The sequence below is a fragment of the Mus musculus genome, chromosome 2 (genome assembly GCF_000001635.26).
Source record: "Mus musculus strain C57BL/6J chromosome 2, GRCm38.p6 C57BL/6J".
In the NCBI taxonomy this organism is placed as follows: Eukaryota; Metazoa; Chordata; class Mammalia; order Rodentia; family Muridae; genus Mus; species Mus musculus.
The window spans coordinates 175175760-175245792 of record NC_000068.7 but is presented as its reverse complement, the minus strand read 5'-3'; the positions used below and the strand labels follow the sequence as shown (position 1 = coordinate 175245792).

Sequence of the window (70033 nt, the reverse complement as noted above, 5' to 3'; positions counted from 1 at the left end):
AGTTCAGTTATCTGTCTGAAAGGTTGGATGAATCAAGTCCATTTTGAATCAGCAGCAATTTCTGAAACTGTTCTGGAAGCAAGTCTCTGAAAACAGTATAAGGAGATAGGTACCTGGAAAAAGAGGTCAACTCAACATCCCAACTAATGAATCTAGTTGGCGGGGCACATTCTGCAAATGTGAATCTTACAGTAATGATTTCAGTTCTATTAAGATATTCATATGGAATGTGAAAGGAGCACAGATCAGTTAAGAATTAATTTTTGCTCCTCGTTAGAGCAGGTGAAAGACAACTATTCTTTTATGTGTTAATTTAATCAATAATAAATCTTCATTCATGTCATAGGATGGATGACGATGAATATTAAGTGTTCCATAACCAATAATATATATGTTCTAATTTTAGCTGAAGTTTTGGCTAGCGACTTTACATGTCTAGGCTAGTTACAGGGCTGTTCCCATGTGTAGGAAACAGCAAATCATGATGCCTGCCTGTTGGATTTTCTCAAACATTAATTTTTGGTAGCCAAGATCTTCAGGGGGTCTTCCCCTGTCACATCTGAGCTATATCACTCTGGAAGAGGTCCAAGGCAATTTCTTCCTTGCTATTAGCACAAATATAGATTCTCTCCCATAATACCATAGACTTTTAAATTTTTCTTTAAGGCAGTTTTTCGATTCATTTTCCATTGTGTAGAAATTAACACCTCTAATTATTTATTGTGGTAAGTTATCACTCTATCTTCATGCCTTTGTTTCCTACATTTGAGATCAAAGCCTGGATTACCTTATTCCATGTATACTCAACCACTTTTTTTATTAGATATTTTTTCATTTACATTTCAAATGCCATCCCCAAAGTCCCCTATACCCTCCCCCCCCCCGCCCTGTTCCTCAACCCACCCACACCTGCTTCCTGGCCCTGGCATTCCCCTGTAATGGGGCATATGATCTTCACAATACCAAGGGGCTCTTCTCCCATTGATAGCCAACTAGGTCATCCTTTGCTACATATGCAACTAGAGGCATAGCTCTGGGTAGGGGGTACTGGTTAGTTCATATTGTTGTTCTGCCTATAGTTTTGCAAACACCTTTAGCTCCTTGGGTACTTTCTCTAAATCCTTCATTATGGGGCCTGTGTTCCATCCAATAGATGACTGTGAGCATCCCCTTTTGTATTTGCCAGGCATTGTCATAGACTCAGAAGAGAGAGCTATGTTAGGGTCCTGTCAGCAAAAGCTTTCTGACATAAGCAATAGTGTCTGTGTTTGATGGTTGTTCATGGGATGGATCTCCGGGTGGGGCAGTCTCTGGATGGTCTTTTCTTCTGTCTTAGCTCTAAACTTTGTCTCTATAACTCCTTCAATGGGTATTTTGTTCCCCTTTCTAAGAAGGTTCAAAGTATCCACACTTTGGTCTTCCTTTTTCTTGAGTTTCATGTGTTTTACAAATTGTATCTTGGATATTCTACGTTTCTGAGATAATATCTGTTTATCAGTGAGTGCATACCATGTGTGTTCTTTTGTGATTGGGTTACCTCACTCAGGATGATATCCTCCAGATGCATCCATTTGCCTAAGAATTTCATGAAGTCACAGGGCAGTGGTGGAGCCCACCTTTAATCCCAGCACTTGGGAGGCAGAGTCAGGTGGATTTCTGAGTTTGAGTCCAGCCTGGTCTACAGAGTGAGTTCCAGGATAGCCAGGTCAATACAGAGAAACCTTGTCTTGAAAAACCAAAAAGAAGAAGAAGGAGGAGGAGGAGGAGGAGGAGGAGGAGGAGGAGAAAAAACTCCAAAAAGAATGTCATGAATGCATTGTTTTTAATTGTTGAGTAGTACTCCATTGTATAAATGTACCACATTTTCTATATCCATTCCTCTATTGAGGGACATCTGGGTTCTTTCCAGCTTCTGGCTATTATAAATAAGGCTGCTATAAACATAGTGGAGCATGTATCCTTGTTATATGTTTGAGCATCTTTTGGGTATATATGCCCAGGAGTGGTATAGCTGGGTCCTCAGGTAGTACTATGTCCAATTTTCTGAGGAACCACCATACTGATTTCCAGAGTGGCTGTACCAGCTTGCAATCCCCCCCAACAATGGAAGAATGTTCCTCTTTCTCCACATCCTTGAGAGCAGATGCTGTTGCCTGATTTTTTTTCTTAGCTATTCTGCCTGGTATGAGGTGGGTTGTTTTGATTTGCATTTCCCTGGTGGTTAAGGTTGTTGAACATTTTTTCAGATGCTTCTCAGCCCTTTGGTTTTCCTCAGTTGAGAAATCTATGTTTAGCCCTGTACCCCGTTTTTTTTTTTTTTATAATAGAGTTATTTGAATTTCTGGAGTCCAACTTCTTGAGCTCTTTTTATATATTGGATATTAGTCCTCTATCTGATTTAGGATAGGTAAAGATACTTTCCAAATGTGTTGATGGCATTTTTGTCTTATTGACAGTATCTTTTGCCTTACAGAAACTTTGCAATTGTATGAGGTCCCATTTATCAATTTTTGATCTTACAGCACAGGCCATTGCTGTTCTGTTCAGGAATTTTTCCCCTGTGCCAATATCTTTGAGACTTTTCCCCACATTCTCCTCTATAAGTTCCAGTTTCTCTAGTTTTACGTGGAGTTCCTTGATCCACATCGACTTGACCTTAGTAGAAGGAGATAGAAATGCATCAATTCACACTCTTCTACGTAATAACCACCAGTATTACCAACACCATTTGTTGAAGATGCTGTCTTTTTTCTACTGGATGATTTTAGCTCCCTTGTCAAAGATCAAGTGACCATAGGTGTGTGAGTTCATTTCTGGGTCTTCAAATTCATTCCATTCATCTACCTGTCTGTTGCTGTACCAGTACCATGCAGTTTTTCTCAAAATTCCCTGGTCGTACAGCTTTAGGTCAGGCATGGTCATTCCACCAGAGGTTCTTTTATCATTGAGAAGAGTTTTTGCTATCCTAGGTTTTTTGTTATTCTGGATAAATTTGAAAATTGCCCTGTGGGGAATTGCAGGCTGGTCTCCAGTCTAGCTGAGCTCTGAACCCTGATGGTCATAATTCACCTACATGTTATGGTAGTCGGTAGTCTTTCCCTCATGATCCTGGTACTCTGGCTCCTGCCTAAGGTACCACATCCCACAGCCCCCACAACAGAAGTATGGTCAGTAGTCATGTAAGCAATGGCCCAAGCTTCTGACCTTCAGGCTAGACTCTTCTCCAGTTACCTAGCAACAGTGTAGACCATAAAAAGGGATGCTCAGCCCTCACCTCGCTCATTTAACCTCTTATCCCTTTGTCCTCTCACCTCTTTCACCACTTCTCTCTCCTCCTTTTGTCTTCTTTCCTTCTCTCTCTCTCTCTCTCTCTCTCTCTCTCTCTCTCTCTCTCTCTCTCTCTCTCTCTTTCTCCCTCCCTCCCTCCCTTCCTCCCTCCTTTCTACCTTCTTTCTTTCCCCTGCATTTCTATAATAAAGCTCTTAAAACATAGAGTCTCTGCTCTGCTCTTTCAAGTTCCTCTGTGCACTTTAGTCAGTGTTGGGAACTTCTTCCCCTTCCCTCTATCCTACAACCCTGGTGGCTTTAGCAAACTAGCTCCAGGGGAGTACCCAGGCAGGGCTGTCCCTTGACCACCCCCTGAAGAGTGGGATAGAGGAATGCCTACACAAGGATGAATGGATAGGTAGATAGGCACCCTCCCATGCCTGACTGACTAGAGAATAGGGAAACTTTGGCGGGACAGTGGGCATATTTTTCCTATCCCACTTTCTCCCTAGGGCCCTGGAGGGCCCTCCATACCCTTATTATTTTGCTCCCAACATTGCCCTTTCTAATTCACTAAAGAATTAATTTGGAATTTTGATGGGGATTTCACTGAATCTGTAGATTGCTTTTGGCAAGCCATTTTTACTATAGTGATTCTGCCAATACATGTGCATGGGAGATCTTTCCATCTTCTGAGATCTTCGTTCACTTCTTCAGAGACTTGAAGTTCTTATCATACAGATCTTTCACTTCCTTAGTTAGAGTCACACCAAGGTATTTTATGTTATTTGTGACTATTGTGAAAGGTGTTGTTTCCCTAATTTCTTTCTCAGCCTGTTTATCCTTTCTGTAGGGAAAGGCCATTGAATTTTTTGAGTTAATTTTATAATCAGCTACTGCACCGAAGCTGTTTATCAGGTCTAGGAGTTCCCTGGTGGAATTTTTAGGATCACTTATATATACTATCATACCATCTGCAAAAAAGTGATATTTTGACTTCTTCCTTTCCAATATGTACACCATTGACCCCCTTTTCTTGTCTAATTGTTCTGGGTAGGACTTTGAGTACTACATTGAATAGGTAGGGAGAAAGTGGGCAGCCTTGTCTAGTCCCTGATTTTAGCAGGATTGCTTCCAGTTTCTCTCCATTTACTTTGATGTTGGCTACTAGTTTGATGTAGATTGATTTTATTATGCTTAGGCATGGACCTTGAATTCCTGCTCTTTCCAAGGCTTTTATTATGAATGAGTCTTAGATTTTGTCAACTTCTTTCTGAGCATCTAACAAGATGATAATGTGGTTTTTGTCTATGAGTTTGTTTATATAGTGGATTACGTTGATGGATTTCTGTATATTAAATAATCCCTGCATCCCTGGAATGAAGCCTATTTGATCATGATGGATGATTGTTTTGATGAGATCTTGGATTCAGTTAGTGAGAATTTTATTGAGTATTATTGCATGAATATTCATAAGGGAAATTGGTCTGAAGCTCTCTATCTTTGTTTGGTCTTTATGTGGTTTAGGTATCAGAGTAACTGTGGCTTCACAGAATGAACTGGGTAGAGTACCTTCTGTTTCTATTTTGTGGAATAGTGTGAGGAGAATTGGAATTAGGTCTTTGAAAGGCTGAAAGAACTCTGCACTAATCCTATCTGGTCCTGGGCTTTTGTTGTTGTTGTTGTTGGGAGACTATTAATGACTGCTTCTATTTCCTTAGGAGATACGGGAATGTTTAGGTCATTAATCTGATCCTGACTTAACTTTGGTACCTGGTATCTGTCTAGAAATTTGTCCATTTCACCCAGGTTTTCCAGTTTTGTTGAGTTTAGTCTTTGTAGTAGGATGTTATGGTGTTTTTTATTTCCTCGGGTTCTGTTGTTGTTATGTCTCCCTTTTCATTTTTGATTTTGTTAAGTAGGACACTGTCCCTGTGTCCTCTAGTGAGTTTGGCTAAGGGTTCATCTATCTTGTTGATTTTCTCAAAGAACCAGCACCTAAATTGGTTGATTCTTTATATAGTTCTCTTTGTTTCCACTTGGTTGATTTCAGCCCTGAGTTTGATTATTTCTTACCATCTACTCCTCTTGGGTGAATTTGTTTCCTTCTTTTCTAGAACTTTTTAGGTGTGTTGTCAAGCTACTAGTGTGTGTTCTCTCTAGTTTCTTTTTGGAGGCACTTAACGCTATGAGTTTTCCTCTTAGAACTGCTTTCATTGTGTCCCATCAATTTGGGTATGATGTGGCTTCATTTTCATTAAACTCTAAAAGTCTTTAATTTCTTAATTTATTTCCTCCTTGAGTAGTGTGTTCTTCAGGTTCCACGTGAACATTGGCTTTCTATTATATATGTTGTTATTAACGGTCAGCCTCAGTCCGTGGTGATCTGATAGGATGTGTGAGATAATTTCAGAATTTTGTATCGGCTGAGGCCTGTTTTGTGACCGATTATATGGTTGATTTGGGAAAATGTGCCATGAGGTGCGGAGATAAAATATTTTGTAGACATCTGTTAAATCCATTCTTTTCATAACTTCTGTTAGTTTCAATGTGTCTCTGTTTAGTTTCTGTTTCCAGGATTTGTTCCTTGATGAGAGTTGTGTTGAAGTCTCCCACTATTATTGTGTGAGGTGCAATATTTGCTTTGACCGTTACTGTAGTTAATTTAATAGATGTGGATGCTCTTGCATTTGGAGCATAGGTATTTAGAATTGAGAGTTCATCTTGAAAGATTTTATCTTTGATGTGAATGAAGTACCCCTCCTTGTCTTTTTTGATAACTTTGGGTTGTAAGTCGATTTTTTTCTATATTACAATGGCTACTCCAGCTTGTTCCTTTGGACCATTTTCTTGGAAAATCGTTTTCCAGCCTTTTACCCTGAGGTAGTGTCTGTCTTTTTCCCTGAGATGGGTTTCCTGTTAGCAGCAAAAAGTTGGGTCCTGTTTCTGTAGCTAGTCTGTTAGTCTATGTCATTTTATTGGGGAGTTGAGTCTATTGATATTAAGAGATATTAAGGAAAAGTACTTGTTGCTTCCTGTTATATTTGTTGTTAGAGTTGGATTCTGTTCTTGTGGCTGTCTTCCTTTAGGTTTGTTGAAGGCTTTCTTTCTTTTTCTAGGGTGTATTTTCTGTCCTTCCGTTGGTATTTTCCCATTATTATTTTGTCATGGAATACTTAGGGTTCTCCGTCTATGGTAATTGAGAGTTTTGCTGTGTTTAGTAGCCTGGGCTGGCATTTGTGTTCTCTTAGGGTCTGTATAACATCTGTCCAGGATCTTCTGACTTTCATAGTCTCTGGAGAGAAGTATGGTATAATTCTAATAGGCCTGCCTCTATATGTTACTTGACCTTTTCCCCTTACTTCTTTCAATATTCTATCTTTATTTAGTGCATTTTTGTTCTGCTTATTAAGCGTTGGGAGGAATTTATTTTCTGGTCCAGTCTATTTGGAGTTCTGTAGGTCCCTTGTATGTTCATGGGCATCTCTTTCTTTAGGTTAGGGAAGTTTTCTTCTATAATTTTGTTGAAGATATTTATTGGTCCTTTGATTTGAAATTCTCCATTCTCATCTACATATTATTAGTAGATTTGGTCTTTTTGTTGCGTCCTGGATTTCCTGCATGTTTTGAGTTAGGATCTTTTTGCATTTTGCATTTCCTTTGATTGTTGTGTCCATGTTCTCTATGGAATCTTCTGCACCTAAGATTCTCCCTTCCATCTCTTGTATTCTGTTGCTGAGGCTTGCATCTAAGGTTCCTGATCTATTTCCTAGGGTTTCTATCTACAGAGTTGTCTCCTTTTGAGTTTTCTTTATTGTTTCTACTTCCACTTTTAGATCTTGGGTGGTTTTGTTCAATTCCATCACCTCTTTGGTTGTGTTTTCCTGTAATTCTTTAAGGGATTTTTTGTGTTTCCTCTTTAATGTCTTCTACCTGTTTAGCAGTGTTCTCCTGAATGTCTTTAAGTGAGTTATTAATGTGGTTCTCCAAATCCTATACGAGCATCATGAGATATGATTTTAGATCTGAATCTTGCTTTTCAGGTGTCTTGGCATATTCAGAACTCGCTGTGGTGGGTGAACTGGGTTCTGATGATGCCCATTGGTGCTGGTTTCTGTTAGTAAGACTCTTTCATTTACCTTTTGCCATCAGGTAATCTCTGGTGCTAGATGTTCTAGCTGTCCCTGAATGGAGCTTTTTCCTCCTGTGATTCTTTAGCTTGTCAGCACTCCTGGGAGACCAACTGTCTCCTGTGTCCCAGTGGTCAGACCACTCTGCAGCCAAGCTCTCCTCTTGCAGAGGAAGTGCACAGAAGTCTGGAACTCAGATTCACCTCCTGATTCCGGAGGTCAGAGCCCTCCCTAGAGGCCGACTCTCTTCTGTCAGGGAAGGTGTCCAGGGGTCTGGTTGTCAGTTTTGTTTTCCTGCTGAGGATGAAGGCTTGAAGGGACCCTGTCCAAGAAGCTTGGTTGCTTCTGTTCTCCATCTGCTCTCCTGCATAAACTGGTCTCAGTGATCCCAAGATTCTGGGTGTGCTAGGGCCTGCCTTTTTCCTTTGACGCTGTTGTTACTATCAGAAGACCCTCTGGATTTTTTTTTGTAACTTAGGTTGTGTTCCACTCACCAGTGATCTGAAGGACCCAGGTGTGCTAGGGGGCCTGGAGCATGGAGAGTCCTCTGGGGACCTTAGGGCCCTCTGCCAAGATCATGCCGAAGATGGCATGGGGGGCGTGGGGGGTGGCGCCAACAAAAAGTAACCCCAGCGGCTGGTCGGGTGCTGTCCTTTGTCACTATTCCTGCTAGCACAAGACCCTCTGGATCTTGTGCATGCCCGACTGGCCAGCAAGAATGATGCTGCAACAGGATCCTTCTGTACACTTTATTGGAAGAGCTTGATTGCAGAGGTGAAGAGACTCCAAGCCCAGAACTGGTGCTGCTTATATAGGCCTAGGAGAGGCGTGTCTCACACCCAGATTGGTTATGCATGGGTTATGCTTACCACCTCATTTGCATGTCTCACATCTGATTGGTTAGCTTCTCTCTCATCTGATTGGTTAATTCTCAAAACCTCATCTTGGCAAAAAAACTTTATTGCCTACGTATGCATGGTAGCCAGCGGTTACCCTGCAATGGCACATGTGGCCTGCAAAGGCACATGTGGCTTCCCACATCTGGATTTTTTCGAACTGATGTAGCTTTCCACTCACCAGTGATTTCAAGAACCTGGGTGTGCTGGTGTGCCAGCCGTGTGGAGAGTCCTCTGGAGACATTAGGGCCCTCCACAGACATTGCCTCAAACACTCTTAAACAATTACCACTGTCTCATTTATCCTTAAAAGCAATTTAAAAAATTTCATCGATTTCTCTCAATTCTTTTTTCTGATTATAGCTCTGGGCAGTCTCTACCATCTACCTCTGTCTGTTTCTGACCAGCCTGTATCTGTGTACTGCACCTCTAATCTCAAACTATCTGAGACAGACAGAAATCTTTGAGAAGGGCCCATGGTAAAACCAGTCCAAGAAGGATGTTTGGATCAGCTTTGGGGATTTTGCTGAGTCCCAACTCATTCCATGAACCCAGGAATTATGCCTACCAATTCAGCTCAACTTTTCTTTTGGTTGTGAACCTGCACAGCCTGGTGACAAACCAGATGGCTAAGCCAAACCAGCAAATCTGCTAAGAATTCACTTTTCCACATCCATTAATTTCACATCTTAACATTTGGTATTCATTTGAGAATCTCCAATTAGTTTTTGTTTTATTTTTGTTTTTTTGTTTTTTGTTTTTGTTTTGTTTTGGTTTTTTGAGACAGGGTTTCTCTGTATAGCCCTGCCTGTCCTGGAACTCATTTTGTAGACCAGGCTGGCCTCGAACTCAGAAATCCACCTGCCTCTGCCTCCCGAGTGCTGGGATTAAAGGCATATGCCACCATGCCTGGCTTCCAATTAGTTTTAATACTAAGTTCCAGCCTATAGGTGTGATGCCTCCTGTAGACTAACTTGGTTACTCTGCTCTCCTATAGGATGCCACCTGTGTAAATTCCTAGCTCAGCTTGCAAGTGCTTTGGAGTCTGAAATGAAAGACAAACAGCTTTATTTAATATGCCAAATCAGCTTATTGGTTGGGACACTCCCAAACACCCACATTGCTAAGGGCTTCTCTGTGATACTCCTGAATTACTAAAATCTATAGCCCATCTTTGCTTCCCCAGAATCAATCAGAGGAGGGGATACTGGGGTCACTGTTTCCCAGCTGTTATTAGGCTGGTATTCTGTCTTTCCCAGCTCTCAAGCTGGCATCCAATTCCTTTACTGGCATGGAGATCCTCTTTGTTCCCCTTGTCATGAATCCAAAAGTCCCACCTTTGTCTCCTGCTTAGCCATCAGCTGCTGGCACTTTTGTTTCCCATTTACAATCAGCTTGGGGCAGGGAATCTCAGTGTCCCAATACAGGATTATCATGCAATTTGGGAACAATTTAACAGGAGTAGCATGACAACCAATACACAATTGGGAATGAGCAGAAAAACCAAACCAAACCGAACACCAGGCCCTAAGTATTGCCTTTTTGTTATTACCCTGCATTTACTCATATGGTGAAAATATGTTCAAGTTTCCAGGCACGGGGTATTGTGGCTGTCTCTAACAGTCTCTAACAGTCATAATGACTGTCTCTAACAATGCTTTTTGCTTTTCATCTTGTTTGTGCTCCTCAAAACATGACACCTGTTTTTTACCACCAAAGAACAAATCCATATGATTGGTTAAAGTATAAGACCCTTATTCTATAACAGTAGACACTGTAATCTACATAAGCCCTTATCCCTAAATCCTGATTGGTGTGAAAATGAAGCTATATTTGGAAGGAATGTTTCTGTCTGTTCCTCCTTTTTTTTTTAATACTTCTTTTCTTTATATCTTCATTGTCTAATCTATTTTTACAAACCAGACCTTATACCCATTGTCTTATTCAGGGTTTCTATTCCTGCACAAACATCATGACCAAGAAGCAAGTTTTACAGGAAATGGTTTATTGGGCTTATGATTACATACTGCTGTTCATCACCAAGGAAGTCAGGACTGGAACTCAAGCAGGTCAGGGCACAGGAGATCATTCAGAGGCCATGGAGGGATGTGTCTTAACTGGCTTGCTAACCCTGGCTTGCTCAGGCTGCTTTCTTATAGAACCCTAGTCTACTATCCCATAGAGATGGCCCCACCCACAAGGGGCCTTTCCTTCTTGATCACTAATTGAGAAAATGACTTATAGCTGGATCTCGTGGAGGCATTTCCCCAACTGAACTTCTTTTCTCTGTGATAACTCCAGCTTGTATCAAGTTGACACAAAACTAGCCAGTACAATTGACACCTTGTCAACTTGACACACAAACACATCAGAACTAAGCCTCAATCCTTAGTTTCTTCTTCATCCCCAAGATATACACAACTTTGAAAGTCCCACAATCTTTACATTTTAAAAGTTCAATCCTTTTAAAATTTCCAATATCCTTTAAAAACCAAAGCCTTTTCCAACTAAAAGTCCCTTACCTATGGAATCCACTAAAATATTTTCTCCCTTCAAGGGAAAACTATCATGGCATAGTCACAATCAAAAGCAAAAATTAAACTCCAACTGTCCAGTGTCTGGGATCCAACTCACGATCTTTTGGGCTCCTCCAAAGGCTTGGGTCACTTCTCCAGCCCTGTCCTTTGTAGCACACATCTTGTCCTCTAGGCTCCAGATGCTTGTACTTTACTGCTGCTGCTGTTCTTGGTGGTCATTCATGGTTCTGGCATCTCCAAAACACTGCATGACCCCTTAATTTCTGGGCCATCAATTGCACCTGAGGCTGCACCTTCACCAATGGCCTTCCATGGCCTCTCACAGTGCTGGGCCTTAGCTGCTCTGCATGATCCCTTTATACCTTCAAAACCAGTACCACCTGGGTAACTCTTACACATTACCAAGTGCAGCCACAGCACAAGATACTACCTTGGCTATCTCTAGAACACTGCCTCTGTGCTCTCAGAAAACACTTCCCAGAAGATGCCACCTCAATGATGCTGTTCTCTTCTTAATCTCTGCTAATATTTTAGCTCCAGTTAACCAGCATCAATAGCCCCAGCAATGCAAAATTTTCACTCTAGTAGTTCTTGTATCTTGTTAATCACAGCTGATTCTTCAGCCCTAGCTAACCAGAAACTTCACAAATCAAAACTATAATGACCCTGAAAAGAGTCTTTAATTTTCGCTGTGAAATTTCACAAGCCAGGCCTCCATCTTCTGCACTGTTCTCAACATTATCTTCCAAGCTCCTACAGAACATCCCATAGAGTTCTTAACACAGAATGGATCTTCTGGCCCAAAGTTCCAATGTCCTTCCACAGTCCTCCCAAAACATGGTCAGGTTGTCACAGGAATACCCCACTCCTGATACCATTTTGTCTTAGTCAGGGTTTCTATTCCTGCACAAACATCATGACCAAGAAACAGTTGGGGAGGAAAGGGTTTAATCCAGCTTACATTGTCCACATTGCTGTTGATCTCCAAAGGATGTCATGACTGTAACTCAACCAAGACAGTAAGAAACATTTCTTGTATCCCCTTGATTTCCCTTGTATGATTATTTTCACGATGGTGATTTAGAAATGATTAAAGGCTTCCCCATATTTAATGCATTCATAGAGTTTCTCTTTCATAATGATGAAGATTTGGGAAATCTGAAAAGGTTTTACCATATTATATTCCTTAATTTCTTTGCAGTATGGATTGTTTCATTGTGAAGACTCTAGATATATTCAAAAAGCTTCACCATTTTAAATACTCTCACAGGATTTTGTCTCTATTATGATTTTTTTTAGCATTGATACATTTTTTTAAAAATATTTTTATTACGTGTTTTCCTCAATTATATTTCCAATGCTATCCCAAAAGTCCCCAGACCCTCCACCTAACTCCCCTACCAACCCACTCCCACTTTTTGGCCCTGGTGTTCCCCTGTACTTGGGCAGACTCCCCACCCAAGGTGCCCTGGTGCTGGTGCCAGTGCCAACTGTAAGGGACTTGTGACCCTGGTCAGCCTGGTTTTCTGCTTCCCTAATTAATGCTGTCTCAAGTCCTGTGCAATTGGATTGGAGCAGCAGTTGTGTTCCATTCACCAGAGGTCTTAAGATCCTGTGGGGAGTCCTCTGGGGACTTTGGGGGTGTCCGCAGACTCCGTGCCCAAGGTGCGTCTGTGCTGGCAATGACCTGAAGGAACCTATCCTTTACTTTTTATTTCTTCTTTGTCTTCCCTTTTCTCTCCCATTAACTGTTTCTAGCTTTAAAATACATAGCCACTTTTACTTTTAAATTATTGTTAATGTATGAATTTTATTTCAGTTCAGCTGCAAGACTTTCCTATTAAGAAATAGAGATGGCTGCACAGGACATTGCATGCATAATTAAATATAAAAAGAAAGGACCCTGGACCTTTTAAATATAAAATACTTGGTCTGCAGTACTAGAACATTCTTTTACATGTAAAATTTTCAGACTAGGGCTATGTCCACATGTAGGATGGAACAGCAGAGCTTGGAAGGTTTCAGCTCTTTGAGTCATTTGCTCTGTGATCCAATGGTGAAGGAGCTGCTGTTGTCCTGAGGCCCAGCTGGGTTTTCCAAGCTAATGAGGGACTATGGTCACGCCTAACAATCAGAAACACTAGCTGAAGGTATCTTGCAAGATCTTTACAGGATTCTCCTCAGATGCATGTGTTAAATGCTGCCTAGAAGACTACAAGCCATTTCCTGGTTATTATAGTAATCTCCATTGACAGTACAGGAGGAGCAAGTCTGCAGAGCTAATTAAGTCTGATCTGCTGGTTCTAAATGGACTGTGGGTCAGAGTGTGGTTCTGTTGGTCCATGTAGTGATCATAGCAGAGACCCTTGTCCTTTGACTCTTCCTGAGTGTGGTTTTACAGGGGTCCCAGAGGCTCGGTAGCCATGGGAGTGGGAAGGTATGGAACTTAAATGTCACTATGCAGTGTATGTAGAGACATTGCCTTTTTGTGCAGAAGGACAAGATTTGGAAATGCAATGGTTTGATTTCTAGAATTCCTGACCCTTCTGTATTCAGTTTTGTGTGATTATTTTTATGAATAGTTTAGAAGTTAGTAGTAAGGAGCTGACAGCGATCATCCTTCATAAATATTTGATTAGATTCCTTTTACCTTTCTGTTACCTTTTGTCAAAATGGCATGATTCACAGAACTTCAATTCTTGGTTACAAAAGGAGCTTCTGACGTGCAGAAGTTTCTCAGGTGTTGATGGTGCTGGGTGAGTGGATAGGAAAGATTGGAACATGATGCATATGGAAGGAAGCATTGTTTTGTATATGGGCTGGAGTGGGGCTGGTTTTGCCTGAAATTACTAAGGGTCATGAGCACCTATAGAGCCATAGCCCAACTTTCTGACCATCTACAATTACAGAGAGAGCTCTGGAGCATGGGGCCTCTCTGTTTGGAAGACAGATCAGTAGTATCTGTAGGGTCAGAATTATAAAAGTTTAGGAGTCACTTTGAGTTATTTTTATTGGAGTCATGAAATATGATTTTATTTTATTTCTATACACACACTAGTGTAGGTAACATTGGTCAAGATCACATTGTTCCTGATGTATTTGCCTTAGTTATTTAAGAAAAGTTGAAAATTGGTCACATGGAAATGGACAGAAGAAGCTTTCCCTGATATTGTTTTGCTGCTCTGTGGGCTACTATGAGCAATGTGTCTAGGGTAAGAGATAGTGGGCTTGGTCTTAAGATGGACTGTTTAAGGAGGACTGACTATGGTTGAGGAGGGTGTGTCTGCCCATACTTGCAGGCTAAGACAGATACATGTTGCAAGAAAGAAAGGGGAGATGGAAAAGGTCTTTTGTATCTGCAGGTAACATGGACAGGTGAGAGGAAACTGATTCCTAAGGGCACTCTTGCATATTGGGTCTCAGGGAGCAAAAATGAGGGAAGGTCTAGCAGCATTCTGCATGGTTCCATGTATTAACATCTTAATACTATGGCATCAGGTTCCCAGAGATCATTTATTTACTTAAGTTTTTGTTGTCCAACTGTGAAAGACTGGATAAAAAGTACTATGTAGGTGGGCAGGGCAGTCAGCAAGTATTCATTTAGAAGTACACATTTACACTCTTGCCGGTATCATATTTTTTTTTATGTACACACGCTTCAAATCTTTTAGGATTTAGTCACCTATGATGGCCTGCATGTGAACTTCACTCAGGAAGAGTGGGCTTTACTGGATCCTTCTCAGAAGAATCTCTACAAAGATGTGATGCTAGAGACCTATAGGAATCTCTCAGCTATAGGTAATATTATGATTTTTTTATTTGCTTTGTAAAATGTCTATGTTATTGTTATTTGTTTTTGTAATTTCAATTGAGAATGAAGAAGAGTAAGGTGAATAAATCACTCATGGTTCTAAAGTTCAAGGGAGTTAGTAACTTAAAATGTTGCCTAATTTCCAATAATGTAACATACTTTCTCTAGTACTGGGTTTAGGTTACATTTGGGAAGGACATATAAGTGAAGACTATTTTCAAACTTCTAGAAGTCATGGAAGGTAATTTTACTCTTCAAGCTGATGATAAAATGCCTATAAAGAAAGTTTAGCGTGTGCTACAGGTTGTAAAGAAAACCATTAGGGTACAATAAGCACACCTTTCACTTATGGATGTATACTGAATTTAATAAAATCATATATGTCTATAGCAGGTATGTAATTATAATGTATGTAATTATACTTTGCAAGGCATTCCATTAGTTCAAAGACAGAGAAATAATGGCTTAACATATATATATATATATATATATATATATATATATATATATATATATATATTAGTGTTTAAATCAAGCCTAGTAGAGCCATGCTGCACAAGTGCAAGTCTCTTCAGTCTCATATCGCTTAGCTATTGCAAAAGGAACACACAGTGATTAGGTGACAAGTATATGTCTAAAACCTAGTAATAAGCAAATAATCCATAGTATATCTGAGCTTAATGAAATACTTGTAATAACATTGCTAAATTTAGTGAGATGGACAGTTCATAAGATTCAAGAATCGTTTTGTGGTAAAACCTTAGCTCTGTACCACATCTCTGTGGTGAAAAAAAGTCAGCTGTGTGAATATAAAATGGAACTTATTCATTTGTTATTCTCTTTTGATATGGATGTCATAGGTTAGGATGGATACAGGTCTTGTGAGCATTGGGGCATTGAAGGAAGCCACACACCTTTCACTTTTCCAGAATGATTAGAGGATATGCAGTATACCACATTTTGAGTAGACATTCTAAATGTGCTATAAGTTTATAAATAATTAGTTTTCCAACATTATTGGGGACAAATACCAACTCAAACTGCTGAAAAATCACAATAAGAATTAGGGTAGTAGAAATTTTCTTCTGTTTGCATTTGTTCATGTTCCAAATGTAGTATTACTTTCATTATTAAAAAAATTGTGAATGCAGAGTTCTTCCTGTTTTTTTCAAATATGTGAATAACCTTTTAAAAGTATGCTATCAATGTGAGCCAGATAATCAGTACTGTTCCCATTCCATGTATCCTCAAAGATGTAAAACAATCCATAATGAAGGAGAAAACCTTTGAATGTAAAAGTCATATTATGTTAACATTAGATTGCTCTTTTCAATGAAGCCAAATTATAAAAAAAATTCATACAGATAAAAAGACTCATCAGTACAATCAATGTGAGAAAGATTTCACGTATGCCAATTGTATTTGCAGGCATGAAAGAAATTGTACTGCAGTGCAACCCTCTGAGTTTATTCAATGTGGTAAAGCCTTTGCATATCAGAGTCTTAGACAAAGGCATGAAAGAACACATAATGGAGAGAAAGACTATTGCTGTAACCAATGTGGTAAAAACTTTATAATAAGCAGTCATCTCCAAATACATAAACGAAGAAATACAGGAGAGAAACCCTATGAATGTAACCAATGTGGTAAAGCCTTTGCAGGAAGTGGTGACTTCCAAAAACATAAACGAAGACAAAGAGGAGAGAAACCCTATGAATGTAACCAATGTGGTAAAACCTTTGCTGTAAGAAGTGACCTCCAAATACATAAGCGAACACATACAGGAGAGAAACCCTATGATTGTAAACAGTGTGGTAAAGCTTTTATAAGAAGGGGAGACCTCCAAATACATAAGCGAATACATAGAGGAGAGAAACCCTATGAATGTAACACTATGGTAAAGCCTTTGTAATAAGCTGTCATCTCCGAATACATAAGGGAACACATACAGGAGATAAACCCTATGAATGTAACCAATGTGGTAAAGCTTTTATAAGAAGTGCGGACCTCCAAATACATAAGCGAATACATACAGGAGCGAAACCCTATGAATGTAAACAATGTGGTAAAGCCTTTACAAAAAGCAGTAATCTCCAAATACATGAGCGAACACATACAGGAGAGAAAGCCTATGAATGTAACCAATGTGGTAAAACTTTTATAAGAAGTGGTCACCTCCGAATACATAAGCGAACACATACAGGAGAGAAACCCTATGAATGTAACCAATGTGGTAAAGCTTGTATACATAGTGGTAACCTCAAAAGACATGAAAGAACACATACAGGAGAGAAACTCAATGAAGGCATCTAATGTTATAAAACCTTTGCAGCAAGCATTGTTCTCCAAGTATATAAATGAACACATACCAGAAAGAAACCTTGTAAATGTAACCAACGTGGTAAAGCTTTTTCGAAAACCAATAGTCTTTACACACATAAAAGCACATATAGTTGAGAGAAATGCTTTGACTTCAACCAATGTAGTTATACTTTTTCAAAAAGCAGTCATGAACAAAATCATAAAAGAACACGTATAGGAGAGAGATTTTTGAATGTTAGCAATGTCCTTTTACACCTTATTCACAAAGCAGTGGTCTCCAAATATATAAAGAAATACATACAGGAGAGAAACCCTATGAATATCATCAATGTTCTAAAGCCCTTCTACATCACAATCATCTTCAAATCCGTAAAGAACATGAGGTGGAAAGAAATCCTCTGAATATCACTAATTAGGTAAAGTCATTGTACAAAAGAGTCATTTCCCAACACAAAAGTATACACACTGGATAGAAACCCTATGAATATAAGAATGTGGTAAACATTTTATAAGTCACAGTAGTCTCTAAGTAAATAAAAGAAGACAGAGTTGAGAGAAACCCTATGAAAGTTATCAAAGGGACAAAGCCTTGTACATAAAGATCTTCAAATACATAAAAGTAGACAGAGGTGAGAAACCCTATGTCTGTAATGCATGTGGCATTGCCTATACTTATGAGTCATATTCAAAGACACACACAAAAATCATAATAGAGACAAAATCCTGTGAGAGTATTTAATATGGTGAAGCTTTTTGAATATTTCTAGAGTCTTCACAATGAAACAATCCATACTGCAAAGAAATTTAGAAATATAATATGGTGAAACCTTTTCAGATTTCCCAAATCTTCATCATTATGAAAGAGAAACCCTATGAATGCATTCAATATGGGGAAGTCTTTAAGCATTTCTAAATCATCATCATGAAAATAATCATACAAAGGAGACCAAGGGGATACAAGAGATGTTTCTTACTGTCTTGCTTGAGTTATAGTCCTGACATCCTTTGGAGATCAACAGCAATGTGGAAAGTGTAAACTGGATTAAACCCTTTCCTCCCCAAGTGTTTCTTGGTCATGATGTTTGTGTAGGAATAGAAGCCCCGACTAAGCCGGGCGTGGTGGTGCACACCTTTAATTCCAGCACTTGGGAGGCAGAGGCAGGTGGATTTCTGAGTTCAAGACCAGCCTGGTCTACACAGTGAGTTCCAGGACAGCCATGGCTACACAGAGAAACCCTCTCGAAAAATCAAAAAAAAAAGAAAAAAAAAGAAAAGAAAAGAAAAGAAAAGAAACCCTGACTAAGACAAATTGGTATCGGGAGTGGGGTATTCCTGTGACAACCTTACCATGTTTTGGGAGGACTGTGGAAGGACTTTGGAACTTTGGGCCAGAAGATCCATTCGGTGTTCAGAACACTGTGATGACTCGGTGGGATGCTGTGTAGGAGCTTGGAAGATAATGTTGAGAATAGTGCAGAAGATGGAGGCCTGGCTTGTGAAATTTCACAGGGAAAATTAAAGACTCTTTTCAGGGCCATTACTATTTTGGATTGTGAAGATTCTGTGGTTCTGGTTATCTAGGGCTAAAGAATCAGCTGTGATTAACAAGATACAAGAACTACTAGAGTGAAAACTTTGCATTGCTGGGAATATTGATGCTAGTTAGCTGGAGCTAAGAATTTAGCAGTGATTAAGAAGAGACCAGCATCATTGAGGTGGCATCTTCTGGGAAGTGTTTTCTGAGAGCACAGAGGCAGTGTTCTAGAGATAGCAAGGTTGGACGTTTTACTGTGGCTTAACTTGTTAATGTGTAAGTGTTACCCAGGTGGTACTGGTTTTGAAGGCATGAAGGAATCATGCAGAGCAGCCGAGGCCCAGCCCTGTGAGAGGCCATGCAATGCCATTGGTGAAGGTGCAGCCTCAGGTGCAATTGATGGCCCAGAAATTAAGGAGTCATGCAGTGTTTTGGAGATGCCAGGACCATGAATGACCACCAAGAACAGCAGCAGCAGTAATGTACAGGCATCTGGAGCCTAGAGGACAAGCTGTGTGCTACAAAGGACAGGGCTAGAAAAGTGACCCAAGCCCTTGGTGTTGCCCAGAAGATCGTGAGTTGGATTCCAGACATTGGACAATTAGAGTTTAATTTTTGCTTTTGATTGTGACTGTGCCCTAATATTTTTCCCTCTTGAAGGGAGAAAATATTTTAGTGGATTCCATAGGTAAGGGACTTTTAGTTGGAAAAGGCTTTGGATTTTAAAGGCTATTGGATATTTTTAAAGGATTGAACTTTTAATATGTAAAGATTGTGGGACTTTCAAAGTTGTGTATATCTTGGGGATGAAGAAGAAACTAAGGGTTGAGGGTTACTAGTGATGTGTTTGTGTGTCAAGTTGACAAGGTGTCAATTGTACTGGTAAGTTTTGTGTCAACTTGACACAAGCTGGAGTTATCACAGAGAAAAGAGCTTCAGAAATGCCTCCACCAGATCCAGCTGTAAGGCATTTTCTCAATTAGTGATCAAGCAGGAAAGACCCCTTGTGGGTGGGACCATCTCTCTGGGCTGGTAGACTTGGGTTCTATAAGAGAGCAGGCTGAGCAAGCCAGGGGAAGCAAGCCAGTTAAGACACATCCATTCATGGCCTCTGCATCAGCTCCTGCTTCCTGACCTGCTTGAATTCCAGTCCTGACTTCCTTGGAGATGTAGAGCAGTATGTAATCATAAGCCCAATAAACCTTTTCCTCCAAAACTTGCTTCTTGGTCATGATGTTTGTGCAGGAATAGAAACCCTGAATAAGACAATGGGTATAAGGAGTGGATTGTAAAAATAGGTTAGACAATAAAGAAATAAAGAATCCAAGGAACTAAAGGGAACTGCAACCCTATAGGTGCAACAACAATATGAACTAACCAGTACCCCGGAGCTCTTGTCTCTAGCTGCATATGTATCAAAAGATGGCCTAATAGGCCATCACTTGAAAGAGAGGCCCATTGGACTTGCAAACTTTATATGCCACAGTACAGGGGAATGCCAGGGCCAAAAAGGGGGAGTGGGTGGGTAGGAGAGTGGGGGGGGGCGGGTATGGGGGACTTTTGGTATAGCATTGGAAATGTAAATGACCTAAATACCTAATAAAAATGGGAAAAAATAAAGAAATAAAGAAAAAAAGTATTAAAAAAAAAGGAGGGACAAACAGAAACATTCCTTCCAAATTATAGCTTCATTTTCACAGCAATCAGGATTTAGGGATAGGGGCTTATGTAGTTTACAGTGTCACCTGTTATAGAATATGGGTGTTATAGTTTAACCAATCATATGGATTTGTTCTTTGGTGGTAAAGAACATGTGTTATGTTTTGAGGAGCACAAACACGATGAAAAGCAGAAAGCATTGTTTTCTGTCTTTATGTTTTCAAGAACAAAATATGGGTAAAATTAGGTTGGATCTCCACAATACTCCATGCCTGGAAACTTGAACTTAGTTTCACCATATGAGTAAATGCAGGGTAATAACAAAACGGCAATACTTAGGGCCTGGTGTTCGGTTTGGTTTGGTTTTTCTGCTCATTCCCAATTGTGTATTGGTTGTCATGCTACTCATGTTAAATTGTTCCCAAATTGCATGATAATATTGCATTTGATACACTGAGATTCCCCCCCCCAAGCTGATTGTAACTGGGAACAAAAGGGCCAGCAGCCAATGGCTAGGCAGGAGACACAGGCAGGACAGCTAGAACATCTAGCACCAGAGACTACCAGATGGTGAAAGGCAAACGAAAGAATCTTACTAACAGAAACCAGGACCACTGGGCATCATCAGAACCCAGTATGCCCCTCACAGTGAGTCCTGAATACGACAACACACCTGAAAAGCAATATTCAAATCTTATCTCATGATGCTGGTATAGGATGTTCAGAAGTGCATTATTAACTCACTTAAAGAAATTCAGGAGAACACTGCTAAACAGGTAGAAGCCCTTAAATAGGAAGCACAATAATCCCTCAAGGAATTATAGGAAATCACTGCTACACAGGTAGAAGACCTTAAAGAGGAAAGACAAAAATCCCATAAAGAATTACAAGGAAACACAACCAAAGAGGTGATAGAATTGAATAAATCCATCCAAGATCTAAAAATGGAAGTAGAAATAATAAAGGAAACCCAAAGGGAGACAACTCTGTAGATAGAAACCCTAGGAAAGAAATCAGGAACCTTAGATGCAAGCATCAGGAACAGAATACAAGAGATGGAAGGGAGAGACCCAGGTGCAGAAGATTCCATAGAGAACATGGACACGGCAATCAAAGAAAATGCAAAATGCAAAATGATCCTAACCCAAAACATGCAGGAAATCCAGGACTCAAAGAGAAGACCAAACTACAGATAATAGGTATAGATGAGAATGGAGAATTTCAACTCAAAGCACTAGTAAATATCTTCAACAAAATTATACAAGAAAATTTCCCCAACCAAAAAGAGATGCCCATGAACTTACAAGGGACTTATAGAACTCCAAATAGACAGGACCAGAAAAGTATCTCCTGACACATAATAATCAGGACAACAAATGCACTAGATAAAGATACAATATTGAAAGCAGTAAGGGACAAAGGTCAAGTAGCATATATAGGCAGGGCTATTAGAATTACACCAGATGGTCCCTTCCAGTCGGTGCCAGCACAGGGTCACCTTGGGCTCAGAGTCGACGGACATCTCTAAGGTCCCTAGAGGACTCTTCTCGTGATCTTAGGACCATCGGTAAGTGGAACACAACTTCTGTTCCAATCCATCGAGTACGGAACCTGAGACAGCATTAGGGACGCAGAAAACCCGCTTGACCAGAGTTACAAGTCCCTGTTGGCGCCAGTACCTGGTCACCTTGTGTGCAGAGTTGGCGGACACCCCCATGGTCCCTAGAGGACTGTCCACACTAACTTAGGACTACTGACCAGACAGCTCCACGCTCCTCAAAGGAAACACCACCTCCAGGCACTGTAACATGCCCAGGATCTTTGACAACAGGATCCTAGAATAAAAAGAGCTTGTTCACACCAGTATTTCAGGGTCTCAGAGGAAGCTTGACTGCCAAAAAGTCTGACACACCCAGAATCTCAGATTCACAGGAGCCCACAAGCAAAGGATCACAGAGAAAGCTGGACTCTTACCAGTCCTGAATCAACTGGGATTGTAGGAACGACAGGCTACGATCAGATATATTGAGGGCAGCAAATACTTGAGATGATCAGATGGCAGGACGCAAGCTTAAGAACAGAAGGAACAGAAACCAAGGTTACTTGGCATCATCGGAACCAAACTCTCCCACCATAGCAAGTCCTGGATACACCATCACACCAGAAAAGCAAGACATGGATCTAAAGTCACTTCTTATGATGATGATGGAGGACTTTAATTAGGAAATACAGGAAAACACAGGTAAACAGCTAGAAACCCTTAAGGAGGAAACACAAAAATGCCTTAGAGAGTTACAGGAAAACAATACCAAACAGGAGATGGAATTGAACAAAACCATCCAGGATCTAAAAAGGTAATAGAAACAAAAAGGAAACCTAAAGGGAGACAAATCTGGAGATAGAAACCCTAGGAAAGAAAGCAGGAACTGTAGAACAACAGAATAGTGGATATGGAAGAGAGAATCTCAGTTGCAGAAGATTCCTTAGGGAACATGGTCAAAACAACAAAGGAAATGCAAAATGCAAAAAGATCCTAACTCAAAACATCTAGGAAATGCAGGATACAATGAGAAGACCAAACCTATGGATAATAGGAGTAGATGAAAATGAAGATTTTCAACTTAAAGGCGAGCAAATATCTTCAACAAAATTATAGAAGAAAACTTTCCATACCTAAAAAAGAGATGCCCATGAACATACAAGAAGCCTACAGAACTCCAAATAGACTGAACCAGAAAAGAAATTCCTCCTGACACATAATAATCAAAATAACAAATGCACTAAATAAAGACAAAATATTAAAAGCAGCAATGGAAAAAGATCAAGTAACATATAAAGGCAGGTCCATTAGAATTACTGCAGACTTTTCACCAGAGACTATGAAAGCTAGAAGATCCTGGACATATGTTATACAGACACTAAGAGAAGACAACTGCCAGACCGGGTTACTATAACCAGCCAAACTCTCACTTACCATAGATGGAGAAACCAAAGTATTCCATAACAAAACCAGATTCACAAAATGTTTTGCACGAATTTAGCACTCAAAAAATAATAACAGAAGAAAACCAATACAAGGATGGAATCTATGCCCTAGAAAAAGCAAGAAAGTAACCTTACAACAAACCTAAAAGAAGACAGCCACAAGAAGAGAATGCCAACTCTAACAACAAAAATAATAGGAAGCAACAATTACTTTTCCTTAATATCTCTTAATATCAATGGACTCAATTCCCCAATAAAAAGACATAGACTAACAGACTGGCTACACAAACAGGACCCAACATTTTGCTGCTTACAGGAAACCCACCTCAGGGAAAAAGATACTACCCCAGAGTGAAAGGCTGGAAAACAATTTTCCAAGCAAACTGTCCGAAGAAACAAGCTGGAATAGCCATTCGAATATCGAATAAAATCGACTTCCAACCCAAAGTTATCAAAAAAGACAAGGAGGGGTACTTTATAGTCATCAAAGGTAAAATCTTTCAAGAGGAACTCTCAATTTTGAATATCTATGCTCCAAATGCAAGGGAAGCCACATTCATTAAAGAAACTTTAGTACAGCTTAAAGCACACATTGCACCTCACACAATAATAGTGGGAGACTTCAACACCCCACTTTCATCTATGAGCAGATCGTGGAAACAGAAACTAAACAGGGACCCAGTGAAACTAACAGAAGTTATGAAACAAATGGATTTAACAGATATCTACAGAACATTTTATCCTAAAACAAAAGGATAATACATCTCAGCACCTCATGGTACCTTCTCCAAAATCGACCATGTAATTGGCCACAAAACAGGCCTCAACAGATACAAAAATATTGAAATTGTCCCATGCATCCTATCAGATCACTATGGACTATAAGGCTGGTCTTCAATAACAACATAAATAATAGAAAGCCAACATTCACCTGGGAACTGAACAACGCTCTCCCCAATGATACCTTGGTCAAGGGAGAAATAAAGAAAGAAATTAAAGACTTTTTAGAGTTTAATGAAAATGAAACCACAACATACCCAAACGTATGAGACACAATGAAAGCAGTCCTAAGAGGAAAACTCAAAGCTCTGAGTGCCTCCAAAAAGAAAGCAGAGAGAGCACACACTAGCAGCTTGAAGCACAACTAAAACCTCCAGAACAAAAGGAAGTAAAATCACCCATGAGGAGTAGATGGCAGGAAATAATCAAACTCACTGCTGAAATCAACCAAGTGGAAATGAAGAGAACTATACAAAGAATCAACCCATCAAAGAGCTGGTTCTTTGAGGAAATCAACAAGATAGATGAACCCTTAGTCAAACTCACTAGAGGGAACAAGGACAGCATCCTAATTAACAAAATCAGAAATGAAAAGGGAGACATAACAACAGATCCCGAGGAAATAAAAAACACCATCAGATCGTACTACAAAACTGGAAACCTGGATGGAACGAACAAATTCTAGATAGATACAAGGTACCAAAGTTTAATCAGGATCAGAATAATAACCTAAACAGTCCTATATCTCCTAAAGAAAAGGAAGCAGTCATTAATAGTCTCCCAACCAAAAAAAAAAAAAAAGCCCAGTACCAGATGGGTTTAGTGCAGAGTTCTATCAGATCTTCAAAGAAGACCTAACTACAGTTCTTTTCAAACTATTCCACAAAATAGAAACAGAAGGTACCTTACCCAATTCATTCTATGAAGTCACAATTACTCTGATACCTAAACCACAAAAAGACCCAACAAAGATAGAGAACTTCATCAGGGAAAAAGACAGACACTACTTCAGAGTGAAAGGCTAGAAAACAATTTTCCAAGCGAATGGTCTGAAGAAACAAGCTGGAGTAGCCATTCTAATATCTAATAAAATCGACTTCCAACCCAAAGTTATCAAAAAAGACAAGGAGGGACACTTCATACTCATCAAAGATACAATCCTCCAAGAGGAACTCTCGATTCTGAATATATACGCTCCAAATGCAAGGGCAGCCACATTCATTAAAGACACTTTAGTAAAGTTCAAAGCACACATTGCACCTCACACAATAATAGTGGGAGACTTCAACACACCACTTTCATCAATGGACAGATCCTGGAAACAAAAACTAAACAGGGACACAGTGAAACTAACAGAAGTTATGAAACAAAGGGATCTGACAGATATCTACAGAACATTTTATCCTAAAACAAAAGGATATACCTTCTTCTCAGCACCTCACGGGACCTTCTCCAAAACTGACCATATAATTGGCCACAAAACAGGCCTCAACAGATACAAAAATATTGAAATTGTCCCATGTATCATATCAGACCACCATGGCCTAAGGCTGATCTTCAATAACAACATAAATAATGGAAAGCCAACATTCACGTGGAAACTGAACAACACTCTTCTCAATGATACCTTGGTCAAGGAAGGAATAAAGAAAGAAATTAAAGACTTTTTAGAGTTTAATGAAAATGAAGCCACAACATACCCAAACCTTTGGGACACAATGAAAGCATTTCTAATAGGGAAACTCATAGCTCTGAGTGCCTCCAAGAAGAAACAGGAGAGAGCACATACTAGCAGCTTGACAACACATCTAAAAGCTCTAGAAAAAAAGGAAGCAAATTCACCCAAGAGGAGTAGACAGCAGGAAATAATCAAACTCAGGGGTGAAATCAACCAAGTAGAAACAAGAAGAACTATTCAAAGAATCAAACAACGAGGAGCTGGTTCTTTGAAAAAAATCAACAAGATAGATAAACCCTTAGCCAGACTCACTAGAGGGCACAGGGACAGCATCTTAATTAACACAATCAGAAAGGAAAAGGGAGACATAACAAAGATCCTGGAGAAATCCAAAACACCATCAGATCCTTCTACAAAAGGCTATACTCAACAAAACTGGAAAACCTGGATGAAATGGACAAATTTCTAGACAGATAACAGGTACCAAAGTTAAATCAGGATCAAGTTAACGATCTAAACAGTCCCATATCCCCTAAGGAAATAGAAGCAGTCATTAATAGTCTCCCAACCAAAAAAAGCCCAGGACCAGATGGGTTTAGTGCAGAGTTCTACCAGACCTTCAAAGAAGATCTAATCCCAGTTCTTCACAAACTATTCCACAAAATAGAAGTAGAGGGAACTCTAGCCAACTCATTCTATGAAGCCACTATTACTCTGATACCTAAACCACAGAAAGATCCGACAAAGATAGAGAACTTCAGACCAATTTCCTTTATGAATAACGATGCAAAAATCCTCAATAAAATTCTTGCTAACAGAATCCAAGAACACATTAAAGCAATCATCCATCCTAACCAAGCAGGTTTTATTCCAGGGATGTAGGGATGGTTTAATATACGAAAATCCATCAATGTAATCCATTATATAAACAAACCCAAAGACAAAAACCACATGATCATCTCGTTAGATGCAGAAAAAGCATTCGACAAGATCCAACACCCATTCATGATAAAAGTCTTGGAAAGATCAGGAATTCAAGGCCCATACCTAAACATGATAAAAGCAATCTACAGCAAACCAGTAGCCAACATCAAAGTAAATGGTGAGAAGCTGGAAGCAATCCCACTAAAATCAGGGACTAGACAAGGCTGACCACTTTCTCCCTACCTCTTCAACATAGTACTTGAAGTCCTAGCCAGAGCAATTAGACAACAAAAGGAAAACAAGGTGACACAAATTGGAAAAGAGGAAGTCAAAATATCACTTTTTGCAGATGATATGATAGTATATATAAGTGACCCTAAAAATTCCACCAGAGAACTCCTAAACCTGAGAAACAGCTTCGGTGAAGTAGCTGGATATAAAATTAACTCAAACAAGTCAATGGCCTTTCTCTACACAAAGAATAAACAGGCTGAGAAAGAAATTAGGGAAACAACACCCTTCTCAATAGTCACAAATAATATAACATATCTTGGCGTGACTCTAACTAAGGAAGTGAAAGATCTGTATGATAAAAACTTCAAGTCCCTGAAGAAAGAAATGAAAGAAGATCTCAGAAGATGAAAAGATCTCCCATGCTCATGGATTGGCAGGATCAACATTGTAAAAATGGCTATCTTTCCAAAAGCAATCTACAGATTCAATGCAATCCCCATCAAAATTCCAACTCAATTCTTCAACGAATTAGGAAGAGCAATCTGCAAATTCATCTGGAATAACAAAAAACCTAGGATAGCAAAAGCTCTTCTAAAGGATAAAAGTACCTCTGGTGGAATCACCATGCCTGACCTAAAGCTTTACTACAGAGCAATTGTGATAAAAACTGCATGGTACTGGTATAGTGACAGACAAGTAGACCAATGGAATAGAATTGAAGACCCAGAAATGAACCCACACACCTATGGTCACTTGATCTTCGACAAGGGAGCTAAAACCATCCAGTGGAAAAAAAGACAGCATTTTCAACAAATGGTGCTGGCACAACTGATTGTTATCATGTAGAAGAATGTGAATCGACCCATTCCTCTCTCCTTGTACTAAGGTCTAAACTAAGTGGATCAAGGAACTCCACATAAAACCAGAGATGCTGAAACTTATAGAGGAGAAAGTAGGGAAAAGTCTTCAAGATATGGGCACAGGGAAAAAAATTCTTGAATAGAACAGCAATGGCTTGTGCTTTAAGATCGAGGATTGACAAATGGGACCTCATGAAACTGCAAAGATTCTGCAAGGCAAAAGACACTGTCAATAAGACAAAAAGACCACCAACAGATTGGGAAAGGATCTTTAACTATCTTAAATCAGATAGGGGACTAATATCCAATATATATAAAGAACTCAAGAGGGTGGACTCCAGAAAATCAAATAGCCCCCTTAAAAGATGGGGCTCAGAGCTGAACAAAGAATTCTCACCCGAGGAATACCGAAAGGCTGAGAAACACCTGAAAAAAATGTTCAACATCCTTAATCATCAGAGAAATGCAAATCAAAGCAACCCTGAGATTCCATCTCACACCAGTCAGAATGGCTAAGATCAAAAATTCAGGTGACAGCAGATGCTGGCGAGGATGTGGAGAAAGAGGAACACTCCTCCATTGTTGGTGGGATTGCAAGCTCGTACAACCACTCTGGAAATCAGTCTGGCGGTTCCCCCGAAAATTGGACATAGTATTACTGGAGGATCCCCCAATACCTCTCCTGGGCATATATCCAGAAGATGTTCCAACTGGTAAGAAGGACACATGCTCCACTATGTTCATAGAAGCCTTATTTATAATAGCCAGAAGCTGGAAAGAACCCAGATGTCCCTCAACAGAGGAATGGATATAAAAAATGTGGTACATTTACACAATGGAGTACTACTCAGCTATTAAAAAGAATGAATTCACGAAATTCCTAGGCAAATGGTTGGACCTGGAGGGCATCATCGTGAGTGAGGCAACCCAATCACAAAAGAACTCAAATGAAATGTACTCACTGATAAGTGGATATTAACCCAGAAACTTAGTATAGCGAGATATAAGGTACAATATGTAAAACATATGAAACTGAAGAAGAACGAAGACAAAAGTGTGGACACTTTGCTCATTCTTAGAATTGGAAACAATCACCCATGGAAGGAGTTACAGAGACAAAGTTTGGAGCTGAGACAAAAGGATGGTCCATCTAGAGACTGCCATATCCAGGGATCCATCCCATAATTAGCCTCCAAGCGATGACACCATTGCATACACTAGCAAGCCTTTGTTAAAAGGACAGTGATATAGCTGTCCCTTGTGAGACTAGGCCGGGGCCTAGCAAACACAGAAGTGGATGCTCACAGTCAACTATTGGATGGATCACAGGGCCCCCAATGGAGGAGCTAGAGAAAGTATCCAAGGAGCTAAAGAGATCTGCAACCCTATCAGAGGAACAACATTATGAACTAACCAGTACCCCAGAGCTCTTGACTCTACCTGCATATGTATCAAAAGATGACCTAGTCGGCCATCACTGGAAAGAGAGGCCCATTGGTCAGGCAAACGTTATATGCCCCAGTACAGGGGAATGCCAGGGCCAAAAAATGGGAATGGGTGGGTGGGGGGGCACTTTTGGGATAGCATTGGAAATGTAATTGAAGAAAATACGTAATAAAAAAAAGGAAAAAAAATAGAGAACTTCAGACCAATTTACCTTATGAATATCAATGCAAAAATACTCAATAAAATTCTTGCTAACCGAATCCAAGAACACATCAAAAGGATCATCCATCATGACCAAGAGGGCTTCATCCCAGGGAAGCAGGGATGGTTTAATATGCGGAAATCCATCAACATAATCCACTATATAAACAAACTCAAAGACAAAACTCACATGATCATCTTGTTAGATGCTCAGAAAGCAGTTGACAAAATCTAACACTCATTCATGATAAAAGTCTTGGAAAGAGCAGGAATTCAAGGCCCATATCTAAACATAATAAAATCAATCTACATCAAACCAGTAGCCAACATCCAAGTAAATGGAGAGAAGCTGGAAGCAATCCCACTAAAATCAGGGACTAGACAAGGCTGCCCACTTTCTCCCTTTCTATTCAATATAGTACTCAAAGTCCTAGCCAGAACAATTAGACAACAAAAGGAGGTCAATGGGATACAAATTGGAAAAGAAGAAGTCAAAATATCACTATTTGCAGATGATATGATAGTATATATAAGTGACCCTAAAAATTCCAGCAGAGAACTCCTAAACCTGATAAACAGCTTCAGTGAACTAGCTGCATATAAAATTAGCTCAAACAAATCATTGGCCTTTCTCTACACAAAGGATAAACAGGCTGAGAAAGAAATTAGGGAAACAGTACCCTTCACAATAGTCACAAAAAATATAAAATACCTTGGTGTGACACTAAGGAAGTAAAAGATCTGTATGATAAGAACCTCAAGTCTCTGAAGAAAGAAATCAAAGAAAATCTCAGAAGATGGAAAGATCTCTGATGCACATGGGTTGGCAGGATCAATATAGTGAAATTAGCTATCTTGCCAAAAGCAATCTACAGATCCAATGCAATCACCATCAAAATTCCAAGTCAATTCTTCATCGAATTAGAAAGGGCAATTTGCAAATTCATCTGTATTAACAAAAGACCTAGGATAGGAAAAATTCTTCTCAATGATAAAAGAATCTCTGGTGGAATCACTATGCCTGACCTAAAGCTGTACTACAGAGCAATTGTGATGAAAACTGCATGGTACTGGTATAGCGACAGTCAAATAGACCAATGGAATAGAATTGAAGACCCAGAAATGAACCCACACACCTATAGTAACTTGATCTTTGACAAGGGAGCTAAAACCATTCAGTGGAAAAGAGACAGCATTTTCATTAAATGGTGTTGGCACAATTGGCAGTTATCATGTAGAAGAACGTGAATTGATTCATTCTCATCTCCTTGTTCTAAGGTCAAACCTAAGTGCACCAAGGAACTCCACATAAAACGAGAGACACTGAAACTTGTCTAGGAGAAAGTGGGGAAAAGCCTTGAAGATATGGAGAAAAGTTCCTGAATAGAACAGCCATGGCTTGTGCTGTAAGGTTGAGAATTGGCAAATGGGACCTCATAAAATTGCAAAACTTCTGTAAGGCAAAAGACACTGTCAATAAGACAAAAAGGCCACCAACAGATTGGGAAAGAATCTTTACCAATCCTAAATCAGATAGGGGACTAATATCCAATATATATAAAGAACTCAAGAATGTGGACTTCAGAAAATCAAATAACCCCATTAAAAAAATGGAGCTCAGAGCTAAACAAAGAATTCTCAACTGAGGAATACCAAATGGTTGAGAAGCACCTGAAAAAATGTTCAGTATCCTTAATCATCAGGGAAATTCAAATCAAAACAACCCTGAGATTCCATCTCACACCAGTCAGTATGAATAAGATCAAAAATTCAGGTAACAGCAGATGCTGGTGAGGATGTGGAGAAAGAGGGACACTCCTTCATTGTTGGTGGGATTGCAAGCTTGTACAACCACTCTGGAAATCAGTCTGATGGTTCCTCAGAAAATTGGACATAGTACTACTGGAGGATCCAGTAATATGTCTCCTGGGCATATACCCAGATATTCCAACTGGTAATAAGAACACATGCTCCTCTATGTTCCTAGCAGTCTTATTTATAATAGCCAGAAGCTGGAGAGAACCCAGATGTCCCTCAACAGAGGAATGTATACAAAAAATGTGGTACATTTACACAATGGAGTACTATTCAGCTATTAAAAGCTATGAATTTATTAAATTCCTAGGCAAATGGATGGATCTGGAGAATATCATCCTGAGTGAGTTGACCCAATGACAAGAGAACTCATATGATATGCATTCAGGGATAATTAGATAGTAGCCCAGAAACTTAGAATACCTAAGATACAATTTGCAAAACACATGAAACTCAAGAAGAAGGAAGACCAAAGTGTGGACACTTCACCCCTTCTTAGAATTGGGAACAAAACACCCATGGAAGGAGTTACAGAGACAAAGTTTGGAGCTGAGACAAAAGGATGGACCATCTAGAGACTGCCCCACACTGAGGTCCATCCCATAATCAGCCTCCAAACACAGACACTATTGCATATGCCAGTAAGAATTTGCTGAAAGGACTCTGATATAGCTGTCTCTTGTGAGTCTATGCCAGTGCCAGGCAAACACAGAAGTGGATGCTCACAGTCAACTATTGGATGGAACACAGGGCCCCCAGTGGGGAGCTAGTGAAAGTACCCAAGGAGCTGAAGGGGTCTGCAACTCTATAGGTGGAACAACAATATGAACTAACCAATACCCCTGAGCTAGTATCTCTAGCTGCACATGTAGCAGAAGATTGCCTATTCGGCCATCATTGGGAAGAGAGGCCCTTTGGTCTTGCAAACTTTATATGCCCCAATACAGGGGAAACACCAGGGCCAAGACATGGGAGTTGGTGGGTAGGGGAGCATGGAGGAGGCAATGTATAGGGAACTTCCAGGATTGCCTTTGAAATGTAAATAAAGTAAATACCTAATAAAAAATTGGAAGAAAAAAAAAGTCTTTCACCATGGATTGACTGTTGAACATATTGGAGAGGTTGGCTATTTTACCTTCAATTTTTGCTGTCAACGGCAAGTGCTGTTCTCTGTCTCTTATGGAGGCACCGTCCTAATTTTTTGTTCTTTGTTGCCATATGACAATGATTCTATGTCTAGTTTTTTTCTCTTTGTTGAAACAATTGTGCCTAAATGAGTTCTAATATTACATGGATATGTTTAGCTTTTCTGTTTTTAGGGACTGTCTCTCAGTTTTATATGTTATGTTGTTACACAGAAGACTTCGTTTTCTTCACTATGAGTATTTTCTGTATATCCATTTGATAATGTCTGACAACAAATAGTTCTTAATGTAGGTGTGAGCATTACTTTATTTAACATTTTTGCTTAGTCATTACCCAGTTTCCCAGTGACTTCATACTGTCAGAAAGCTGGTGTTTCTATGGTAAGCATGCATCAGATTGAAATGCTAATTATTGTGTACTATGACCAATGCTCAAGAAAAATACAGAAAATTAACAAGCAGGAATTTGAGGTACATGAGCCTAGATAATGACCTAATGAATCTGTTTCTTTTTTTTTAATATAGATTTTAAATGTTAAAATGGCATTTTTGGGCTCGTGAGATGGCCCAGTGCTTAAGAGCATTAGCTGATCTTACAGACATCCTGAATTCAATTCCCAGCAACCACATGGTGGCTCCCAACCATCTGTAATGGGATCCAATGCTCTCTTTTCCTGTGTCCAAAGACCACTATCGTGTACTCATTTACATAAAATAATTAAATAAAAATTTTCAAAATGACAAAAAAAAAGAACTGAATGATCTGAGCAGTCCACTAACCCACTTTCAATAGAATAAACGAGAATACTATACACAAAAGATTCAATACAAGGACCAGTTTTGAGGACAGCTGCAGAAAGAAGATAGTGGTGTTTGTAGGAAAGAAGCTATGTAGGGGCTGGAGAGATAGCTCAGCAGTTAAGAACACTGACTCTTCTTTTGAAGATCTTGAGTTCAAATCTCAACAACCACATGGTAGCTTAGAACCTTCTATAATGACATCTGACATCCTCTCCTGGTGTGTCTGAAGACAGCTACAGTGTACTTACATATAAGTAATAAATAAATCTTTTTTATTTATGTTTTTTAGAAAGGAAGCTATGTATGCAGGAGGTGACACAGCTAGAGGAGTGGGAATACCTAAGACCTTAGAGTCAGGGCAATTTTATCATAATCTTAAATTGCTGAACAAGAAGCTATAAGTTTTGGTGTTTTCCCTGCAGAATTTTGGTCTTGTTTGGTCTGTTCATTCTTTCCTATCTTCTGACTTTTTTGCCCCCTTCCAACTATAGGAACCAGGATGGAATACTGTTCAAACTTTATCTCTAGAGCAGTTATAATCTGTCCTGTGTCTTTGAAGTTAGGCATGATCCCAAGATTGACAATTATATACTTCCCTGAAGAAGCAACCCCTTTATGAACATTCTCCTTTACTTCTAACTCAACCAATACCAAATCATGAATCAGGTCCATCTTGTATTGAAGACTCTCATTTAAGTAATGGTGGCCCAAAACACAGGATTAAATAAACACTACTCCTTATTACAGATCCAATAAGTGTTGTAAATTGTAGTTTATTTAGTGAGTAAAGGTCAGCTGCATTATAAATGAGAACCTGTCTCAAAAAAAAAGGATGATTAAACAATCTAAACTATATTTTTAAGGGCCAGTTAAAGACTATTCTTTTTCCTGTTCCAAATTAATCCTAAAGAAAAAAATACAGTAATTTCTATATTGTTTAGTACGGTATTTTCTCTACTCATGTTCTATGTTAAAGGACAACTTTTCATTTTGACTTGTTTTTCCCCAATAATCTTAAGATTTACATGGTGTAAATTGTTTCCAGTGTTCGTGGTATGGTTTTAGAGCTGCCAGGTTTTTCACTAAATTACTGACTGCAAAGCAATTCTAGTTTTGTAATCACCTACTATGAACCTTGGCCTTGAGTTTAAATAGAAAATTTCCTGTGTTTTTACTCAGGGCTGCTATTCTTTCCTAATTCAGAGGAGACTGCAGGATTGGTCTGGCAATAAAATAACTTTTTACTTCACATCATTTAGGTCATTGCTCCTTTGTTCTTGACAGTGCAACCATAACTATTTTTTAAAAATATGGACGTGACTATGTAGAACATTGTGTCCTCAAATTCATGGATGTGAATTTGCCTCCAAACTGCTGGAATTGATAGCACATGCTATTATGTTTGGCTATATTCATTTTTGAAAATGATTGTATGGCATTGGATCCAAACATCTTAAATAACTTTAAGGGTTATAGTACTGTCCCAATTCCCCAATGCTCTTTTTATCATGTTATTAATTTTGTTTTTCTTTTCCTGTGAGTGTGTGAGTGTGTGTGTGTGTGTGTGTGTGTGTGTGTGTTTGTGTTGATATGTAATAATGGCTATCCAAAATCTCAGGGATCTCCTCTGAGTTCTGAGTGCCTGGACTGAAGAAATGCATTGCATGCTACTGAAAAGGTGAGCTCAGCAACTTTGGGAAATTCCACCAGACCCCTCCCCTCCTGAAAGACAATGGTCATAGAACATGTAGGCACCCCTGTGCTCCAGAAGGGAGAAGCTAATTTAATTAAATTCTGCAGACCATAGGGGGGACCTACTGCTGACCACATGCAGATAAGGGAAACCCAGAGCACATAGACACACTCCTCAAGGTGAAGAGACAGGTCGCATACCCCCACCACCTCTCCTCTGAACTCCCCCTGCCCCCACAGCCAAGAAAAGCCCTTGCTACCTCAGCTCATAAAGACCAAACTCTTTAAAGGGTACACTCTTCCACTAGTCATATTGTGTCTACTTGCTGCTGCTCTGAAAACTGTATAAAAAAATTAATGAATGGGCTGCACGAGGTCACCACCTCTCCTTCAGGTGTAGTATAATCCCAAAACATTCAAACAATAAATTCCTCTTGCTTTTTGCATTGATTTTCTGCTCTGCATTGTTCACTCAGGGGTTTCCCTGTAAGGTGATGCTTGCCAGAGTCTTACTTTATCCACAGCTTCGCAATAAGGTCTCTTGAAAAGGTCAACTCAGGAACTTTGCGAAGGTCATGAAACACTTGCCCCTCCATAAGGGAGAGGGTAATTAACATTTCTCAGACCACAGGGCAGGACAACCTGTGGGTGGGGACACATTCCACAGGATGGACCATTGCCCCCTTTCAGACAAGGGAAGTTCCTGGTCACCTCATTCCCTAAAGACCAGTTTAAAGGGTGCACTGTTCCACCAATCATATTTTGCCTAGTTGCTGATGCTCTATTCTGCCCTGGAAACCATATAAAAACTTGGTTACTACAGAATGGCATGGTTTCTGCCCCTCCCACAGGACCAGTGGATGTGGGCCTCTGAAAGTGCTAATGACTACCATGAGCTTAAGGCTTGTTTACAGAATAATGTACATATTTTACAATCCTCCTTTAAGGAATGTTCTCCCTGTTAACATTAATGAGTGCATGATGATCAGAAACAGCACAAGTCCAAAAGCAAAGGTGTGGCTCATGTCTCAGCCAAATGGTAAATGCTGGGACTTTCAAGACAGCCCTTAAGACTGTGGAACAGACCCCTAAAACATCGATTAAAAATATATTATTTCTCAATAAATAATAATGTATATAAATTATGAGGGACGTCAAGAATCTAAAGGAATGAAAGCCAACTTCTCAGAAAGATACTAAGGAAGGAGATAAAGAGATTTGGAAAGTGGTGATAACAGAAGATCTCACCCAGCTAATGTTTTTGTTGTTGTTGATGATGATGATGCTTAGAAAGGCTGACAGTTTACTGATTTCAGGATCAGCCTGGGAAAGAGCAAATTTAGTCTCATGTGTGTTAGAAATGGTAATTTCAGGCCTGGGTCCCACCCAGCCAGTTTGAGCTTAGCCTTTATGCTTCACAGAGGCAGGCAAATATCTGCTTTTGTAAGGTTAAAAGAAAATGTATGCTTCCTGTCTCATAAGAATTAAGTTCCTGTGGATACAGGATCTATTTCTTAAGACAATCAAAAGGAAAACTGGAGTAAATGGCAGGTTTGAGAGATATAATAATAGATTCTGGTTATGGTATGCAGGAGATGAACTATTGAGTGAATTTTTTAGAATAGCAGGAGATAGCTGCTTGGTGAACAGTCTCCAGCAGAACATAGACAGAGAGCTGTCTGGAGACCTGCAGAGCAAGCAGATCAGAAAGAAAACAGAATACAGCGAAAGGAGGATGGGAAGCTGTCTCCTGCAGAGCATAGACTGACAGCTTGGACACAGGACTTGACTACCAGTCCTTTGTTTTCATGCTCCCAGACACCCCTTCTCTCTCTACCAGTCTCCAAGCCCAGGCTTGGTCCTTGGCAACAGAGGTATACTTTGATATCATTAATCTTACATCTAGATGTCAGGACTTAGAGCAAATGTATCACTTATGTAACCATCCAAGTCAATGACAGGTACCAGCTTATACTCAAGTATTTTCATAGAAGTGTAGCTACAGATGACCGAACTCCCATTTGAGTGCTAGGAAGTGAAATGGGTTTGGGCAGTGCTCTTAACAACAACTGAATGATCCCTGTAGCCCACTAACCTACTTTCAATAAAATAAGAGAGAGTGCTATACATTATAGATTTGAGATACAAACACCAGCTTTGAGGAAAGCTGAAAGAAGATAGTGACTTTGAGGAAACAAAGCTGTGTGTGCTTCAGGTGACAGAGCTAGAAGAGTGGGAATTCCTAAGACCTTGTGGCTAAGGCAATTTCATCATAATCTCAAGTTGCTGAACAAGAAACTGTAAGTTTTGATGGATTCCCTGTTGAATTTTGGTCTTGTTTGTTCTGTTTATTGTTTATAATGCTCTGATTCTTTCTGGTAAGGCTTCCTTTGTGACATTGTGTGTGGAAAGCATAATAGGCTCTCTTTAGGATATGGTACAGTGATGTTAGATAAACAGGTGTTTTTTAGTTTGAGGAGACAGATGGTAGTTAAATTAACATGGCTCCCATAGACTCATAGGTTAAATTAATATGGCTCCCATAGACTTCCTAGTTTGTGGAACTGTTTGGGAAGGAACACTGGTCTGCCTTTTTGGAAGAGGTGTGACACTTGGGTGCATTTTCAGGCTTTAATCTCTTCTGACCACACCCATATTGCAAGCTCCCACTTTGGTGGAGTTCAAAATGAGTTCTCACCTTTCCCTTGATTTACAGCTAAGACCTTGTAATCCAAGAGGAACTTTCCAGATGCATTTATGTCCAACATTTTTATAATTTATGGATGATTCTGGATGACTATGAGGTAAGAATGCCCTTCAATATCTCAGCTTTTACATTTGATCATCTTCAGAAAAGAATTTAACTTAACATTCATAGGAGTAGGCAGATCTATGTGTAAATGTGTCTAGATTCCCTGAGTAAAATCTCAATGCTCCCACACTTGAAGAAAGGCGTTGCTTTGGAAATGGCTCCTGTGCTCTCCTTACCCATCACCGGAAAAATCTTTTGAAGCTGTTCTGTCTTGTCTGCTGTGCTAGGTATTCTTGTCAGTCAAATTGAACACATCTGGAATTAGCTGAAACAGAAAGAGTTGGGTACTGTGAGGGATTTTTCTTAATTGTAGTTTTCAATCTGGGAAAAGTATTTTTAATCTGGGTCTTTTGGGGTGATAAGATCCACCTTGGATCTAGGCAACAGTTTATGGTGACAGCCTACATATATAAAGGACATTGAAGATGGTAGCTCTATCTCTTTGCCTTAATGCCCTACCTCTTTCTAACAACTTTTTGTTGTTGTTGTTGTTGTTATTGTGTGTGTTTGTTTGTTTTTTTTGTTTTATTTTTGGCAGTAGTGCATAATTTTGAAAATTAAGGTATATAATGAAGACTAGTTGAGACGTCAAGCCACATGAACTGAACCACTATTGGAAATTTTAAATGTGTAGACAGCCATTTTTGGACTGGTTGAATGGCATCCTGTGAGTCATTCTAATAAATGCATTAACTATATAATAGAGATTCATTCTATCAGCTCTGTTCATCAGGAGAATCTTTGATAGCACAGCTGTGGGGTTTGTGGTTGTTGTTTCCTGCTTTGCTCTGAGGCTTGTCTCAGAAACACCAGTTGAACAGTCCTTGCAGTGTAGCTGAACCCAGCCTGAAGGCACCAAACAAATATTGCTTTCTAAAATCTTTCTTAATTGTTAATATTCTGGGCACATTTCCACATCTGGGACAGCTTTAACTCCATTGTAATCTGATTTATTGACTGTGAGAGCCATCCAACTTGAATCCAGGAGGAAGAAGTGGAAATATCTTCTGAGTGCTGTGATTGGAGCTTAAGCAAGCTCCAAATTTGCAAAGCAGGGAAGCATAGAGTTACTGCCCATAAGGGGGTAGAAGCAGGCAGTTGAATAGCAGGGATGTGAAGTCTTACATTCTCCCAGGGGCTTGATGGGAGGACAGACCGGTAAGCAATTGGATGAGAGGCACTTGTGCTAATGAACTTCAAATCTGCAGATCTGGAAAAGGTTTGGCCAAAGCTGGAACCTCTGTGCCCTGTCTCTTTAACATACTCTAACCCTAAGGGTGGTGCTCATGTCACTCAAGACTCAATAGCCAATCAGAGCCTCCACATGGACCAGCCAGTCAGAAGAGGAGGCGGCTCTTCCAGGTCAAGCTTGCAAGCTCCTTTCTGTAACTCAGCGGTCATGGGAGTTTCTGTGTGATGTGTTCTGCGTGACTCTACTGGGTGTTGTGAGAGAAGGTTAGTCAAGCTCAGAACTCCAAACATGGTAAGTGCCAGGTCATCTCCTGCGGTGCCGTCGGTGTGGGGAAAAGAGGGGAGTGGGAGAGAACTCGCTTCTGGCCAGAGATCCATTGCCCTGGGCAGGCAGGAGCGGGAGGACTGCAGGACGCTTTCCACATGGCCGCGGGTGGCTGTCTGGCCATGGGAAGGCACGGACCCAACTCGGTGGGTGGTGGAAAAGGGCAGCTCTAGGCACCAGGTTCCCAGCCTCCAGCATCCCACGCTGGATACCCCGGAAGTGCTTAGGACAGAATGGGGTCCCAGGGGTGGCACTGGCTTCGGGGCCAAAGGGAGGAGAAGTTGGGGGATAGGGGCCACTGAATGGTTCCCACGCGAGCGAGCGTCCTTGGTCAGGTCCGGGGCTGGAGTACTGGAGTACAGGATTGCCTTCTGGCGGGAGGTTTTCTTTTTAATTTTTGTTACTGTGTGAATTTGATTGCAGTTTGGCTGCAGGGCTTCCCAAGTATGAAGCAGAGATGGCTGCACTGGACATTGCCTGTATAATTTAATAATGCTCTTTAATTGCAAAGAAAGGCTCTGTGCCTTTAAAAAGGAAAATAAGTGGAGTCTGGAAAATTCTAGTGAATGCAAATTTCCCAGACTAGAGCTCTGTCTGCAACTGTGGCGGAATTGCTGAGCCAGGAAAGCTTCAGCTGTCTGAATCATTTGCTCTGTGATCTTACAGTGGAGGAGCTGCTGTTGTCCTAGTCCCAGCTGTGTTTTCCAGGCTAATGAGGGACTCTGTCCATGCCTCTCTATCAGGAACCCTAGTGGAAGGTAGCTTGGGGTTCTTTATGGGAGTCTCTTCAGAGCCATCTGTTGCAAACTGTGAAGAAGGCCAAAAGCCATGTCATGGTGATTGTAATTGTCTCCTTTGCCAGGCCAGGAGGAGCAAGTTTCCTGAGTTATCTGAGTCAGTTCTGCTATTTCCAAGGACTGTGGTTCTGTTGGTCCATGTGGTGATCATAGCAGAGGCCCTTTTCCTTTGACCCTTCCTGAGTGTGGATTAATGGGGATGAGGGAAGCTCAGTAGCCCTAGTAGCTTGTGGACTTGGGTACCAAAGGTTTTCCACGGAGATCTCTTGCCAGCCTTGGTGCGAGGGTTCCAGCAAATACAAAGGAATGCAGGCAGGGAGGGGAAGTTGCAAACCCACTTCTGCAGTGCCAGTCAACTCTACCTCCGTCTCTGCTGTGCCATGCAGTAATTCTGTGCCACCCTGCACTGAGTAGGGTCCCCAAGTGCACTGGGGGCTTGGTCAGTAATGTTTTTTTTTAGATACTTGGCAGTTCCCTTGTGCAGGGTTGTTTTATTAGACTTCTCCTGAATTTGTCCCAGTGTATTCTAGCTTCTGCAAACTTCATAGAGGTCTCCATTTCTTTCCACTTATCCCTGTAAGTAGGATACAAGATGCTACTTTTTTTTTTTTTTTTTTGATTTTATTTTTGAGACAGGGTTTCTCTGTATAGCCCTGGCTGTCCTGGAACTCACTCTGTAGACCAGGCTGGCCTCGATCTCAGAAATCCGCCTGCCTCTGCCTCCCAAGTGCTGGGGTTAAAGGCGTGCCCCACCACGCCCGGGTGATGCTACTCTTAAAAAGTTTACTTGGCATAAGACATAGCTTGTGTAAGCTCTCCCCACTGCAGCTGTTGTAAATTCTACCTTCTACTTTTGCTATTTTTCTCATCTCCTGCGACCTCCAACTCAGGAACCCATCTCTGAGAAATGGCTTGCTATTTCAGGGCTCTGAGACACTTAATCAGTGATTCTGGGGGTCTTTGCTGTGTAAATCTCCTAGCAGTCTTAAGTAGGATTTGTAATCTCCAGTCCATATTAAAATTGTTCAAAATAACCTGGGGACTGAACAGGAAAGAAACTTATGGGTGAGAGCATGTGTGGAATCCAAAACCTGTTTTTGGCTGCCTGGTCTTTGAGCATTAGCCGCAGCTGAATCCATGCTGTCATTAAGACATTTTTCCTAATTAATATTTTAGTTGTATATGGAGAGATTTTTTCTGGGGTGACATGTCAGTTCTGGGAGAGCTGTCTCTTCTTCCCCATATAGAGATGTTTCTAAGACAAGCTATTTTGACTCAGGTAGCCTTGATCCTGGTCTGCTGCTACCCAGGACAATGGCCTTGCTTTCCTCTTGATATAAATTCCTAAATTCTTGAGTTAAAGAATGTAGCGGGCTGGTGAGATGGCTCAGTGGGAAAAGAGCACCCGACTGCTCTTCCGAAGGTCCGGAGTTCAAATCCCAGCAACCACATGGTGGCTCACAACCATCTGAAACAAGATCAAGACTCCTTCTTCTGGAGTGTCTGAAGACAGCTACAGTGTACTTACATATAATAAATAAAAAAATCTTTAAAAAAAAAAAAAAAAAAGAATGTAGCAAAAAAGTGTTTTATAATTGCTCATTTGAGTCATATAATGAACCCTCCATATCTTCCACCTTTAGATAAGAACGGGAGCAATGGTTTACTGTTATCTCTGTCAGGTGAAACAGGGCGGGAGATAGCTTGATCATAGATAAAACCATAAGAGAATCTGCTCCAGGTGTCACCATTCTAGAGAAGGATAAGAGTCAGGCAGGGTGAATAATTTTGTAATTTAACAGCATGTATTAAATAATGCATGATATTAAATAAAATTAGATTGGTGGGTGCTTAGTTTGTGCAGGTTAGCTTGAGCCAGTGATAATGAATTTCTGTTTTAGGATCTGTACTATATAGATAGAATGTATCAGAAATGTAAAACACATGCCATTAGCTGGAGCTGTGTGTGTCAGATTATAGATCTCAGTAGTTAACAAAGCACATAGGAACAAGGTCAAACACTATCTTATTAATGCCATTCCTTCTACCAAGAAAGGCCTGATCTTTTTCAAATCAGTACAGTGATATATTTTTCCCAATATAGGTGTGGGTTTGTTGTTGTTATGTTTGTTTTACCAACCCAGTGAGGACAATTGTTCTGATTAATGCACTGAGTGCTCCTCAGTGACATGTGTCCTGCTTTGCTCTGAGCTTTGTCTCATAGCCATTAGGTGGAAAGTACTTGCAATTTACCTGAACCCAGCCTGAAGCCACAAAACAAAGTTTGTGTCCAAAAAACCCTCTTCAGTTGCTAATATTCTGGCACTGACCACCTGTGGACAGTTTGGTAACTCCAGTGTCAGCTGATTAATGGGATATGCAAGCTATCCAGCTTGATTCCAGGAGGAAGAAGGGAAATTGCCTCCTGAGTCCTGTCATTGGAGCTCAGGCAAGCTCCAAAGCAGTGAACCCAGGGTCACTGACCAGAAAGGTGGAGAGGCAGGCAGGTAAGCAGCAGGGATCAGGAATCTTAGCCCCTCCCAAGGGCTTGGCGGGAGAACAGACAGGTAGGCTATTGGAGGAGACACATTGGTGCTACTGAACTGGAAATCTGCAGATATGGAAAAGGATTGGCCCAGGCTGGAAACACTATATTGTGTCCCTTCAGCAAACTCTAACCCTAAGGGTGTTGCTCATGTCACTCAAGATTCAATAGCCAATCAGAACCTCCACATGGAGCTGCCAGTTAGAAGAGGCGGTGACTTCCGGGTACCAAGCCTGCAAGTTTCTCTGTGTAACTCAGCTGATCTCAGTGTTTCTGTGTGATCTGTTCTTAGTGTCTTCGCTGGATGCTGTGAATTTAGCTCAAGCAAGCTCAGAACTTCACACATGGTAAGTGCAGTGTCATGTCCCACAAAGAGGAGGAGCTAGCATCTTAGCAAAGGATGCCTGTGTACTAGGTCTTCCCAGAGCCAGGATGGTAAGCATCAGCCAGACAGATGGGGCCACCTGTGAGGTCTTTTGTGGACCTAGTCTCTCCTTTTGGACCAGGCTGTGGCCTCTGAGTAACTTTATTATAAGACTGCACTGGAAAAAACCTTTGTGTCAGGGGCTTGTGTGTGGAAATACACTTGGCAGGTGAGAACCAGAGGAACAGCTTACTGTGTACACTGTCAGGTAAAACAGTGCTGACAAGAGCTAGGTCACAGACCAAAGGAAAGGGGAGTATGCTGCAGGGGCCACTGTTATGTAGAAGGGCCTGATTAGGGCAGTGAGAATGATTTTGTAATTTCACAGATTGTATTAATTATGCATGGACGTATATAAAACTAGATTCGTGGGTGTTTAATTTGGGCAGGTTAGCTTGAACCAGTGGGTAATGAATTCCCATTTTAGGATCTGTATTATGAGATATGTGCAATCCTTGGGTGACATATTTAAGTGAGCCCACAAATATTAAACACATGACATTATCTGTAGCTGTGTGTGTCACATTGTAGACATCAGTAGTTAACAAAGCACTTAGGGGCAAGGTCAAACACTATCTTATTAATGCCATTCCTTCTACCAAGAAGGGCCTGGTCTTTTTCAAATCAGAACAGTGATATATTTTACTAATATAGGTGTGGGTTTGTTGTTGTTATGTTTGTTTTACCAACCCAGTGAGGACAATTGTTCTGATTAATGCACTGAGTGCTCCTCAGTGACATGTGTCCTGCTTTGCTCTGAGCCTTGTCTCATAGCCATTAGGTAGAAAGTACTTGCAATTTACCTGAACCCAGCCTGAAGCCACAAAACAAAATCTTATATCCTAAAATCCCTCTTCAGTTGCTAATATTCTGGCACTGACCACCTGTGGACAGTTTGGTAACTCCAGTGTCAGCTGATTGATGGGGTATGCAAGCTACCCAGCTTGATTCCAGGAGGAAGAAGGGGAAATGCCTCCTGAGCGCTGGATTTGGAGCTCAGGCAAGCTCCAACCTTTCAAAGCAGTGAACCCAGGGTCACTGACCAGAAAGGTGGAGAGGCAGGCAGGTAAGCAGCAGGGATCAAGAATCTTAGCCCCTCAGAAGGGCTTGGCAGGGGATCAGACAGGTAGGCCATTGGAGGAGACACACTAGTGCTACTGAACTGGAAATCTGCAGATATGGAAAAGGATTGGCCCAGGCTCGAACCATTGTGCTGTGTCCCTACAGACACTCTGACCCTAAGCATGGTCCTCATGTCACTCAAGACTCAATGGCCAATCAAAACCTCCACATGGAGTTGCCAGGCAGAAGAGGAGGTGACTCTTCCAGGTACTAAGCCTGCAAGTTTCTCTGTGTAACTCAGCTGCTCTCAGATTTTCTGTGGAATCGGTTCTTATTATTTTTACTGAATGCTGTGAGGTTAGCTCAGGCAAGCTTAGAACTTCAGACATGGTAAGTGCAACTTCATCTCCAACGAAGTGGGGTGAGCAAGCATCTTAGCAAAGGATGCCTGTGTAATAGGTCTTCCCAGAGGCAGGATGGTAAGCCTCAGCCAGACAGATGGGGCCACCTGTGAGGTCCCTTGTGGACTTAGTCTCTCCTTTTGGACCAGGCTGTGGCCTCTGAGTAACTTTATTATAAGCCTGCATCTGGACAAAACCTTTGTGGCAGGGGCTTGTGTGTGGAAATACACTTGGCAGGATGAGAACCAGAGGAACAGCTTACTGTGTACACTGTCAGATAAAACAGTGCTGACAAGAGCTAGGTCACAGACCAGAGGGGGAGTATGCTGCAGGGGTCACTGTTATGGAGAAGGACCTGATTAGGGCAGTGAGAATAATTTGATAACTTCACAGATTATATTAATTTATGGATATAGTTTAGTAAAATCTGATTGGTGGGTGTTTAATTTGGGCAGGTTAGCTAGAACCAGTTAGTAATGAATTCCCATTTCAGGATCTGTATTAGATAAACATGTGCAATCCTTGGGTGACATATTTAAGTGAGCTCAAAAATGTAAAACACATGCCATTACTTGTAACTGTGTGTGTCACATTATAGGTCTCAGTAGTTAACAAAGCACATAGGGGCAAGGTCAAATGCTATCTTATTAATGACATTCCTTCTACCAGGAAGGGCCTGATCTTTTTCAAATCAGTACAGGAATATATTTTTTCAATTATATTGATCTTTTTAAATATTAAATTTTGGTATTACTTTTCTGAATTTCATTTTCATTATGCATAGGTGATTTGACGTCTTACGTGTTTCTATTCTCCAATATTTTCCCCAAATTAAGAATTTCATTCCTATTTTTAAAGAGATTTCACATCTGTATGTTTAGAGAAACATCTCCTGTAGCTCCTACTTTCTTTATGCCATGCAGTTAAGACTTGCTTTGAACTCCTAATCCTCCCTCTGCTGCCCAGGGCTTGGAAAACATTCCTACAACTGCTTTCAGGCTGGGTTCTGACTGATCAGTGAGACAAAAGACACCAGGGAATGAGTGTTGTCTAACCTCCCTGGGTTACAGGGTTACAAATTAGGGGATTACAAATAAAGAGGGACAGGTATAAGGTTGAGTTCACTGACCAACTTTGAAGCTGGTCTACTTGCAGCACAGAAAAGGAGGAGGAATAAGGTAGGTGAGGCCTTTCTGCTTTGGCAGTGGTTGACATTCACCGTGAGGAGTCAAGTAATCAATTTTACACAATCAGTAAAATTCCATACTGGTCATCTTCAGGCATTTTTCAGATTAGGGCAATGTCAAATGAGATCACAGGCCCTCGTTGTGACACCATATTGCTGGCATACCTCACCATCTACCCCAGCAGTAGGACTGCCAATCTCCCAGCTGCCATTCCTTATGCAATTCAATCATTTAGGAACTGGACTTTTCATCTATCATTAATCATCCTGATCTGACTCTTGCTTCTGCCCTCCTTCCTCTCTCCACAAGGTCCCAGGTCATGTCTACTCTATACTATCCCAGGTATAACTGGGTCTGGCTGTGTTCACTCTTTTGTGTATAATATACTTTCTCCTCCACCATACCTAGAAGCAGTGATGTCTTTACATTTTATTTCTTCATTTTCTTCCCTCTTTTTGCCCATTAAAAGTTTCTATCTTTAAAATTCATAGCCACTTTTACTTTTAATATTGTTAATGTATGAATTTGATCCCAGGTTGTCTGCAGGACCACCCCACTATGAAGAAGAGTTGGCTGCATGCATAATTGAATATACAAAGAAAGGACCCTAGGCCTTTTAAATGGAAAATACTTGGTCTGCAGGACTAGAATATTCTTTTCAATGTAAATTTTCCAGACTAGGGCTATGTCTGCTTGTAGGGTGTAACAGTTGAGCTTGGAAGGTTTCAGCTGTCTGAGTCTTTTGCTCTGTGATCCCACAGTAGAGGAGCCACTGTTGCCCTGAGGCCCCGCTGGCTTTTCCAAGCTAATGAGGGACTTTGGGCAGGACTAACAATCAGGAACACTAGGGGAAGGTAGCTTACAGGTTCTTTACAGGATTCTCCTCAGATGCATGTGTTACAAGCTGCCTGGAAGACTACAAGCCATCCCCTGGTTATTATAGTAATCTCCACTGAGAATACAGGAGGAGCAAGTCTGCAGAGCTATTTGAGTCTGATCTGCTGGTTCTAAATGGACTATGGGTCAGAGTGTGGTTCTGTTGGTCCATGTGGTGATCATAACAGAGCTCCTCGTCCTTTGACTCTTCCTAAGTGTGGATTTACAGGGCTCCCAGAGGCTCGGTAGCCCTGGGAGTGGCAAGGTATGAAACTTAAATGTCACTATGCAGTGTGTATATACAGGAATTGCCTTTGGTGTGTAGTAGGACAACATTGGAAAAGCAATGGTTTGATTTCTAGAATTCCTGACCCTTCTGTATTCAGTTTTGTGTGACTAGTTTTATAAATACTTTAGAAGTTAGTAGTAAAGAGCTGTCAGCGATCATCCTTCAGAAATATTTGATTAGATTCGTTTTACCTTTCTGTTAACTATTGTCAAAATGGCATGATTCACAGAACCTCAATTCTTGGTTACAAAAAAAGCTTCTGACATGCAGAAGTTTCTCAGGTGTTGATGGTGCTGGGTGGGTGGATAGGACAGATTGGAACATAATGCATATGGCAGGAAGCAGACATTAAATTATCATTCAGCATTGTTTTGTATACTTCGGTGGGGCTGGTTTAACATGAAATTACTAAGGGTCATAAACAGCTATTGAGCCATAGTCCAACTTTCTCATCATCAACAATTTCAATGAGAACTCTAGAGCATGGGGCCTCTCTGTTTGAAGACAGATCAGTAGTATCTGGAGGGTCAGATTTATAACAGTTTCAGGGTCACTTATTTATGTTATTTTTATCGGAGTCAGGAAATATGATTTTATTTCTATACACATACTAGCACAGGTAACATTGGTCAAGTTCACATTGTTCCTGGTGTAGTTGTATTAGTTATTGAAGAAAAGTTGAAAATTGGCCACATGGAAATGGGCAGAGGAAGCTTTCCCTGATATTGTGTTGCAGTTCTGTGGGCTACTGTGAGAATTATGTCTAGGATAACAGATAGTGGTCTTGGTCTTTAGACAGACTGCTTGTTCTTCGGGAGTACTGGCTATGGTTGAGAAGGGTGTGTCTGCCCATACTTGGGGGCTAAGACACAGACATGTGGCAAGAAAGGAAGGGGAGATGGAAAAGGTCTTTTGTATCTGCAGGTAGCATGGACAGGTGAGAGGAAACTGCAGTCCTAAGGGCACTCTTGCATATTGGGTCTCAGGGAACAAAAAATGGGTGAAGGTCTAGCAGCATTCTACATGGTTCCATGTATTAACATCTTAATACTAAGGCATCAGGTTCCCAGAGATCATTTATTTACTTAAGTTTTTGTTGTCCAACTGTGAAAGACTGGATAAAAAGTACTATGTGGGTGGGCAGGGCAGTCAGCGAATACTCATTTTGAAGTACACCTTTACACTGTTGTCTGTATCATATTTTTTTATATACACACGTATCGAATCTTTTAGGATTTAGTCACCTATGATGACGTGCAGGTGAACTTCACTCAGGATGAGTGGGCTTTGCTGGATCCTTCTCAGAAGAGTCTCTACAAAGATGTGATGCTAGAGACCTATAGGAATCTCACAGCTATAGGTAATATTATGATTTTTTTATTTACTTTATAACATGTATGCACAACTGTTTCTTTGTTATTGTTATTTGTTTTTATAATTTCAATTGAGAATGAGGAAGAATATGATGAATAAATCACTCATGGTTTTAAAGTTCAATGGAGTTAATAAATACTGTTTAATAGCCAATAATGTAACATACTTTCTCTGGTACTGGGTTTAGGTTACATTTGGGAAGAACATACGATTGAAGACCATTTTCAAACTTCTAGAAGTCATGGAAGGTAATTTTACTCTGCAAGCTGAGGAGAAAATGCCTATGAAGAAAGTTTAACTTGTGGTACAAGTAGTAAAGAAAACCAATAGGGTACAATAAGCACTGCTTTCAGTGATGGATGTTTACTGACTTTCATAAAAATCATATATGTTTATGGCAGATATGTAACTGTTGTTTGCAAGACATTCCATTAGGTCAAAGACAGAGAAATAATGGCTTAACACATATGTTACTGTTTAAATCAAGCCTAGTACAGCCATGCTATACAAGTGTGAGTGTCTTCAGTCTCATATCACTTAGCTATTGCAAAAGGAACACACAGTGATTAGGTGACAAGTATATGTCTAAAACCTAGTAATGAGCAAATAATCCATAGTATATCTGAGCTCAATGATATACTTGTAATAACATTGCTAAATTTAGTGAGATGAACAGTTCATAAGATTCAAAAATGGTTTTGTGGAAAAACCTTAATCTCTATACCACATCTCTGTGACAAAAAAAAGTCAGCTGTGAATGTAATGTGGAATTTTCACTTGTTATTCTTCTTTTGATGTGGATGTCATAGGTTACGATTGATACAAGCCTTGTGATCACTGGGGCATTGAAAGAAGCCACATACCTTTCACTTTTCCAGAACAATTAGAGGATATGCAGTATAACATATTTTGAACAACATACTAAATGTGCTATATTAGTTTATAAAAAATTTGTTTCCGAACATTCCTGGGGACATTTACCAACTCTAACTGCTGAAAATAGTAATGAGAATTAAGGCAGTAGAAATTTTTTTTTCTTTTGCATTTGTTCATATTCCAAATGTAGTATTACTCTCATGATAACAAAATTTGTGAATGCAATCATTGTGCAAACACTGTGAGTTCTTCCTGTTTTTTTTCAAATATGTGAGTAACATTTTATAGAAAAAGTATGTTATAAATGTGAGCCTGATAATCAATACTGTTCCCATTTCATATATCCTCGAAGATGTAAAACAATTCATAATTTATTAGAACTCCTTTGAATATAAACAAAGTAATATTATGTTAACATTAGATTGCTCTGTTCAATGAAACCAAAATTTAAAACAATTCATACAGATAAAAAGACTCATCAGTATAATCAGTGTAAGAAAGATTTCACGTGTGCAAATTTTATTTGCAGGCATGAAAGAAGTTGTTCTGCAGAGCAACCCTCTGAGTTTATTCAATGTGGTAAAGCCTTTGCATATGAGAGTGGTAGACAAAGGCATCAAATTAAACATAATGGAGAGAAACACCATGACTGTAACCAATGTGGTAAGGACTTTAGAACATGGAATGTCCTGCAAATACATAAGCGAACACATACAGGAGAGAAACCCTATGACTGTAAACAATGTGGTAAAGTCTTTGCAAGAAGCTGTCATCTCCAAATACATAATCGAACACATGCAGGAGAGAAACAGTATGAATGTAACCAATGTGGTAAAGCTTTGAAAAGAAGGAGTGACCTCCAAATCCATAAGCGAACACATACAGGAGAGAAACCCTATGAATGTAACCAATGTGGAAAAGCCTTTGCAAGTAGTGGTGACCTCCAACAACATAAACGAACACATACAGGAGAGAAACCCTATGAATGTAAACAATGTGGTAAAGCCTTTTCAGAATGCAGTCATCTCCGAATACATAAGCGAACACATACAGGAGAGAAACCCTATGAATGTAAACAATGTGGTAAAGCCTTTGCACATAGCAGTCATCTCCACAAACATGAGCGAACACATACAGGAGACAAACCCTATGAATGTAACCAATGTGGTAAAGCCTTTGCAGTAATCTATACTCTCCAAATGCATAAGCGAACACATACAGGAGACAAACCCTATGAATGTAACCAATGTGGTAAAGCCTTTGCAGTAATCTATACTCTCCAAATGCATAAGCGAACACATACAGGAGACAAACCCTATGAATGTAACCAATGTGGTAAAGCCTTTGCAGTAATCTATACTCTCCAAAGGCATAAGCAAACACATACAGGAGAGAAACCCTATAAATGTAAACAATGTGGTAAAGCCTTTACAAGAAGCTGTCATCTCCGAATACATAAGCGAACACATACAGGAGAGAAACCCTATGAATGTAACCAATGTGGAAAAGCCTTTGCAAGAAGTGGTGACCTCCAAAAACATAAACGAACACATACAGGAGAGAAACCCTATGAATGTAAACAATGTGGTAAAGCCTTTGCACATAGCAGTCATCTCCACAAACATGAGCGAACACATACAGGAGACAAACCCTATGAATGTAACCAATGTGGTAAAGCCTTTGCAGAAAGCAGTACTCTCCAAATCCATAACCGAACACATACAGGAGAGAAACCCTATGAATGTAACCAATGTGGTAAAGCTTTTATAACAAGGAGAGTCCTCCAAATACATAAGCGAACACATACCGGAGAGAAACCATATGAATGTAAACAATGTGGTAAAGCCTTCGCAAGCAGTAGTGACCTCCAAAAACATAAACGAACACATTCAGGAGCGAAACCCTATGAATGTAAACAATGTGGTAAAGCTTTTGCACAAAGCAGTCATCTCCGAATACATAAGCAAACACATACAGGAGAGAGACCCTATGAATGTAACTAGTATGGTAAAGCCTTTGCAGGAAGCAGTGTTCTCCAATGCCATAAAAGATAAATACAGGAGAGACACCATATGAATGTAACCAAGGTGGTAAACCCTTTGAAGGAAGCAGTGGTCTTGAATATCATAATCGAACACACACAGCTGAAAAACCCAGGAATGTAACCAATGTGGTAAAGTCTTTGCAGGAAGGAGTGACCTTTAAAGAGAAAAGACCATACAGGAGAGAAACTCTATGTAGGTATCTGATGTTATAAAGCCTTTGCAGCAAGCATTGATCTCCAAGTACATAAATGAACATATACCAGAGAGGAACCTTTTAAACGTAACCAATGTGGTAAAGCTTTTTCGAAAACCAATAGTCTTTACACACATAAAAGCACATATAGTTGAGAGAAATGCTTTGATTTTAACCAATGTGGTTAAACTTTTTCAAAAAGCAGTCATCAACAAAATCATGAAAGAGCACGTATAGGAGAGAGATTTTTGAATGTTAGCAATGGTGCTTTTATAGCTTTTTCACAAAGCAGTGGCCTCCAAATATATAAAGCAACACATACAGGAGAGAAACCCTATGAATATTGGCAATGTTTTAAAACACTTCTACATCACAATCATCTTCAAATCTGTAAGGAACATGAGGTTTTGAGAAATCCTCTGAATAACACCAATTAGGGAAAGCAATTGTACAAAAGAGTCATCTCCCAACACAAAAGTATACACACTAGATATAAACCCTATGAATATAGGCAATGTGGTAAACATTTTATAAGTCACAGTAGTCTCTAAGTAAATAAAAAGAGACACAGTTGAGAAAAACACTATGAAATGAACAAGTGAACAGAGCCTTGTGCATTAAAATCTTCAAATACATAAAAGAAGACATAGAGGTGAGAAATCCGATGTCTACAAGCCATGTGGTATTGCTTTCACTTGTCAGTCATATTCAAAGACACAAAAGAAAACAAAATGTAACAAAAGGCTGAGTGTGTTTAATATGGTGAAACTTTTTGAATATTTTAGAGTCTTCACAATGAAACAATTCATACTGCAAATAAATTTAGGAATATAATATGGTGAAACCTTTTCAGATTTCCCAAATCTTCATCATTATGAATGGGAAACCCATAAATGCATTCAATATGGGGAAGCCTTTAAACATTTCTAATTCTTTATAATCCTGAAAATAATCATACAAAGTTCAAGGGGATACAAGAAATGTTTCTTATTGTCTTGCTTGAGTTACAGTCCTGACATCCTTTGGTATGAATATCAATGTGGAAATTGTGAGTGGATGCCCTTTCCTCCCCAACTGCTTCTTGGTCATAATGTTTATGCAGGAATAGAAACCCTGACTAAGACAAATTGGTATCTGGAGTGGGGTATTCCTGTGTCAACCTGACCATGTTTTGGGAGGACTGTGGAAGGACTTTGGAACTTTGGGTTAGAAGATCCATTCTGTGTTAAGAACGCTGTGGGATGTTGTGTAGGAGCTTGGAAGATAATGTTGAGAACCGTGCAGAAGATGGAAGCCTGGCTTGTGAAATTTTAGAGGGAAAATGAAAGCCTCTTTTCAGGGCCATTGTTACTTTGTGAAGATTCTGTGGTTCTGGTTAACTGGGGCTGAAGAATCAGCTGTGATTAACAAGATACCAGAACTACTAGAGTGAAAACTTTGCATTACTGGGACTGTTGATGCTGGTTAGCAGGAGCTAAGAAATTAGCAGTGATTAAGAAGAAACCAGCATCATTGAAGTGGCATCATCTGTGAAGTGTTTTCTGAGAGCACAGAGGAAGTGTTCTAGAGATAATCAAGGTGGTACCTTGTGCTGTGGCTGGACTTGGTAGTGTGTGAGTCTTAACCTCGTGGTACTGGTTTTGAAGGCATGAAGGGATAATGCAGAGCAGCTAAGGCCCAGCACTTTGAGAGGTCATGGAAGGCAACTGGTGAAGGTGCAGACTCAGGTGAAATTGATGGCCCAGTACTGAAGAGATCATGCAGTGTGTTGGAGTTGACAGGTCCATGATTGACCACGAAGAACAGCAGCAGCAGTAAAGTACATGCATCTGGAGCATAGAGGACAAGTTGTGTGCTACAAAGGACAGGGTTGGAAAAGTGACCCAAGCCCTTGGTTCTTTTGGAGTTGTCCAAAAGATCGTGAGTTGGATCCCAGACATTGGACAGTTGGAGTTTAATTTTTACTTTTGATTGTGACTGTGCCCTGATGTTTTTCCCTCTTGAAGGAAACAAGTATTTTAGTGGATTCCATTGTAAAAGGCTTTGGATTTTGAAGGATATTGGATATTTTAAAAGCATTGAACTTTTAATATGTAAAGTCTGTGGGGCTTTCAAAGTTGTGTATATCTTGGGCATGAATAAGAAACTAAGAGTTGAGCATTACTAGTGATGTGTTTGCGTGTCAAATTGACAAGGTGTCAATTATACTGGCTAATTTTGTGTCAACTTGACACAAGCTGAAGTTATCACAGAGAAAGGAGCTTCAGTTGGGAAATGCCTCCATGAGATCCAGATGTAAGACATTTTCTCAATTAGTGATCAAGGGGAAAGGCCCCTTGTGGGTGGGACCATCTCTCTGCACTGGTAGTCTTGGGTTCTCTAAGACAGCAGTCTGAGCAAGCCAGGTGAAGCAAGCTAGTAAAGAAACATCCTTCTGTGGCCTCTGCATCAGTTCCTGCTTCTTGACCTGCTTGAGTTCCAGTCCTGACTTCCTTGGTGATGAACAGTAAGCAGTATGAAAGTGTAAGCCAAATAAACCCTTTCCTCCCCAACTTGCTTCTTGGTCATGATGTTTGTGTAGGAATAGAAACCATGAATAAGACAAGGGGTATAAGGTATGGATTGTAAAAAAAAAGATTAGACAATAAAGAAATGAAGAAATAAAATTAATTTTTTTTAAAAAAGGAGGATCAGACAGAAACATTCCTTCCAAATTATACCTTTATTTTCACACCAATCAGGATTTAGGGATAGGGGCTTATGTAGTTTACAGTGTCATCTGTTATATATTATGGGTGTTATAGCTTAACTAATCATATGGATTTGTTCTTTGGTGGTAAAGTACAGGTCTTATGTTTTGAGGGGCACAATGAAAAGCAGAAAGCATTGTTAGAGACAGTCATTATGTTTTAAAAAGAAAATATGAGTAAAGTGAGGTTGGATCTCCACAATACCTAATCCTTGGAAACAAACTTAGTTTCACCATATGATTAAATTCAGGATAATAACAAAAAGGCAATACTTAGGGCCTGGTGTTTGGATTTGATTTGTTTTTCTGCTAATTCCCAATTGTGTATTGATTCTTATGCTACTCCTGTTAAATTCTTCCCAAATTTCATGATAATCCTGTACTGGGACACTGAGATTCCCTGCCCCAAGCTGATTATAAATGGGTAACAAAAGTGCCAGCAGCCAATGGCTAGGCAGGCAACAAAGGCAGAACTTTTGGATTCATGGCAAGGGAAACAAAGAGGATCTCCATGCCAGTAAAGGATTTGGATGCCAGCTTCAGAGCTGGGAAAGACACAATACCAGCCACATAAAAGCTAGGAAAGAGTGACCCCAGTGTTCCCTCCTCTGATTGGTTCTGGAGAAGCAAAGATGGCCTCTAGATTTAGGAAATTAGGTGTATCACAGGGGAACCAATAGCAATGTGGATGTTTGGTAGTGTCCCAGCCAATGAGCTGATTTGGCATATTACATAATGCTGTTTGTCTTTCATTTCAGACTCCAAAGTACTTGTATGCTAAGCTAAGAACTTAAACAGGTGGCATCCTATAGTAGAGCAGAGTAACCAACTGAGTCTACAGAAGGCATCACACCTACAGGATGGAATGCAATATTAAAAACTAATTGGGGATTCTCAAATGAAAACCAAATGCTAAGATGTGAAATTAAGGGATGAGGAAAATTGGTTTCTTAGTGGATTCACTTGTTTTGCTGAGCCATTTGAGTCCTCACTAGCTGTGCAGGTTCACAACTAAAACAAAAGTTGAGCTAAAATGGTATGCATAATTCTTGGATTTGTGGAATGAGCTGGGACTCAGAAAAATGTCCCAAGCTGATCCAGACATCCTTGTTGGTCTGGATTTTCCATGAGCCCTCTTCCACCATGAGCCCTTCTAAAAGATTTCTGTCTGCCTCAAATAGTTTAAGCTTGGAGGTGCAGTACAAAGAGACAGGCTGCTCAGAAAGCAACAACAGAGGTAGATGGTAGAGGCTGCCCAGAGCTATAATCAGAAAAAAAGAATAGAGAGAAATCGATGAGATTTGTTTTAACTTCTTTTAAGGAAAAATGAGCAGGTGGTGATTGTGTAAGAGTGTTTGAGGCAATCTCTGTGAAGGGCCCTAATGTCTGCAGAGGATTCTCCACATGGCTGGCACCCTAGCACACCCAGGTCCTTGAGATCAGTGGTAAGTGGAATGCAATATAAGTTCCAAAAAATACAGAGGGTCTTGTAATAGTAGGAACAGGGACAAAGGACAGCAGCGTGACCAGCGACTGAGGTTAACTTCTGGTTGGAGCCACCCTCTCCCACCCCCATGCAATCTTTGGCCAGATCTCAGCAGAGGGCCCAAAGGTCCCCAGAGGACTCTTCATGCTGAAGGCCCCCTAGCACACTCTGGTCCTTGAGATCACTGGTGAGTGGAATGCAACATCACTTCCAAAAAATCCAGAGGGTCTTGTGCTAGCAGCAACAGGGTCAAAGGACAAAGGCAGGCCCTAGCACATCCAGAATCTTGGGATCACTGAGAACTGGTTATGCAGGAGAGTAAGTGGGCAGCAGAAGTAACTAAGCTTCTTGAACAAGGTCCCTACAGGCCTTCATCCTCAGCCAGAAGACAGACCTAACACCCAGAACCCTAGACACTTTCCCTGCGAGAGGGGAGTCGGCCTCCAGGGAGGGCTCTGACCCCAGGAATCAGGATGTGGATCTGAACTCCAGACTTCTGTGCACCTTCTCTGTTGGCACTTTCTCTTTATGTTACCTAGGTCACATTATATTTAGTGGATAGGATTAAAGACAATTAAGACTGTAGTAAGATTAAGGGAGAGTTTCCCTTAGAATTTAAGACATATTTCAAACAACCAGAATGGAGATTTTTAAATTATGTTTATTCTTTAATTATACTCCAGTCATTATCACCCCCCCATTCCAACCACTTACAGTTTCTCATCCCATATCCCGACCCCTCTGTACATCTCCATGAGGGTGTCCTCACACCCACAACCATTCAACAACATCCTGCCAGGCTTCCCCAATCCCTGGGACTTCAAGTCTCTCGAGGATTAGGTGTGTCTTCCCTCCCTGAGTCCGGGCCAGGCAGTCCTCCTCTGTATATATGTTAGGGACCTTGGACCAACAAGTGTATGCTGCCTGGTTGCTGGCTCAGAGTCTGAGAGATTTCCAAGGTCAAGGTTTCTTGAGACTGTTGGTCTTCTTGTTGGGTTGTAAGACTCCCGGGAGCCTTAGCTTACTGGGGACCTGTGAGTGAACCATGTGGGGCTGGAATCAATGGAAAAAGCAAGAGGAATTTATTGTTCCACTAAACTGGGGTCATCCCAGACCCTAAGGAGAGGTGGTGACCCGCGTGCCTGTTCGGCGAGCTTTTATATGGTTGTCAGGGGCAAAATAGAGCATCAACCTGGCAGTGGTGGCATACACCTTACATTTAAAAGCTCATAGTGGATTGCCCAGACCCCTTAATGAGGGCAATGCTGCAGCAGGTTTGCATATCAGGCAGAGTATAGGCATTACACAGGAATAGTTCAGCCAAACACTCTCTTTCTTTACATCATTAAAAAGCAATAGGTTGAGACAACAATTTGGTATTTCTTGAGAATGTGCATGTCAAATTGTAAAGACTTTCATCAGTGTCCTCAATTTCTTCCTGTATCACACAAAGGTGTTAATCCTCTAGGAGTTAATCCTCTAGGACTGGTACCTACTCAGTTATGGCAAATAGACATTACTTATATATCTGAATTTTAAAAATGTTAAACAATGTACATATGTGCTACATCCAATCCAGTAGTGAGAAGCGCGACAGGCCCCGAAAACCTGTGTGCTGTCCTGAGGCGAGAAGTTCACGGAAACTTAGTCTCCTGGAATCTTGCCATCACGTATAAAGAATGCTCCAATGTCCTTGCTTTAGTTGGTAAACGGATCTTGGGCTTTCCCTTAATGTTGCTTTATTATAAGTCCTCCTAAGGGGGCTGGAGAGATGACTCGGTGGTTAAGAGCATTGACTGCTGTTCTGAAGGTCCTGAGTTCAAAGCCCAGCAACCACATTGTGGCTCACAACCACCCATTATGACATCTGATGCCCTCTTCTGGTGTATCTGAAGACAGCTATAGTGGACTTAAACATAATAAATAAACAAATCTTTAAATCACATAATTATAAAAAAAATAAGTGCTCCTAAGTATTGATTTTTTTTTTTTTTTTTTTTTTTTTTTTTTTTTTTTTTTTTTTTACATATAGCTAAGTTAGATTCTAAGCAGTCGTTGATCCGACCCTGGGCATGGATAGCTAAGTCATTGCCCTATGTAGGAATTTACCAATATCTAGGAAGAGGGAAGTTAGTGACCTAAGGAGGAACCAGAGTAGATACTTAGAACTATAGATAGCTGAGTTACACCCATATACAAGTGTTTACAATGGCCTAGGGGGAACAGGAACCCAGACCCCTTAATGAGGGCAATGCCACAGCAGGTTTGCATATCAGGCAGAGTATAGGCATTACACAGGAATAGTTCCGCCACACACTCTCATTCTTTTTGTTTGTTTTTTTTTTTCATTTTTAAAATTCTATTTATTTATTTATTTATTTATTTGTTTATTGTATGTAAGTACACTGTAGCTGTCTTCAGACACTCCAGAAGAGGGCATCAGATCTCAGTACAGATGGTTGTGAGCCACCATGTGGATGCTGGGATTTGAACTCAGGACCTCCGGAAGACCAGTCAGTGCTCTTTTTTTAAAATATTTTTATTGGGTATTTTCCTCATTTACATTTCCAATGCTATCCCAAAAGTCCCCCATTCCCTCCCCCCACTCCCCTACCGACCCACTCCCACTTTTTGGCCATGGCGTTCCCCTGTACTGGGACATATAAAATTTGCATGACCAATGGACCTCTCTTTCCAGTGATGGCCGACTAGGCCATCTTTTGATACATATGCATCTAGAGACAAGAGCTCCGGGGTACTGGTTCATTCATATTGTTGTCCCACCTATAGGGTTGCAGTTCCCTTTAGCTCCTTGGGTGCTTTCTCTAGCTGCTCCATTGGGGGCCCTGTGATCCATCCAATAGCTGACTGTGAGCATCCACTTTTGTGTGTGCTAGGCCCCGGCATAGTCAGATGCACTAAAAGAAACACTCTCATTCTTTACATCATTAAAATACTAATAGGTTGAGACAACAATTTGGTATTTCTAGAAAATGTGCATGTCAATTTATAAAAACTTGTCTTCAATGTCCTCAATTTCTTCCTGTACTGCATAATGGTGTTAATCCTTGAGAACACATACCTAATCAAGTATGGCAAATAGATGTTACTTATGTATCTGAATTTAAAAAAATGTTAAACAATGTACATATGACTATTGATATCTTCTCATGCTTTCTATTTGCAACTGCTTTAACAGGATAAGCAACTAAATAAGGAACTAGTCATTGCCTACATTGTTTTTCTATTCTTGATGTTCAAAATGACAGGAAGACATAAAGTTACTGGCCATTACAGTCAGGCATTTGTGATGTTTTGTTAACAATTTAATACTTGTCATATTACTGGGATTCCTTATTATTCTCAAAGACTAGGTATTGTGGAGCACACCCATGGAACTTTAAAACAATTCTCAATTTAGCACAATCTTCAATCATCAGGTAGGAAAGTGTCAAGGAGGCATCATCTGAATCAGGTTAGCCTTTCACAATAGCTGTGGGATACTGTCATAGTTATATTAATTAAGATGAAGAGACTTAGCACGGTTAAGTTGCTCCATTTCCTAAGCAGGGACCCTGGTTGTAAAAGAATGGAGAAAGTGAACTGTGCACTAGCAAAAATCCTCTGAGCACTCTCTGCTCTTGACTGTCCATAGGTGTGCACTCTTGTCTCAGGCTCTTGACACTGCAACATTATACCACCATGGACCATACTACGGAACTATGAGCTAAAATGACCTTTTCTTTCCCATTTGCTTTCCCTGGGTATTTTATTGTAAGAATAGCATTGAGACATACTAATAAATTTAAACATTTTGTTTCTCTTTTGAGGATTTTTAAAAATGAAACATAAAGTATATATGGCATGAAAGGCATTGTCCAAAGAATGCCAAGTGCACACATCTCACTAGTCTATCTCTTGATGGACAGCCTCCCTCAGTCTCACTCTCTGTCAGGCATCATTGATTTCTCCAGCCAGGAAACAGTAGATTCCTACTATGCTAACCCTGGCTTGAGTCACAGCTGTATACTACCTCCAATCTGAAACTAAGTCAGAAGTAGGTTATGGGACTCACAGTGTTCCCAATGGGGTTGTATAAGCAAGAACCAGTTCCTAAGTGAGAGATGACTCCCTGGTAGCACTGCCTGCAAGCAGTATAGCAAACTCCAGGGATTCAGCTCCTCCAAGGCATCACCCATGTTGGGTTGCTTTGTTAATGACTCAGCTAGCTGACTATGCCAGCCATAATTGGAAAAGCCCAATAATAATTTCTCTCCCATTCACTGAGCTTTAAATCACTTCAGAGACAAAGTTTTGGTTGTTTTGGGAGTTTGAGAGAAGCTAAAAAAAAAAAAAAATCAAAGCCACCCAGAATGAAATGGCTCCAAATGTTGGCCCAGCTAAGGTGGAAAATGAGAGGAACACTTTTTAATCTCCCTATGTCAGGACAAAAGATGAAATGTGATAGGCTACTTTCAACTCTGAACCCTGCATTCCACACCTACCTAGCTCCTTCTCCCCTCCTATCTCCCTCTTCCCACTAGTTCCCTTCTTAATCACTTGTCTCTGCCTCCTCCCACCTATCTCACTGTCCTCCCCATCCTGTCTCCCACTTCCAACACTGCCTTTCACACCATGATGGACTTCCAACAATCATGGGCCAAGATAAACATTTCCTTCCCATAATCCTAAAATATTTTTGTTGGGTATTTATTCGCAGCAACAAGAAAACCCACTGATGCTCCAAAGCAATACTTGGGTGGAGCCATCTCCTATCTCTCAACATGCTCTATCTGGAAGGAAAGGAAGTTCCTTCACATCTCCCCAGGATACATTTAACAACAAACACCCCATTAAGAACTTGCTGTAATCATTGTCCAGGGTCAGTGCCTTGGGTAGTTGACACATGAGAAGCTCCTGTGATATCTTGTGAACTGTCACTGCCATGGAGCAAGGATCCCACCTCAGTGTTGAGACATCAGAGCTGGGTCTAATGTACAGACTTCAAGGATGTGCCCGTCTAAGATGAAAAGTGGATGCACGGAGGACAAGGGCAAAAGTGACAGAATTTGTCCAAAGAAAAACAAAGCAGGGGCTTCTCAAAAAGCTATCTTGTCATTCCCCCCTCACCATCCCTCCCACTCCCTAAGAATCCCACAAGTCAGGAAGGTTTTTGTTGCCCTCTTGTGGCGACCTCAAATATTGCTCAATGTTTTTTGGTTGCATCATGCAGGTGGTAGCAGCCTGATACAAGGCATGAAATAAAACTATTTTAAAGGTTTCTGTGTTTTCAAATAATTCATTTAAATTGTTAATAAGAAAATCTACCAGTGATTTTATTTGTTTGAAATACCCGTGTGTTCAGACGTATTGCAGGTCATCACCATACTTGATTTCAAATTATGCTACAAAGCTGAAGTAATAAAAGTCAGAATGGTACTGACACATAACCAGACAAGGATTGAACCACTGGAATACAATATCCATATATAACTGCATAAGGTCACATTATTTCTGACAAAGACACACACACATACACATACACACCCACACATTCATATATGAACCCCACTCACATGTTCTCACACATACACACATGCACATGCTTATGTACCTGTCACATGCAGAAACATACACACATGCATCTCCCATTCTCGGTCACATGCTCACATCCACATATGCACACATACTTACACATAAACATGCTAACACACAAATGCACACATACCTGACCCTCACTTTCACACATGTTCCCTTCCACACACATACAAACACATACACACAAGAAACTCTTTCCCCCACATGCTCAAACAAACACAAATGCAACCCCAAAACAACTTAACAGACAGACATTCACACATGCACTGTCCCATATTCTCATACACACATTCACACATGTAAACCAAGCACATTTGCTCACACTCACAAACACCCACAAACACCGGAGGACACACATACATGCACACATGCACACACACACACACAAGCATATGCATGTGCAAACCCTGTGCTCACACATACACATGCACCCTACCTACATGCTCAAACACAAACAGGATCACATACATCTCCACACACATGCAAAAACACATCCCCACAGTCAAACACATTCCTCCATGCACCACTATATCTGACAATCAATATTCAGGAAAAAGAAGCCAATCTTTTCATCCTGCACAGAACTTAATTCCAATTGGATCAAGGACATCAACACAGGACTCTGTACTCCAAGCCTGCACGACAAACATCAACGAATCTGCATCAACATAGAAGTACAGGAGAGGAATTTCGAAACAAGACCCTTGTGCAGCAAAGGATGAGAGCAATTACTGAGAAAGGGGACCATATGCAGCTGTACACTGAAGTGTCAGGTGAGTGAAGAGGAGAAGCTCACAAGACAGGAGAGGCCTCTCTGCCAGATGCTCATCTGAAAGAGAATCATAGATAGAATGTACAAAGAACTAAAAAGAAAGTCTAACCATTAAGAACCTTTAAAAATAAATGAAAAAAAAAAAACGGGCCCTGAGTGGTTAAAGAGATGACTCAGAGTACTTTGGGGACAAAATTTTGTTGACTATATATGCCTGGGTTGATTTTTTGGGCTCTCTTTTTACTAGGCTATCTTCTCCTGGTTTGTAGAAATGCTATTGCTGATTTTCTATCCAGGGTGTCTTTGAGGCAGGTCCACACAGGAGAGCACGTGGGCTGCAGAAGGAAAAGAGGTTCTTGGACAGGATCCCTTCAGTCCTTCTTCCTCAGCCAGGAGGTGGAGCTGATCCTCAGTCCTCTATGCACCTTTCCTGACAAAGGAGAGTTGGCCTGTAGGGAGTGCTCTGACCCAGGAACTCAGGAGAGAGCTTGTCTCCCAGGAGTACTGACAGAGGCTAACAGACACACAGAAGGAACAAGCTCCAGTCAGAGACAGCTAGAACATCTAACACCAGAGATTACCAGATGGCAAAAGGTAAACATAAGAATCTTACCAACAGAAACCAAAAACACTTGGCATCATCAGAAACCTGTAATTCCAACACAGCAAATCCTGGATAACCCAACAAACCATATCTCGTGATGCTGGTAAAGGATTTTAAGAAGGACATTAATAATCCCCTTAAAGAAACAGAGGACAACACAGTTAAACCACTAGAAGACCTTAAAGAGGAAACACAAAAATCCCTTATATAATATAGGAAAACGCAAACAAACAGGTGAAGGAATTGAACAAAACCATCCAAGATCTAAAAATGGAAGTAGAAACAATAAAGAAAACCCAAAGGGAGACAGCTCTTGAGATAGAAATCCTAGGAAAGAAATCATGAGTCATAGATTTGAGCATCACCAACAGAAAACAAGTGATGGAAGAGAGAATCTCAGGTGCAGAAGATTCCTTAGAAAACATGGACACAAAAATAAAAGGATGTGTAAAATGCAAAAAGATCCTAACCCAAAACATCCAGGAAATCCAGGACACAATGAGAAGACCAAATCTAAGGATAATCGGTATTAGAGGCGAATGAAGATTTTCAACTTAAAGGGTCAGTAAATATCTTCAACAAAATTATAGAAGAAAACATCCCTAACCTAAAGAAAGTGATGCTCATGAACATACAAGAAGCCTACAGAACTCATAATAAACTGGACCCGAAAAGAAATTCCCCCCCTACACGTAATAATCAGAAAAAATGCACTAAATAACGATAGAATATTAAAAGCAGTAAGGGGAAAAAAGTCAAGTAACATAAAGACAGACCTATTAGAATTATACCAGAGTTCTCACCAGAGACTATGAAAGCAACAAGATCCTGGACAGATGTTATACAGACCATAAGAGAAAACAAGTGCCAGCCCAGGCTATTATACCCAGCAAAACTCTCAATTACCATAGATGGAGAAATCAAAGTATTCCATGACAAAACCAAATTCACACAATATCTCTCCACAAATTCAGCCCTTCAAAGGACAATAAAGAGAAAACTCAAACACAAGGACGGAAACTACACCCTAGAAAGAGCAAGAAAGCAATCCTTCAATAAACCTAAAAGAAGATAGCCACAAGAACAGAATACCAATTCTAACAACAAAAATAACAGGAAGCAACAATTACTTTCCTTTACTATCTCTTAATATCTAACAGACTGGTTACATAAACAGGACCCAACGTATTGTTGTATACAGGAAACCCACATCCAGGACAAAGACAGACACTACCTTAGAGTAAAAGGCTGGAAAACAATTTCCAAGTAAATGGTCCCAAGAAACAAGCTGGGATCATTTGAATAAAATTGACTTTTAACCTATAGTTCTCAAAAATGATAAGGAAGGACACTTCTTACTCATCAAAGGTAAAATTTACCAAGATGAACTCTCAATTCTGAACATCTATGCTCCAAATGCAGGAGCATCCACATTCATTAAAGAAACTTTGCTAAAACTCAAAGCACACATCACACCTCACACAATAATAGTGGGGGACTTTAATACCCTACTCTCATCAATGAACAGATCCTGGAAATGGAAACTAAACAGACAAACAGAGAAACTAACAGAAGTTATGAACCAATTTTAACAATTGTCTGTAGAACATTTCATCCTAAAACAAAAGGATTTACCTTCTTCTCAGCACCTCATGGTACCTTCTCCAAAACTGACCATAAACTGATCAAAACTGACTGGCCTGGTCACAAAACAGGCCTCAACAGAACAAAAATATTGAAATAATTCCATGCATCCTATCAGAACACCACAGATGAAGGCTGATCTTCAGTAACAACATAAATAATAGAAAGCCACCATTCATGTGGAACCTGAACAACACTCTACTCAATAACTTAGTCAAGGAAGAATTAAAGAAATTAAAGACGTTTTAGAGTTTAATGAAAATGAAGCCACAACATACCCAAACTTATGAGGCACAATGAAAGCAGTCCTAAGAGGAAAACTCATAGCTCTGAGTGCCAACAAAAAGGAACTAGAGAGAGCACACATGGCACATCTAAAAGCTCTAGAACAAAAGGAAACAAATTCACCCAAGAGGAGTAGATGGCAGGAAATAATCAAACTCAGGGCTGAAATCAACCAAGTGGAAATGAAGAGAACTATACAAAGAATCAACCAAACCAGGAGCTGGTTCTTTGAGGAAATCATCAATATAGATAAACCCTTAGCCAGAATCCAAGAACATCAAAATGATCATCCCTCACGATCAAGTAGGCTTCCTACCAGAGATGCAGGGATGGTTTAATATATGGAAATCCACCAACAAAATACACTATATAAACAAACTCAAAGACAAAAACCACATGATCATCTCATTAGATGCTGAGAAAGCATTTGACAAAATCCAACATCCATTCATGAGAAAAGTGTTGGAAAGATCAGGAATTCAAGGCCCATACCTAAACATAATAAAAGCAATATACAGCAAACCAGGAGCCTACATCAAACTAAATGGAGAGAAACTTGAAGCAATCTCACTGAAATCAGAGACTAGACAAGGCTGCCCGCTCTTTCCCTATCTAGTCAACACAGTACGTGAAATCCTAGCTAGAGCAATTAGGCAACAAAAGGAGATTAAGGGGATTCATACTGAAAAGGAGGAAGTCTCTTGATCTTTGACAAAGGAGCAAAAACCATCCAGTGGAAAAAGGAAAGCATTTTCAACAAATGGTGCTACTTCAAGTGGTGGGTAGAATGGAGAAGAATGCAAAGTTATCCATTCTTATCTCCTTGTACAAAACTCATGTTTAAGTGGATCCAGGAACTCCACATGAAAACAGAGACGCTGATATTTATAGAGGAGAACATGTGGAAGAGCCTGGAATATGGGCATAGGAGGAAAATTCCTGAACAGATCAGCAATGGCTTGTGCTGTAAGATCAAGAATCGACAAATGAGACCTCATAAAATTGCAAAGCTTCTGTAAGGCAAAGGACACTGTCAATAAGACAGAAAGGCCAACAACAGACTGGGAAAAGATAGTTACCAATATTAAATCAGATAGGAGACTAATATCCAATATATTTAAATAACTCAAGAAGGTGGAGCCCAGAAAACTAAATAACCCAATTAAAAATGGGGTACAAAGCTAAACAAAGAATTCTCAACTGAGGAATACAGAATATCTGATAAGCACCTGAAAAAATGTACAACATCCTTAATCATCAGAGAAATGCAAATCAGAACAACGTTGAGATTCCACCTCACACTGGTCAGAATGACTAAGATAAAAAATTCAGGAGATATCATATGCTGGTGAGGATGTTGAGAAATAGGAACACTCCTCCATTGCTGGTGGGCTATCAAGCTTTTACAACCACTCTGGAAATCAGTTTGGTGGTTCCCCATAAAAGTTGACATAGTACTACCAGAAGATCCAATAATACTACTCCTGGGCATATACCCAGAAGATGTTCCAATTTGTAATAAGGACACATACTCCACTATGTTCATAGCAGCCTTATTTATAATAGCCAGAAGCTGGAAAGAACCCAGATGTTCCTCAACAGAGGAATGGATACAGAAAATGTAATACATTTACACAACTGAGTACTACTCAGCTATTAAAAACAGTGACTTTATGAAATTCTTAGGCAAATGGATGGATCTGGAGAATATCACCCTGAGTGAGGTAACCAAATCACAAAATAACACACATGATATGCACTCACTGATAAGTGGATATTAGCCCAGAATCTCAGAGTACCCAAGATACTATTTGCAAAACACTTAAAACTCAAGAAGAAGGAAAACCAAAGTGTGGATACTTCAATTGTTCTTCGAAGGGGAAAAAAAAAACCATGAAGGATTTACAGAGACAAAGTTTGAAGCAGAGACTGAAGGATCCTCTCAGCAAACTCTTGTTGGCATCTACAGCAGTGTCTGGTTTTGGTGGTTGTTTATGGGATGCATCCCTAGATTGGGTAGTCTTGGATGGTCATCCTTGCAGTCTCTGCTCCAAACTTTGTCTCTGTAAATACTTCCCTTCAGGAGAACACAAGATGTCTTAGTCAGGGTTTTACTGCTATGAACAGACAACATGACCAAGGCAAGTCTTATAAAAAAAAACCCAAAAAACAAAAAACACAACATTTAATTGGGGCTGGCTTATGGGTTCAGAGGTTCAGTCCATTATCATCAAGGTGGGAGGGAGCATGGTGGCATCCAGGCAGTCATGGTGCAGGCAGAGCTGAGAGTTCTATGTCTTCATCCAACAGCTACTAGTGGAAGACTGCCTTCCAGGCACATAGGGTGAGAGTATTAAGCCCACACCCACAGTGACACACATACTCCAACCAGGTCACACCTATTCCAACAAGGCCACACCTCCAAATGGTGCCACTTCGTGATTCAAGAATATACAGACCATTACAAATATTGCTTTAAAGAATGTCTTCCCTGTTAATATTAATGACTCCATTATGGCTACAAGACCAGGAGGCAAAGGGGTGGCTAATGTCTCAGTAAAATGGTAAATGCTGCAACCTTCAGGACAGCCCTTAGGGCTGTGGAAAAGACCTCTAAGATCTTGGGTTCCAAATATGTAATTCCTCAAAAACAATGATGCAAATTGAGCTATGAGGGGCTTCACAAATGTAAAGGAAAAAAAGTAGGTGCGCTGTGAGCCAACTTATCAGACAGATACTAAGGAAGGATGTAGAAGATAATGAGACTTAGAGAGTGGTAAGTACAAGAGATTCAACCCAGATAAGTTTTTGTTGTTATAGCTGTTTTTTATATTTACAAAGCCAAACAGATTCCTGAGTTCCATATCAGCCTGGAACAGATCAAGGTTAAGTCCAGGTGTTTTGGAAATGGTAATTTCAGGACTGGGTAGCACTCAGCTAGTTTAGCATCTGTGCTTAACAGAGGCAGGTAGATCTCTAAATTCATATGGTACAGTGTGGTACGGTGTGAACAGATAAAAAGTAGTTTTGACTTTTGACTTTTGAAAAAACATGTGACAGTTAAATGAGAATGGCTCCCATAGACTTTTATGTTTCAATACTTATTTTTTAGTTGGTGGGACTGTTTTCAAAGGAGCACAGGTGTGGCCTTTTGGAAAGAAGTGTCATATGGGTGCATATTCAGGTTTTAATATCTTCTGACCATGCTCACTTTGCTAGCTACCTCTTGTCTCAGGTTTAAAATATGAGCTCTCAGCTCTACCGGATGTCATGTGTTTACGCTGCCAATATTGACTCTAATGCTTTGGAACTGTAAGCCCAAATTGATGCCTTCAATTATAATTTCTTTTGTCTATGGTGTGTTTTATGATATCAATAGAAAATAAATATACAAAAGAGTTGCATGGAAAATCAGAACACAGAAAACCATCACTTCTAATTTCAGAAAACAACGAGGAACACTATTCCAACTATCTCTAGGGCACTATGATCTGTTCCATGCCATTGAAATTATCAGCGATTCCAAGATTGACAATTATATATTTCTCTGAAAAAGCAACCATTTTAAGAACATTCTACTTTACTTATAACCCAACCAATACCAAATAACATTTCAACTCCATCTTGTGTTGAAGATTCATGTAAAGAATTGAGGCCCAAAAGCATAGGATTACATACATACTACTCCTTCTTTTTTTGACCACTCCTTATTTTTTATTGAATATTTTCTTTATTTACATTTCAAATGTTATCCCCTCTCTCAGTTCTCTCCTCACAATTCACTATTCCCTACCTCTACCCCTGCTTCTTTGAGGGTGTTCCTCCAACCACTCACTCCTGCCTCCCTGCCCTGGCACTCACTTACACTGAGGTATTATACTTCTCTTTATTACACATTCAATAAATGTTGTAAATTATGGTATATTTAGTGAATCAAGTTTGGATGGCATTCTAAATAAGGCCCTCTCTCAAAAACAACAACAATGATAAACATCACAATTATATTTTGAAGAACTATTTTTTATTTTCTGTTCCAAATTAATCCTAAATATAATGTTTGATTAATTCTATATTGTTAATAACGGTGTTTTCTCTAATCATGTCCCAAGTTAAAGGCCAACTTGTCATTTTTACTTGTTTTTCCTCTATAATCTTGAGATTTACACAGTATAAATTGCTTCGACTGTTCATGGTATGTTTTTAAAACTGCAGAATTTAATTGTATTACTAAGTGCAAAGCAATTCCAGTTTGTGATAATTAGTATGCATCTTACCCTTGAATTTGACTACAAAAAGTTTCTCTGTTTGTACTCTGGGGTGAATATCTTTCCTAATTCAGAGGAGAATGCAAGATTGACCTGGAAATAAAATACAATTTTACTTCACATCATTTTGGTCATTTCTTCCTGGTTCTTGACAGTGTAAACATATCTACCCTTTTAAAAACTAGGCCTTTTTGAAATGGGTTATATTATGGAAGTGACTATGGAGACCAGTGTGGCCTGAAATTCAGGAATATGAATTTGCCTCCAAACTTCTGGGATTGATAGCACATACTACCATGCTTGGCAATATTCATTTTGAACATGATTGTAAGGTACTTATTCTAAACATCTGAAATGACTGTAAGAATTATTGTATTGTCCCAATTCTTCAGTGCTTTCATTATCTTAGTTATTCATTTTGTTTTTTTTTTTCCTATCTTCTCTCTTACCTCTACTCTCTCTTTATTCTCCTTCTCTTTCTTCCTTTCCTCCCCCCACCCTCTCTTCTGTCAGTATATGTGTGTGCCTGTTGATTTTGCAGCACTGGCTATCCTAAAACTCAGTAATCTCCCAGCCTCTGTGTTCTAAGTAGAGGGTTTGAAGTAATGCTTTGCTGAGTGTCTCAATATGTTCTCTCACCATCACCTCCCTCCCTCAACTCTCCACCCCCTCGCCTCCCTCTACCTCTGTCTCTCTCAAAGAATTTTATTTGTATGGTTATTCTTCCTCTGTATTTTGGTTCTCCATCCATGTCTTATACACACGAAGACAAGGAAAGCCAGCAAAGCCACCGTGTCTGTTATGTGCTTCCTGCTCTGTTCTGAAGCTTGTTCATAACCTTCACGTGGAACATACATGCAGTGGACCTGAACCCAGTCGGAAGCCACAGAACAAAATATTGTTTCCTAAAATCGCTCTTTAATTTCTTTAATTCCTAATATCCTGGCCAACTGTCCACTTGTGGGACAAATTGTTAACTCCAATGTAAACTGATTGATGGGCTATGCAAGCTACTCAGCTTGATTCTAGGAGGAAGAAGGAGAAGTGCCTCCTGAGTGCAGTGCTTTGACATCAGGCAAGTTCTAAATTTGCACAGCAGTGAACAAAGGGGCACTGCCCACGAAGGGGAGAAGCAGGCAGGTAAACAGCATTGATCTGGAATCTTAGCTCCTCCCAAGGAATTGGCAGGAGGAAAGACAGGTCAGCTATTGGAGGAGACGCACTAGCTACTGTAGAACAAAGCTGCAGATGTAGAAAAGGATTGGCCCAGGCTGGAACCACTAAGCTGTGTCCCTTCAACACACTCTAACCCTAAGGGTGGTGCTCATGTCATTCAAGACTCAGTAGCCAATCAGAACCTCCACACGGAGCTGCCAGTCAGAAGAGGAGGTGGCTCTTCCGGGTACTAAGCCCCCGAGTTCCTCTCTGTAACTCAGGTGACCTGAGTGTTTCTATGTGTTGCTTTCTTAGGTGTCTTCAGTGAGTGCTGCGAGGGTAACTCAGGCAAGATCAGAAC

At 40.2% G+C, this 70033-nt stretch overlaps 1 protein-coding gene across 3 annotated transcripts; it reads left to right on the top strand.

Annotated features, from left to right (window-relative positions):
* The first annotated feature begins 38868 nt into the window (after nucleotides 1-38868).
* Nucleotides 38869-60628, top strand: Gm14391 (predicted gene 14391). Of its 3 annotated transcripts, XM_030251945.1 has the most exons (6): nucleotides 38869-39012; nucleotides 42680-42734; nucleotides 47860-47986; nucleotides 48188-48248; nucleotides 49406-56623; nucleotides 57613-58649. In XM_030251945.1, the coding sequence occupies exons 2-5, from the start codon at nucleotides 42732-42734 to the stop codon at nucleotides 50877-50879; spliced, it is 1665 nt and encodes a 554-aa protein (XP_030107805.1). In that variant the 5' UTR covers nucleotides 38869-39012; nucleotides 42680-42731; the 3' UTR covers nucleotides 50880-56623; nucleotides 57613-58649. The 3 variants fall into 3 exon arrangements, with proteins under 3 accessions (XP_030107805.1, NP_001170951.1, NP_001092778.1); NM_001177480.1 differs by lacking the exons at nucleotides 49406-56623; nucleotides 57613-58649 and adding an exon at nucleotides 60070-60628; NM_001099308.2 differs by lacking the exon at nucleotides 57613-58649 and having other exon boundaries at nucleotides 49406-51514.
* The last annotated feature ends 9405 nt before the right edge of the window (nucleotides 60629-70033 follow it).

Bases quoted from the DNA above. Each gene is read 5' to 3' on its own strand.
- Gm14391 (XM_030251945.1), top strand. The intron at 47,987-48,187 runs GTAATATTATGA...TACTGGGTTTAG, and splicing joins TAGGAATCTCACAGCTATAG to GTTACATTTGGGAAGAACAT. The intron at 48,249-49,405 runs GTAATTTTACTC...TTTTATTTGCAG, and splicing joins ACTTCTAGAAGTCATGGAAG to GCATGAAAGAAGTTGTTCTG.